The 72,089-nt window shown below is 32.2% G+C and overlaps 4 protein-coding genes, 2 long non-coding RNA genes and 1 pseudogene across 6 annotated transcripts; 5 read left to right on the top strand and 2 right to left on the bottom strand.

Annotated features, from left to right (window-relative positions):
• Positions 1-15,744: 15,744 nt before the first annotated feature.
• On the bottom strand, positions 15,745-16,544 carry LOC112706993 (uncharacterized). Its single transcript, XR_003155939.3, has 2 exons — positions 16,207-16,544; positions 15,745-16,116 (listed from the first exon to the last, which is right to left on the bottom strand). It is a non-coding gene; the product is annotated as an uncharacterized lncRNA (long non-coding RNA).
• Positions 16,545-21,539: 4,995 nt separating this feature from the next.
• LOC112706992 (arogenate dehydratase/prephenate dehydratase 1, chloroplastic) lies at positions 21,540-25,188 on the top strand. The gene is made up of 11 exons (XM_025758534.3): positions 21,540-22,004; positions 22,676-22,743; positions 22,819-22,911; positions 23,085-23,285; positions 23,481-23,561; positions 23,665-23,760; positions 23,838-23,915; positions 23,996-24,085; positions 24,171-24,238; positions 24,371-24,452; positions 24,786-25,188. Exons 1-11 carry the CDS (start codon positions 21,713-21,715, stop codon positions 24,840-24,842), a joined length of 1,206 nt encoding a protein of 401 aa, XP_025614319.1. The 5' UTR covers positions 21,540-21,712; the 3' UTR covers positions 24,843-25,188.
• Positions 25,189-33,150: 7,962 nt separating this feature from the next.
• On the top strand, positions 33,151-35,740 carry LOC112706991 (uncharacterized). Its single transcript, XR_003155938.2, has 3 exons — positions 33,151-33,261; positions 33,355-33,485; positions 35,197-35,740. It is a non-coding gene; the product is annotated as an uncharacterized lncRNA (long non-coding RNA).
• A 6,441-nt stretch (positions 35,741-42,181) lies between these two features.
• On the top strand, positions 42,182-45,894 carry LOC140174706 (uncharacterized; annotated as a pseudogene).
• A 4,371-nt stretch (positions 45,895-50,265) lies between these two features.
• LOC112706990 (L-ascorbate oxidase homolog) lies at positions 50,266-54,225 on the top strand. The gene is made up of 7 exons (XM_025758533.3): positions 50,266-51,261; positions 51,373-51,482; positions 52,131-52,401; positions 52,483-52,585; positions 52,671-53,382; positions 53,675-53,753; positions 53,829-54,225. The coding sequence occupies exons 1-7, from the start codon at positions 51,121-51,123 to the stop codon at positions 54,033-54,035; spliced, it is 1,623 nt and encodes a 540-aa protein (XP_025614318.1). The 5' UTR covers positions 50,266-51,120; the 3' UTR covers positions 54,036-54,225.
• Positions 54,226-55,670: 1,445 nt separating this feature from the next.
• LOC112705246 (uncharacterized) lies at positions 55,671-58,546 on the bottom strand. The gene is made up of 4 exons (XM_025756083.1): positions 57,413-58,546; positions 57,062-57,281; positions 55,977-56,950; positions 55,671-55,928 (listed from the first exon to the last, which is right to left on the bottom strand). Exons 1-4 carry the CDS (start codon positions 58,544-58,546, stop codon positions 55,671-55,673), a joined length of 2,586 nt encoding a protein of 861 aa, XP_025611868.1.
• Positions 58,547-61,428: 2,882 nt separating this feature from the next.
• LOC112706989 (DNA repair protein RAD16) lies at positions 61,429-68,478 on the top strand. The gene is made up of 16 exons (XM_025758532.3): positions 61,429-61,951; positions 62,413-62,562; positions 62,904-63,916; positions 64,256-64,378; positions 64,475-64,548; positions 64,637-64,697; positions 64,840-64,992; positions 65,078-65,163; positions 65,343-65,412; positions 65,991-66,119; positions 66,247-66,477; positions 67,024-67,128; positions 67,203-67,355; positions 67,590-67,678; positions 67,792-67,872; positions 67,953-68,478. The coding sequence occupies exons 1-16, from the start codon at positions 61,918-61,920 to the stop codon at positions 68,023-68,025; spliced, it is 2,625 nt and encodes an 874-aa protein (XP_025614317.1). The 5' UTR covers positions 61,429-61,917; the 3' UTR covers positions 68,026-68,478.
• The last annotated feature ends 3,611 nt before the right edge of the window (positions 68,479-72,089 follow it).

The raw sequence follows: 72,089 nt of genomic DNA, 5'->3' as shown, positions 1-72,089 counted from the left end.
ATTGACTAAAACCTATTTTTATCACTATTAAAATTTTTTAGATCCGTCACTGAGTATGATTGTTTTAAAAATGTTACCTAAAAATTGAAAAAGAAATGTCTTTTATCTTGGACGAAGGATTTATTTAGGTGAGTTTCTGAAAAAATATCTTTTTTGAGTTATTTTTTTAAAAGATCTTATAAAAAAATAAAAATAATTTTATGTTTGAATATCTCTTACAAAAAAATATTTTTATCTATCAATTATATTTAAATATAACAATATAAAAAAATTAATTTATTTATTATGTAAAAATATCTTTTTTTTAATTTTTTAAAAAATATAAATTATAATTTTTTAAAAAATATATTTTTTATTTTTTAATACTTTTATTTTTATTACTAAAAATTTATTAAACACAGTAAAAAAATAAAAAATATTTTTTTATTAATTTAATGATGCCTACCTACACAAACACAAAGCATTGGGCTTAAGATAACGCCTCTTGATTATACAAGTGAAAACATTACTTAAAGATTAAAAACTGTTATCTTTTCTGTTGAATATACAAGTAAATGCAACCCATGAAAGTCCCTACCAAATATATACCATCCATTATAAGCGTTGTTTTTTGAGAAAATTTTACTCTTTTCTTTCGAAAATATTAAAATGATACTTTTTTCTCTATATTTATAAAATATACATTTTCTTCCTTTATAATTTTTAAAAAATTTTATTTTTAATTCATTTTAAATTTTTTGTGTTAACTAACGTTAATTTTATCTATTTTTTTAAAAAAATATCCTTTAATAAAAAAATTATTTTTCAAAATACCTTTTAACAAATTATTTTTCTATTAGTTAAATTGTATTACACCAAAATATTTTTTAAAATTTTTTAGAAAAATCTAAAAAGAAAGCCATATAGAGAAAGAGAAGTATAGATCCTCCAAGGACAACCTTAAACAACAAGGGTAACTGTCATTTGTATTTTTGAAAAAAAAAATAATTTGTTCTTATAAAAAAATAATTTAATCATTACAAATTTTTTAAAAAAGATTTTAATAAAAATACAATTTAATCAGTAAAAAAATAATTTATTAAAAAATATTTTGATCAACAAAATTTAATCACAAAAAAATAAATTTTGTTAAAATATATTTTTAAAAAATAGTTAAAATTAACGTTAGTCAACACAAAAATTTTAAAATGAATTAAAAAGGTGATTTTTTAAAAGTTATAAAGGAAAAGAGTATATATTTTACAAATAAAGAAAAAAAATACTATTTTAACGTCTCTTAGTAGAAGTGAGTATAATTTTCTTTTATTTTTTATGGTGAATATGCAACACTGTAAAAGTGTAACTTTTTCTGCTGATATAAAACCCTTTAGAAACGTTGCATTTGTCATAAAAATACACTAGAAAAATTAAAAAAATTTGACACATGTCACTCTATGAATTTGTCACAATAAAAAATACAAAAAGAGACAAAACTTTTAACTAATAAAGTATTAAAGTTTTACTAATTAAAATAGATATGGTCACAAGAAAATAAATATAATAAGGTGTAAGGTTTCAAATACATATTTTTATGTTCGCTAAAAATACATATGTCAATCTACTTGCACATTTCTTCTCTATGTTTTGGCATACTTCTTAGTTTGTAAATTTAATAGTAGCTAACTCTAAAAATAATAATATACCCAACAGAGGTAAGAATACTTCGTATATACAAAAACAAAAATGTCAAATTAATAGGCGTATACAATAATAAACATAATTAAGAACTCCTAAAACAAGAAGTTAGAAAATTACATATGACTTTAACTAAGAGTATGAAACTTTTTAACTCAAGTTGGCATAGCTTATTCACATATTCATGGTCATCATTTGAAACATGCATGAGTTGATACAAAGGGAGTATGAACTTTTAGTTTTCTTCTTAGACAAAAAAAAAAAAAAGTAATCTTGTTATTCAACTCTTCGATTCAAGAGTAAGAGTCTTGTGAAACCAACAAAAGTTTATCTAGCAAAGTAAATTTAGAGCAAATTTTACTCCAAAATCAACTATTTAAATTTAAAAAAATGTACTATAATAATGTTTATTACTCTAAGTTGATAAAGGAAAATAATACACATATATCCACTACCTTTGTGTGTGTGTTTTTTGTTCTTTACATGTAAATTTCTATATTTAGATTAGTGTTGAAGGTGTCGCAAGAGTAGTTTGAGAGTGTATGAAATTGGAAGATCAAAAAAAAAAAAAAAGAAATTTGAGAGATAAAAGCTAAATCAATAAATGGCAAAATTCATCATTCACCGTAGACTTATTTACCTTGTATACACATGTCTACATACACCTAACTAATTATGCAGCTATTGTACCTGATAACCTACTAAAATAAATATCTCAATTAATTCTAACTAACTCTACTACTTGATGAATTATGATAACTACTTAAAACTAACTAACAAACTACAGCTAATGATTCTATTAAATAACTCCTTCCCTCAAGTTAGGGGTGCAAATGTTTTGCAATCCTAACTTTCCAAACAAATTGAAAAATATATTGGGAACAAGTGTTTTAATCAGTAAGTTGGCAACTTGTTCGTGAGTTGAGATAGGTAGAAGGTTGATTAATTTTTTCAGTATCTTGTCCCTGACAACATGGCAGTCAACTTCTATATGTTTAGTTCTTTCATGGAACACCAGGTTGGATGCAATGTAGATGGCTGCCTGACTATCACAGTACAAGTTTATTGGTTTCTGCAACTCCATTCCCAAGTCTCTGAGTTTTTTCTTCATCCGAATTGCCTCTCGAGTTGCTGATGCTAGAGCCCGATACTCAGTCTCGGATGAGGAAGAGGCAACAGTAGTCTGCTTTTTACTTTTTCAAGAGACAATGGAGCTTCCAATATAAAAATAGTAGGTGATGCGTGAGCATCTTCTCTATTTTTTCCTAGTAAATTTGCATTCAAATTGTTGAGTTTGATCAAGATTTAATTACCTTTAGCCACTATGAATGCTACTTTGAGTTGTTTGCAATTTCTGTTTATTTTAGGTAGCATTTGGATGGATTTGAGAGAGTTTTGTAGCAGAAAAGAAAGAAAGTGAATGATGCTGTCAACCCCGACCTTCTTGCACTCAAATAGAAATAACTTGAGCTATAAATGTTTAATTGATGTGATTCTAGCGACATTAGAAAGCTAACTTCCAGGGCTTTCCAACGATATATAATAGTATACCCTTCTCTTGCATTTCACACGTACAATCCCACGTTGAACTTGAGGAACTCCATGTTCAGCGTGGGATCAAAAGCACAAAGGAGGAATCACGCATCACTCCACGCTGAACTTGAGAATTTCCAAGTTCAGCGTGGATCCAAATACCCATAATGGTCCCCTAAGCACTCAGAAAGCTACGCATGAAGCTAAATTAATTTGGATTGAATTTGTATTTTATTTTAAAATAGAAAAAGATATTATTTCAGTTTAGGAAATATATTTTACATTAATTAGGATTAGATATAAAAGGAAAAAGAATCAACTCTTCGGGATCTCTCTTCTCTTCTACCTCATTCATTCCGCAATTTACAGTTTTTCAGAATCCTAGTTTTTTTTCTCTGAACCATGAGCAACTAAACCTCCACTGTTAAGGTTAGGAGCTCTGTCTATTGTATGGATTGATACTATTATTTTTCTATTTTAATTCATGTACTGATTTATAATTCAAGAATTGTTTTCGTTCTTTATCTTATGAATTTGGGTGGAAAAGAAGTATGACCCTTGTTCTAATTGAGTTCTTGTATAACTTGGAAAAGCGCTTTACTTGAACAACAACTTGAAAACACATTCTCCTAAAATTCTAATTATCTGGACTTAACGAGATATGTGACATATAATCCTCTTATATTTGGGTAATTAGGATTTTTGTCGCATATAAACTAGAATTAAGCTTCATCCTCTAATTGGAATTAAGTGACCAAGAAATTGGCGGTTGATGAATTTTAGAGGAGACTAAAAAGGTCTAAAGAATTAGGGTTTAGTCACATGTAGTTTGCCATGAATTAAATCTTACATGATTAAAATAGTTAGTAAGAAAAGTCAATCAGAAAAATAGATAACTCTAAAGCCTTAACTGTTTCTCCATATATTATTCACAATTTATTTACTGCTTGCTTTCTGATAGTCTGAATTTATTGTTAATGCTATTGAACTCTCAAACACCATTTTCTGTTTGTCTGACTAAGCCAATCACTCAATCATTGTTGCTTGATCCATCAATCCTCGTGGGATCGACCCTCACTCACTTGAGGTATTACTTAGTACGACTCGGTGCACTTGCCGGTTAGTTTGTGGGTTATAAATTCTGCATCAGTAGGCAAATGTTGACCTTCTCGAGTCTGAGCACACTGCCCAATCTAAGTCACTGAATCCCGTTACCAACAAGTCTGATTGTGCAGGGAAAAAGAAGCCTGTTGTTGGTGCCATTTTGATATACTTTAATACTCTATGTGATGTCTTAAGATGTAGTGTGGTTAGTTTCACTAAAAATTGACTCAATTTTCTAATTGCATAGCTAATATCAGTCCTTGTATTAGCTAAATACAATAGCTTGCCAATAAGTTTCTTGTATTCAGTGTTGTCATCGAGGAATTTCCCCTCATCTTTGGTCAATAATCCATAGGTGTGGTGCAAGGCTTGCAATCATTAAGCCCAGAATCTCTCAGAAAGTCTAGCGCATGCTTTCTTTGATAGAGTGCAATACCATTTCTGCTTCTCGCCACCTCCATTCCAAGGAAGAATTTCGGATCACCAATGTCCTTGATTCGGAACCGTGCATCCAGCAGGACTTTAATTGATTCAATTTCACTTAAATCATTTCCAGCAAGTACAACATCATCCACATAGACAAGTAGAGCAATGAATCCAGTCTTTTATGATTTGGTGAATAGCCTATGACCATGTTTTGACTGCAAGTAACCATGCTCAAGGAGAACAGACTTGAGCTTGTTGTTCCACTTTCAGCTGGCTTGTTTGAGTCCATATAGGAACTTGTTTAACTTGCAAAAAAACTTTGGAGTTGCATTCAGGCCTTGGAGAACTTGCATATAAATTTCTTCCTCCAAATTACCATGTAAGAAGGCTGTATTAACATCAGTTTGCTTTAAAAACCAACCTTTTTGCAGCAACTAGAGCAAGGACAACTCGTAGAGTACTGAGCTTCAAGACTGGACTGAAAGTGTTTAGATAATCAATGCCCGGGACTTGTGTGAATTCTTTTGCCACTAACCTAGCTTTTGTACCTATCAATGGTGTCATCTGAATTATATTTAAGTTTGAAGATCCACTTACAACCAATAGCTTTCTTGTGTGGTGGAAAAGTTGTAAATTGTCAAGTTTGGAGATGCTACAGTGCATTTAATTCTTCTTCAATAGCTTTCCTCTAGTTCGCATCAGATATAGCTTCCTCATAGTGCTTGGGTTCTTTGTTGGTGGAGATGGCCAAAGAGAATGCCTTATGTGATGGTGAAAGTGCATGGTAGGACAAAAACTGTGAGATGGGATATTGTTTGAGTGAAGTTGTAGAGATGTTCATACACTAAAAATCTGATAAGTATGATGGTTGTTTCCTTTCTCTGGTGGATCTTCTAAGAGGAATGATATGTGAAGCCTACTTATCTAAATAAGATGCTGATGCATGGCTAGTGGTGTTAGAGCTAGCTAAAGTGGATTTAGCCATAGTGTGTGTGAGATGGAGTGTTTGAAGTAGAGGCAGCAGGTGTAGCTGGTGTGTACGGGTGTGTTGTGCTGTTGGGAGTGTGTGAATGCATGATGCTATCTCGTGCATTTAGGAGAAAAGTAAATTGTGTCGGAGGGCTCTCTAAATGATAAGTGAATAGGGTATGTAATGCAAATGTTGTTTGATCACTTGTAATTTTTTAGAAATGTTATTGTGTGCATGAGGTGTGAAAAAGAAATAAACTTTCACAAAATTTTACATCTCTTGAAAGAAACATTTGATTTGAAACCATGTCTAGAAGCACGAATCCTTTGGTGGCTTCCATGAACCCCAAGAAGGCACACCTCCTTGCATTGGAATCTAGTTTCTTTCTACTAGCAGAGATAGCGTTGGCATATTCCAAATATCCAAACACTTTTAAATTTGAAATTGAAGGTAAGGTTTGATACAAAACTTGATTAGGTGTTTTATTATCTAAGAATGTAGAGGTAATGGCATTTATTAGGTGAATTACATGTTTTGTTGCATAATTCCAGTAACAATGTGGCAAGTTCGATTGAAAAATTAGAGCTCTAGTTACTGCAAGGATGTGTTGATGTTTTCTCTCAACAATTCCATTTTGTTGAGGGGTTTCAACACATGTCTTTTGATGAATGATGCCATTTGAAGCATAGAATGTAAACATGATAAATTCTGGCCCATTGTTAATGCGAATTGCTTTAATAGTTTCACCAAATTGAGTTTTAGCCAAATTGACAAAAGATTGTAACAAATATGAAGACTCTGATTTGACTTTCATGAAGTAAACCCAAATATACCTTGATTTATCATCGAGAGTAGTCAAAAAATATTTGTGACCTTCAATTGAAAGAGTTGAAAGAGGACCCCATATATCAACATGAATTAGTTCAAAACAATGTTCTGAAATTTTATTACTTGCTAGAAAGGGGAGTTTTCTTTGATTTACTAAATGACAAGCATTACAAGGTACATCAACATTATTACAAGTAATGAAATTGTAGTTCTTTTTTATTGTGTCATGCTATGTAAGAATGGGTATCCTAATCTAAGATGCCAGATGTTATTGTCGGATGACTTTTGAACATTCATGATGCATGATTGTGTGAGGTTTAACCAATCTGTATTCAGTGTATAAAGACCTGAAGCAACCTCAGCTTTGCCAATCATCCTCTTGGAGCTGTAGTCCTGAATCACACAATTTTTCAGAAAGTTTCATAGTGCAATGCAGGGATGCAGTGAATTTCAAAACTGAAATAAGCTTGAAATTGAAGGATAGTATATACAATGCATTAACAAGATGCAATTTTTCAGAGAAAATAATAGTTCCAATTGTATTGCTTGTGGTGTAAGAATCGTTTGGCAATTTTACAAGATTTGGATCTATTTGATGATAGGTTTTAAAATCTTCAAGGGCGTATGACACATGGTCTGTAACCCCAATGTCAATTACCCAAGAAGTGCACTTTCTGTCTGAAATCCTAAAATATGTCACATTGGTTTTAAAATGTAATATGTGTATCAAATTACTTTGATGAGGTTATGACTATGGTAATGTCACAATTTGGTTTGCACTATGGATATTCTTTACCATCTACTTGTGTAGTAAAGCTAGTAAAGCCTCCTTTTGTCCTGTAGTAAATTCAAAATTGACATTCTCAGTCTCTCCCAACTGTGAACTGAGTTTTTTATTTTCTACCTCAGTGTCTGCTGTGGCCATGGCATTTACAGCAACTTCTCCACTATACTTTTGTCTTAAGTGTGGTGGAAGGCCATGCTTCTTATAGCATGCTTCAACAGTGTGCCCCAACTTCCCACAATATGAGCAATGTAGTTTGCATCTTCTACCTCCCCTTGTACCAGCTTGATACCTACCTCCTCTACCTCTACTTCTCTCTTTACCTTGACTATAGTCTGTAGTGTTTGAGTTAAAAGCAGAGTATAAGAGCAATTTTGGGTCTAAGATAGGTTCAAGGCTGTAATTCTACCTTTCTTGCTGTGTGAGCAGTGAAAACACGTTGTTAATATCAGGAAGTGGATCCATTAACATGATTTGGGGCCTTACACCTGAGTATTGGTCATTTAATCCACTTAGAAATTGGGTTACCTGATCCTCCACCTTATACTGCCTGATGATTCTCAAGGAGCACAAGCATCTCGTTCCACACTCACATGACGGAATCGATCTAAACCTCTCAATGTCTTCCCAAATTGACTTCATCTTTGGTGTAATATGTTATGACGTCCATATCTCCTTGTTTGATTGCATATAACTCCTCATAGAGCTCGGCCACTCGAAATCTATCACCATGGTAGTACTGCCGCTTTAATTCATTCCACATATCACTTGTTATGCTGTTCCGCATATCACCAATTGACGAATGTTAGGGAAAGATTGATCCATGCCAACACATAAGTATTGCATCTTTGCCAAGATTCATATAGACTATCATCTTTTTCTGGTCTTACTAGGCTACTATCTATAAACTTCAATTTGTTCTTTGCACTTAACGCTAACAACATAGATCTACTCCAAGAACTGTAGTTCTTTCCGTCTAGAACTTCTGAAGTGAGAGGAATACCTGTACTTTTTTATGGATGTAGGTAATAGGGACTTGACAAATCTTGATTCGAACTGAGACTATTTCGTGTGATTTGTGCTTGGATCGAAGCAATTTGATTCAGCACGTTACTCAATGCATGCAAATCAATACCAGAAGATATGTTGTTGTACAGTTTCGCTATTGCTATCTAATCTTGTTTGATTTGCAAGATCAGAGCTCTGCGATCCTTGAATTGTGAATAGGAGTAAAGATTCATCTTTTCACTTTCCTCAATCCTCTGTTCGTCATACACACTATTCTCTTAGGATCCACACTCACCGCACCATGTTGAAAGTGTTATAAGAATAGTTTGAGAGTGTGAAATTGAGAGATTAGAAAAGAAAAATTTGAGAGATTAAAGCTAAATCAGTAAATGACAAAACTCATTATTTATTGTAGACTTATTTGTTTTATATACATATGTGTACATCTAGCTAATTATGCAATCACTATACCTAATAATCTACTCTAATAAATATCTCAATTAGCTCTAATTAATTCTATCACTTACTAAATTATACTAACTACTTGAAACTAACTAACAAACTGCAGCTAAACGATTCTGTTAAGTAACAATTAGATATATGTGTTAGGGGCGTACGTCTATGATCAACCTGTCATGAATAAACATATCATGATGATTATAATTATTTTTAGTTATAATACATTAGAGTACATAAATATTAATAAAGCCCTTTTTTCTTAATTATATGATTAACTCTTAGGATTGTTTTTAGGCAACATTTATGATTGGATTGGACTAAAATCATTGGTCCTAACGAGTGTATTTTTTAATTTAGATAGTCCCAAATTTTAATTTAGACATTATATTACAAATTTATCCATATTGTATATTTACGCATCCAACACTTAAGGAATTCTATCCATTAATTGGTCTTTGCCAAATTTCAAATTTGGATGCATAATAATTTACCACTTGAACTAGAGCCTCAACTACAGCGAATGTGCTTAACCACTTGAGTATAATAAGAGCTATCTAACAACAAATCAATGTATTAAAAAAGGGTTATGCCATGTGTATACTAAAAGGTTTAATTATTCGGTTGATCTTTATAGTTTTATGAAATTTTTAATTAGGTCTTTATACTTTTTTTTAATTGAGTTTCTACACTAAATTTTTTTTTCAATTAAGTCCTTCTTAATAGTAATCGGCTTAATTTTATAGGGACCCAACTAAAAAAAAGAATTAGTATAGGAACCTAAATAAAAGGAAAAAAAAGTGTAGAGACCCAATTAAAAAAAAATTTTGGTGCAAGGGTTCAATTAAAAGGAGAAAGAATATATGGACCTAATTGAAAATTTTGCAAAACTATAGGGACCAACAGAGTAATTAAACCATACTAAAATCAGCTACTAAAATTAGTTATCAGTATAAAATACATGCTAGAATATAAATACACATTAAAAATTAAATAAATTAAACTACACATGTATTTATACATGAATATATTGATGACTGATTTTAGTAACTAATTTTAGTATACAAATAATATTTTTGTTAAAAAAAATCTGTGTCTTCCAATTTTTTCTTCAAAGAAACATAGATTAGTATCTATATTTAAAACATAAATAGAATAGTGATCCCCACAAAAATAGTTTAACTAATTAAAGAGTAAATCCAAGGGACCAAAACAAAAATAACGTAACAAAAGAAAAAAAAATGAGCCTTCTGTGAGACATTTATTTTGTTGATGATAACGTTGTATGCTTTTAGATTTTACATGATATCGGTGATAATTTGATGTTATTGGTTTTGCGAATTTTATATTTAGCACCTTAGTTACAACTTATAAAAGTATCCACCAACAAAAACAATATGTAGGAATCAAATCCAACTAACTGATGATATATATGAAAAGGTTGACTAGTTGAATCTTCTGTTGGCTAAATTACGTTATAAGAAATGTGAGAAATGTTTTTGAAAATATTTTTAGTATGTCAGTATTTTAGATGTTTCGGTTGATTTAGCTATTGATTTCAATTATATATACTTTTAGAAATGTTACTTTATATATATCATTGAAAGTTGAAACACATAAAATACTAAAAGTCTAGAACGCTTGAAATGCTTTCGATGTTATTATTTGTCAATGATATAATTCTATAATTTTTAATTTTAAATCTTACTAAAAATTATTAGAATACCAACAATTTTACTATAAGATATAAATTATATGGGATAAGTTTTAAGAATAAAAAATACTAAAAGATTATTAAAATTTATTTTTTATTATTAATTAATTAATAATATTTAAAAATATGTGTTAAAATATATTGTTAAATTACTAAACTAAATAAATTAGATTGATAGTTAAAAATAATAAATTTTGATAACTGTTTAACATTTTTTTTTTGTTACAAAATTCATAGACGACCTTAAATCCGATAAGGTAGATGAACATGATTTTGTTGAAATCCAAACGTATCTGTTTTGTGGGGCTAGTGATTTTGATTTGTTTGGAGTCATGACAAAGGTCAGAAGAAAAGCAGGATTATTATCAAATAATCAACTTGTCGCACCACATATACCAAACCAAATGTTTAGGTGCTCCAAATCTTAATTGACCCACAACAAAAATAATGAAAAGGAAATTAATTAATATGAAAATAATTTATGTACTGAAATAATATATAAATAACAATGATCGGTACGGGAAACCAACAAAGTTGGATTCCTTCAACAAAATGTTATTGGAAAAAAAATTATGTGATGTATATGTGATGCTTTTCTCACGTCACACGGCGTCAATGCATGAATGCATGCATTGATAGTTACAATAAGCTAAGTGCCAAGTATTTTTATTTTCATTTTAGCTTGTTAAATAGGACCAAATATTTGTTAGACGCATACATTTCATATAAAATTATATTATGTTAGTTCACCTGTCATTTGTTATTTATTATATCTGAAATATTTATTTATTTTAGTTCTCACAAAATTTTGGATTAAATTTTAATCTTTAACTAAAATTAATTATTCGATTAATTCTTAGCAATTAATTCTATCAGTTATTTGAATTTTTTGTTCTGTCAACTCTAACAAAAGCAAAATAGTTTCTGACAATTCTAACGAAGGATAAAATGATTTATACCCCGTCTGTTCAAAAATAATGTCATTTTTCCCCAATTTTTATCGTATCTTGTATAACTCTAACATTTATATTCTCCTTCTTTATTTTTATAGTCTTCTTCACCATCTCTTCCTTCCTCCTCTTTATCTCCAATATGGATTAAGTACGATTTTGGTCCCTAAGATAGAGGTCAAAAATTTGTTTCGTCCCCAACCCTTTTTGCATACAAAATGGTTGCTAAAATTTAACTTGGTTTTAAAATCGTCCCTAAGGTTTAACTTGGTTTTAAATTTTTGGCAGCGGAAGCGGAGATAAAGGTGAATCGTGAACAGCTTCTTCTTCTTTTTATTCCCTTCTCCCTTGTTCTTCCTCCTTCGCAGGAGCAGAAATACTCTCATTCTCTTATTTATTTTTTTTATATTTTTTTTGTTATGAGTAATTTATTGGTCTAAAATTTTAAGATTTAAGTAAAAAATACGATTTTAAAACTTGATTTTAAACTTTAAAGACGATTTTATATACAAAAAAAGGTTGGGGATGGAAAAATTGTTGGCCTATACCTTAGGGACCAAAATCGTACTTAATTCCTCCAAAATCAAGTCATGATGTAACTGCCATGTCTGTCGCACCTACCTCAATATGTTATGAACCACACACTTTCCAAATCTCTGTAACTAGCTAGTACACCCACCTCCTCCGCACTTTAGCCACTAGAAATATCCATCTCTACGTCCTCGATAACAGCATCACCTCCGATCCCGACAACATCTACCATATCCTCAAGACTACGTTCCACAACTACTCCAAGGGCACGCCTTTCTCCATTCTCTGGCAAGTAATATAGATTATTGGACATTAGGACATTATGAAAAGATTTTCCTTCGACATTATGTGTAAATTCTCATTTGGAATAGACCCTAAGTGCTTCATTCCTTCTTTCCTGGAGTCCAAGCTAACAGAGAGCTTCGACCTCACATCCAAGCTACTATCAATACAGCGAGCAATGTCACTGCTCATATGAAAATTGAAGTTATTACTGAACATTAGTTCAGAGAAGAAGTTAAAGGAAGCGATCAGAGTGGTGGATAATGTGGTCATGGAGATGATAGAATAGAGAAGGAGGGAGATGGCAACGATGACGGGTCTTAACAAATCAAACTTGCTGTCTAAATTCATGAGATTCATTGAAAAGGACAAGTACTTGAAAGACATAATCGTCATTATTTTTCTTAGTATGAATTGGTTGAGAACAAGTTGAAGATTTTTCTTCTTGCAGTGTATACATTGTGTAGCTTGAAGTTGCACTGTTAGACTGTTTGAGTTATGCAAGATATGATAAAAAAAATTTGGGGAAAATAGTATCGTTTTTGAATAGAAGGGGTCAAGGACCATTTTATCTTCTGTTAGAATTATCAGAGACCATTTTTTCCTACCTAAATAACTGAAGGAGTTAATTATTAGAGACTAATTGTGTAATTAATTTAAGTTTGGGATTAAAATATCTAATTCAAAATTTTTTAGGCGTTAAAATGAATAAATACTCTTATATCTATTATTTACTATCGAATATAATATATATTATTTCTAGAATTATTTATTAAGAAAACAAAATATTCTATTTATCATTTTAATAACCCCATTTATTACTTTTATTGTACATATTTAATCAAATAAAATACTAAACTAACTAATAAACCCATTATTACTAGCCATAGTTAGATAAAATGTAAATCTCATTAAACTTCAATCTAATGACTATAATAAATGAATCAACGTGACGTCTTAAACAAAACTAGTCACCTAATCAAATTCTTTATTATTAAAAGATTATCCTATCATGGTCCCCTTAGAACAAGTCACTAACACAAAAGAAGTCATCATGGTTTGATACTTTGATTTATGTCCACGATCATCATCTATCTTGTCAGTACAGCTAGCTTAATTGTCTCACCATATATATAACTCCATGACTCCATCCTTGCCCAAAAAATTAAATTGAAAAACAGTAATGTTACATGTTCATTACTTCATTTTGGATCAGAATTTAATTAGCAATAGTTTTTAGTTATAAAATATATAATTTATAGCTATATTTACTAAATTTTACACGTAAGAATTAATATAATTTGTATTTATATTTATTCAAATTTAGAATCAATAAATTTATTTATTGAAGAGAATTTAATATTTTTATTGATAAAATATTGGCTGAAATTGTTAAAAATTGTTGATTCTCAAGATTTTTAATAATAAAAAAAATTATACCATGAAACTGAAAATAATCCTCATATACATAAAAAAATTATTTATATAAAATACACATTAAAATATAAAATATATATTAAAAATAAATTAAATAATATATATATATATAATAATTAATTTAATAACTAACTTTTAATATACACATAATAATTTTAAAATAAAAAAAAAGTTTATTCCATTTAAATCTGACACACTACTAATAAGTAATAATGATCAGGAGATCTATTTCTGTTAGAGTTATTATTTAAGTAGTATAGTTATATAACAGATTTACACACCACTAATTATTATGGTACATAAAATCACTCTTCTAATTAACTAGGAAGTGATCAATGATGACAATAAAAAGACCAAACTTAAGAGCCATATAATCGTATAATTTAAAAAATCAACTGTATAAATCGTGACCACAAAAAATTAATGACTAAATTAATCATGGTCAATGGTATAAAATATATATTAAAAATAAGTAGTTAAATAATATATATGTATCTACATACAAATATAATATAATGGTTAAAGTATACATAGTATTTTTACTAAACAATATCAAAATAATGACCTAAAATCACAATATTATTTTGACCATCAAATGTAATATTCAGATCTAAATTATTTACCACTAATACACACAGGTTGCTATACATATACATACACAATGGAGAAAAAGATGATAGGGCCTAATCATGGCTTAGTTTGGTGCTACTTGGCTACATGCATGAAACTGATGGAATAGAAATGAATGCAAAGCAAAAATTACATAAAGGCAAAGAGTAAAGAGGCCCCACATTTTGAGTTTGCACCTTCAACTTTGAAGGAATTAATAGCCAGCATCTCAAGAAAACGAAGGATTCCTCCTTCATTAACTCTACCATGTCCCCTCCCTGCAAATCAGTCTTTATCATATTCTCATCATTCATTCATTCTTCAATTCCCTCACTTAACTCTTTACAGTAGCTACTTCTCACTGGTACTAATACTCCAACCCCATGGAAAAAAGTTACATAACATTTATGATTCATACATGTATAGTTCATTGTTCTAAATTACAGTCCTCACTCACAATTGTTGTAGTACCAATATTATTAGAAATTTTTTACATCAGTAATTTTTAGTAATTTTTATGATTATTTGACTAGTATAAATATTAAATTATATTTAATAAATAAATTTTATTAATTTATGTATATAAATTTTGATAAATATAAATATAAATTATATATTTTTTATATATAAATTTTTATAAATATGAGTATAAATTATTATCAATTAAGTACTGATTAAAATGATAATAATATTTACTGATTATATAATATTATTGTTCGTATTAGAATGACAAATTGGCAATTCTATATTATTACAGCATAAGAGCAATTTAATTAAAACGGTATATACTATACTATATAGTTTCATAAATAATATTGTAGTTATTTTTAGTATTAATACCTTTGTGAATTAAAATGTTTATAAAGTTATATAAGAGAGTACCTTAGCTTGATACATAGAATCAATCACTCTTTATCTTTTACCTAGCTATATATCTTTATAGGATTTTTTTTTTCTGATATTTGGTATATTGGATAGTATATAATATAATAATGGTTAGTGCAAACTAAAGTGGCCGACCTAATAGGCCAATTTTAATTTATATCTACTTACCTACTTGTTCATGTATATATATATACACACAATGGTGTATACATGCAACAATATCTATGAAATTATATTTACGTTCCTTATCACATAAAAGTTACACTAATTAGTTCAGTCATTGAAGTTTTGGAAATCAATAATATATATGACATCAAACAAAATCATCAATAAATATCCGTGTAATTCAAATTAAGTCGATACATATTATATATATATATATATATATATATATATATGACATAAATTAAAATTGGAAAAAGGTTGGGGGAGGTTGACAAAATTAAATTCCTATATCTTCTAGGTATAGATCAGAGACATGGAATCAAACCAGACTGTACTAGGAATTTTATATGGTCACTAATAAATCACACTAATCTTTTATATATATATATATATATATATATATATATACTTAAATGATGAATTCTACCTTAGCTTCAAACCTTTATATATATGCTGTATGTTCTGCTTAATTTATTCCCTTTTAATTCCAATTAATCCCACTAATTAAACTCGAATTTTGCTTTATTTTGACTAATCAGATCAGTAAACTTATATATAATTAACTAACTAACTAAGATTTTGGTATATGGTATACTATATGGCTACATGATGATATGAAAATATGATTTAATTTATGTGTAATTATTACCTTATATACCCCATGTATGTTGCCCTTTCATGGTGATGCTTCATCTGCAGCTAGCTACAATCCACACTATGCTGGAAACTTTGATTTTATTTTTCCCTTTTCCTACAGATTCTAAGTAAAGAGGATTGAATATATGAATATCTATCAAGAAGAGAGAGAGAAACAAGAAGGAATAGAAAGAAAAAAATAAGACTAACATACCATAACTTTGATGATATTGGGGGTGTGTATGTGGAGATGGTAATAAAGAAGTGCAAAAATAAGATATTGACGCGGCTCAATCAAATTACATGGTTACGGATTACCTAGTAACCATGTATTCAAATTGAGGCGCGCTAATACCTCAGTTTTGTTAGCTTCATACAACAAATATTCATAGCACTTCACCATCACCACCTCCAATCCATATATATAGAGAGACAGGGATCTATCTTTCATACATGCACCTTCTTTGAATAATCTTCCAAAGAAAGCAAAGAAGAAAGACTAATTGATGAAGATAGAAGAGTATAGAACCAATTATGGTGGATGATGCACCCTTTTCTCCTTAATTTTCTGAGATCTATGGAACTTTCTACTTTTCATTATGATGTGGAACTAACATAGCATTTTGCAACCTGTGGGGGAAGCAAATAGTAATAATAATTCAACAAAAGCCAGTAGTATATGCTATATTTTAGGTCTACACTGTTTGACTGATTAATCACTTTCCATCTTCCATTTCCATCAACATATAATAAAATACTCTTAAAACTATTTGTTTTCTTAACCTCAATTTCGAAAAATACTCTTAAAATATTTGCCTAAGTGTATATACATATTCAAACTACTACACCTTAATTTCAAGATTCTATAGTGACTTGCCATCCACGTACTCGTGGATCAAAATTTTCAATTCTACAAAAATATATTGCCTCGAATGGATTAAGAGGTAAGAGGGTGCTTATTGGAATTTTAATACATGCATAGAGACTTATACTCAGTTTTTCTTTTTTTGGTGACTAGAGACTTATACTCAGTTTGAATAAATAGTTTAATTAAATTTTTTTTAAAAAAATAATTTAAATAATAAATATTTATATTAAAAGTAATTTATTTAAATAAGTTATTTTGTATTTAATTTTTTAATTTTAAAAATATTTATTTTAAAAAAATATAATAAAAAATTATTATAAAAAAAGTTATTTTTTTAAATTTTTTATAAATACTTAAATAAATTTTAAAAAAATTATAATTTAATTTAAAAATTATACCAAATATTAATATTATTATTTTTTATAAATTAAAATTTAAAAAAATAATTTTTGAAACTTTTTAAATAGATCCTTTAAGACTTTGTATTTATATTATTATTAGTGTGAAACTTAAATGAATTAATTATTATACGTCACATATATACACTCAATTCATTGATAAAAGTACTCACTTTGATTTCGTTTTTTCATGAAATATAAGGGGATTGAAAGAGACGGGTTTCCATGCCTTCCGGTACAAATATGTACATATTAATTAAGTTGTTATGAATTGCACCCACCATTGTGGACCACATCACAGAATAGGCCAATGACTTTTAATAATTTCATAATATTATTTAAAATATATATATAGTTATATGCTAGCTATAAATGTAATATTTTGCTGTACCAAATAAAGTTTATTCTCAAAAGTATTATAATGTATCTTATTAACAATAATTTTAATTAGGGTTTAGGTATGAGATGCCCTCATGATTCTTCTATGGACCCTCATTTAATTTAATTTATATTTGTTTTGTGCCGTGGTTTATAGGCATGTGTAGGGACTAGGGAGTTGTCCCACTCTTCTTCCTAGCCTTAAATCAACTTTGGTTAATTACTATTTACTACTCAAGTTCTTACAAGGTATCACTTTATTCAAAATGGACAAGTCATCTATAACTTCAAAATAAAAAGGACAAGGCATCTTACTGGTAGTCAATTTCAGTACGTTGACTTGTCATGTATAATTTTTTTTTGAGTAAATAGCTTTGTTGATCACTACCTATTTATTTAAAAAATAAAGTATTTTTTATAATTTAAAATTTTTTAAATTATCTTCAATCATTCAATTAATTAGTCTACAATTCTAAACAGATATGCTACATCAGCAAATCATCGTTTACAAGAGCTATTTATATTTTAGACTAATAATTATTTGAATTATTGAAGACTGGTTAAAAATTTTTGAATTATAAAAAAACATAGTATCAGGACGGACCCAGTAACATCAATAAGGGGCACTTGTTTTTATGGTGTTTTTAATTTTTTTTAATATAATTATATATAATGTGTTTTTACTTTAAATTTTTTAAATAATCCCACTATAAATAAATTAAATTCAATTAGCTAAGTTCTAAATTTACTTTTTTTATTTTTTTATTATTTTAAATATTATTTAACCTAATTAAATTTAATTCTTGTGTCGTCACTCTTTTATTCCCTTAAACCCTCTTATTTTTATATTTTCAACCTTCTCTTTTATTCCTTGTCTAGTAGTGATCTTCTCTTCATCAAAAAATAAATTTTAATTTTTTTATTTTTTTATATAACTCTCCATGACTCTATATATTTTTTAATTTTATTATTTTTCTTTTTAATATTTTCAATTGCAAATTTTAATTCAAACAATAATTATAGTTTAGGTATTAATTTAATATTTTATTTTTTTCGTGACTTTATATATTTTATTTTATTCTCAATTTATTCATTCTTATTACTTATTTTTTATCATTTGTTCTATTATATATACCTATATTGCATATAAAATTTTAAAATAAATTTATTAATTTACTAATTTAGAATATATTTTTTATTTTTAAAAATAATAATAATAAAATATTTTAATTACAATACATAATTAAATATATGCATAAAATCTTTCATCTAACATTATATCAAAATTAAATTAAAAATATATAACAAAATTAATTATTTAAAAAAAAGAAAAATTTGTGAACTATGTTTCTATTATTTTATATAAACATACTTCTCATATATAGATTTAATTTTTCTAGTATTTATATATAATTCTAATTTCAAATTATAAATACTAGTATATCATTAGGCGCTAATGTGCCAATTAATTCATTCTTTTATTATTAAATATGTATAAAAAATTAGTTAGGATAATAAGGTATCTATAATTTAATTAAAATATTTTAAGTTTAAGTTTTAGAAATAAAAAAATATTTTTTTATAAATTATATATAATGAATAGTATTTTAAGAATGAAAATATGCGGTAACTCTTTTTAATTTTTATATTTTTATATAATTAATAATATTTAACAAAATTTATTTTAATATATATATTTTTGCCCCATTTCTAAAATTTTCTGGTTCGTCACTGCTTATTATCATTCGAACAAATAAATATGAATGAATATTTATTATAATTTTTTAAATGGAAATCGGATACATAATTAAACATGTAATTCAATTTGATAACCTTGGTGAATTTTCAATAAATACATTAACTATCTATCATAAGTGATAATTGGATTATTATTAAAGGAAATTATCAAGTGACAACTCTTTTTTTTTTGTTAATTTTAAAAGTATATATATTTCTTCTTTTGAATTATCAAACCATTATTATAGCAATCTACCAAAAACAAAAAACATTATTATATGTATACATTACAGCGATGGAAATTTAATTTACACTTGGATTGTGATGGACCAGCCAAAACTTTGAAGAACCGCAATTTGCTGAAATATTTTACCGGCGGGTCATAACTCACAACTCACAAATATTTGCGGTGGCACCTACCCACCTAACTTTTGAAATAATCCTTATTATGAATTGTGAATATCCAACACATTGTAGATCACAAAAGTTTGTTTGGACTTGTGAGCCTTCCTGGGGAGAGGTCAATAGCTATCACTTTCATGTTAGACAAAGTTTTGGTGGTTGTGTTCATTCATTGTATTAATTATTCATTCCATCCATTGTAGATATCAACCAAGATCTGAGCTCATGCCAATTTTACATTTTATAGAGGCACAAAACTATATACATATAAAATTAAAGTTAAGAATATGCATACTTCTGAATTATGAAAAAGGTATAATTATTTCTAATTTAAGGGCACATGCTGCTAACTGTGACGGATCTAAAAATTTTAATATATTAGAACAAAATATATATAATTTTCATGATAATTTAATATAATAGAATCAAATTTAATAACACAATAAAAATAAATAAATATAATTATCATGTACTACTAAAAAAAATTAAATCCTAATAAAAGCGCTTGCCTCTCACAAGATAACACTTGGATTCGTCCTTATATACTAATGTTATTAATTAAAAAAATTTATATAAAAAATATAAAGTTTAAATTTTTAATGCTTTAGTTATATATTTATTTGTTAAAGTAAAAAATTTTAAATTTTTTTATTAATAATAATAATATAATCTTAACATTTTAGCTAAATTTTTATAAAAATTATTTTTAAATAAAAGTTTATATTACTATATATGTTTATCAAAATGCAAAGCCATCATCCCAAAGTTTATTATATATTGGTGGAAAGACCAAATAATATACTCTTCAACGTTATTAATTTACCAAAATAAAATGAACTCTTCCAGATTTGTTTTTTTTATAAGAAAGAACTCTTCAACATTAAACAATTAGTTAAAGGGCTTGATCATTATATTTTCTTATGTTTTATGTCACATTGTTGTTCTGTTAACTCGTGCATCCAACTATTTGCAGGTCAACAGCAATTATAAGCCCAAAAGAGGGAAGAAGCAAAACTCTTTCATAGTAACTGGTGAAAGGACTCTAATATTGATAAAGAGCTATGCATTTTAGTAGCTAAAAATGGTTAAACTTTGATTCAAAGGTTATAACCATTAACCTTCTACTAATAATTATTGGATGAAACTTATGTATAATTAATTTTATGTGAAGTTGATAGTTGAAAATTGTTAAATAATTTAACAAGTTTGACTAAATTATTATCTAACAGCTCTCAATTATTAATTTTACATGAAATTAACTGTACCTGAAATTTTACTATAATTGATACGGAAAGATATTCATTCACCACATGTAAAGTGTGAATTTTACTATTTTTTTTTCTCTTTTGTTCAAAGACATAATAATTCAACACTGAAAAAATGGAGCAAAGTGGCAGCACATCAAACCCCCCAAACCAATTGTTGATAGCATAAAATAATCTTACACTATTATTTATTGATCATATATTCTTTACTTTTAAGATTTATAAAGTACTTGGTTATTACTTATTTGAACACATTTTTATTAATATACTTATATAGACTTAGAAGTAGATATTCGTATAAAACATTTTTTATATTGATAATACACCAAAACTTACATTTTAATTAGAAAATTTTTTAAGAAGAACAAAGAGATTTGTTGTTTTTTTTTTTCTTCCACTCCAAATTAAGATGAGAACTTATTAAGCTCCAAAAATCGCCGTTTTTTTTAAAAATCCCAACACAAGCTGAAGTTAAGTCCTTTGCTTCATTCATTGGCCCAAAAATCTTGTCTTTGGTTTTTGGGTTTACAGAAAATAATATTTTTATCTCTAGATTTTGTCCCCTTTTGTGGTAGTTGTACTTCACATGCTACAAGCCTATAACGGTTTCAGAGAGCAAAAGCGCACACAAACGCCCTCTGCAGAGAAAACATAGGAAGCCATTGACCCTCCATGGCTGTGGCATCGTCTCTTGCTCTATCAGGGCTTGCAAGTTTCCAACTTTGTTGTTGTAACACCTTGTTGAGGGTGAAGAACAGTGATTTTGGATTAAGTTTGGAGAATTATCATCACAAGAGAGCAGCAACAACCAAATGGCGATTCCTCCTTGGTGGGGTTTCTGTGTTGCATGTTGAGAATCCATGGAAGCCAGCTAGGGTAATGGTACAGCATGTTGTTCATAATGATCAATTGGGTGGTGATGTTGTATCTCAGGGATCGCATAAGGATTTGGGTTCTCTTCCAAGTGAGTTTTCTTATTTTCTTTAGTGTTTGTTTCCATTTTCAGTCTGTTCAAGATAACAGATCCTGTTAAATGTTTATGAGCATAATTATCCATATAATTGAATTATTTAATTTCTTTATTCCATTGGTGCTTGCTTGCTCTGCATTGCTGAATGAATAAAGACTTGTTTTGTGTAATTTATCTTTTCTGGTTTGATTTCACACTGTTAATTGAGTTTGTTAACATTTCCTAGCTATAGAGCGGAATAAAAGATTAACTTCCCCCCATGTTGTTTTTTAAAGCTAGTTGTTAAAGCAAAGCAGGGCGATTATATCCAGGGTTGGTTGTGGCGTTGGTGAAGGGGATAGACCAGTTACTACTCCCAAGTCATTGTTGGTATTTCATTCAACCGGTCTTATGTTTCTCATTGTTGTTGTTCTCCTGAATTCTGGAAAACATTGTTCAGAATGAATGTATATGTTAGAAAACATTTGATCAACTTGTATCAGGAGTTGTGCCGTTGGAATCTGTCTAGTTGTAACTGTTTAGAAAGTTACTCATCCTGTGCTGTTGTTTTATTTTATTTTGTCATGTTGCCATATGCATTCCCATGTTATGTAATTTGCCATGACCTATGAGTTATACTTTTGGATCACATAATTTACAACTACTGATTTTGTCTCTAAATGTAGAGCCTTTGTCCATATCCGATATTGTGGCTGCTTCCGATGACAGTGCTAAAGTGCGAATATCATATAAGGTATGATGTGTATGTTTGTTTCTACTTTGTGATTTGATGATCATGTTTCATCATTTGCTTGGATTATTGAATTAGGGAATACCTGGATCATACAGCGAGGATGCTGCACACAAAGTGTATCCTAATTGTGAAACAGTTCCTTGCCATGATTATGAAGCTGCCTTTAAGGTTTGAAATAATCTGTAATATTCTTTATGCAGTAGTTTAGCTAAAGCCGAATTCCTTGTGTTTGTGTTCGTGCACGCGCATGTATTTTATCATGTATAAGCAAGGACTATTGTCTTATGGCCATCAATATCTTTCTTATAACCTAGTTAACTTCTATAAAAATATTTTGACAGGCTGTTGAATTGTGGATTGCTGACAAAGTTGTTGTTCCAATAGAGAATTCATCCGGGGGAAGCATCCATCGAAACTATGATTTACTTCTTCGTCATAGGCTGCACATTGTTGCTGAGGTGCAGTTGGCTACTAATCTCTCACTTTTAGCTTTGCCAGGTGTCAGAGTAGAGTACTTGAAACGAGTTCTAAGTCATTCCCAGGTTTGGCTATATTCTTTTTTCCATTTATGGCTCTTCCGATATGTGGTAGTGTAGAATTGCTTTTGCATCTGATCCTATGCGATACAAGAAAGAAAGAGATGTTTCTTTTAGTGGGGTGCGGTTTCAGGCATTCAGTGCCATCGATACTTAATTACTTATTCCTTTTATATTTATTGTCATTGATTCATCATGCAGGCACTTGAATTGAGTGATAATTTCTTGACTAAACTAGGTGTTGCTAGAGAAAATGTTGATGATACAGCTGGTGCTGCTCAGGTAATCTGACAACATATTTTTCGTGACTTCTAAGTTTTCTAATGCATTATTAGAGAAGAAAAATTGTTTAATTTCCCCCCTTTTAATGTGTGCATGACATTAGCATGTAGCTTTGGATGGTCTCTATGATGCCGGTGCAATTGCAAGCATTCGAGCTGCAGAAATTTACGGGCTTAATGTGCTTGCAGAAAAAGTTCAGGTAAAACTCCTTACCAAGTCAGGTTGGTTTAAATGAAAATGCTTGTGTTTGTTTCAAAATTCCAATGTCTTATACAGGACGATGGTGAAATCATCAGTCGTTATCTCGTGCTTGCCAGGGATCCAATAATTCCGAAATCTGATAAGCTCTTCAAGGTAAACTTTTGACCTATAAAGTTGTATCTTAACCATGTTACAAGATTTTCTTGAATCGGCTCATCATTAGATAATTCCAGACAAGCATTGTGTTTACACTGGACGAGGGTCCCGGGGTACTGTTTAAGGCGTTGGCAGTATTTGCCTTAAGAGATATAAACTTAACCAAGGTATAACAGAAGAAGCTTCTTTTTCTTAGTCTGGCTCAATTCTTAATAAATACATGAAGATCAATGATATGTATTGTAAAATCAGATTGAAAGTCGCCCACAACGAAATCGGCCGTTAAGAGTTGTTGATGATTCGAACACTGGGAGTGCCAAGTGAGTTATGATTTTTTCCTTTGCATTTCCTATTCTAGCCGAGGATAAAGTCATTCAGAGATTTCTGAAACTACATATTTCCCTATCCTGATGCAAGAAATTGAGATAACATGTTACTTTTTTTTTATTTAGGTATTTCGACTACCTTTTCTACATTGATTTTGAGGCGTCTATGACTGAGCCCCGAGCACAAACTGCCTTAGGACATCTGCAGGTTTGTTCTTTGTCATCTTATTCATGATCTGAAATCTGTCTCTTAATTCTTCTATTTGCTTCTGTCCCTTATTAAACCTTCCTTCTGAAAGAGCCATGGCCAAAATCCTGTTCAAGTGTTTAGATCTTTTGGACTAAGATTCTGTTCTCTCTTTTTCCTGTAGGATCTAACATGCTAATGCACATGCACACACACTTTCTCAAGCATTCTGTTCTATACTTTTTGTTGAATTTTCCCTCTTTTCAACCACCTGTATATCAAATATTAAATCTTCCAACTATTTTTGTCATGAGTTCCTAAGCATATATCAAATATTGTTAAATGTCCCTACAGGAATTCGCCACATTTCTTCGGGTGCTGGGCTGCTATCCTATGGATACAACCATATGAGTCACAGCTATCCGTGTTTATTGCTGAATTTTCAATGGATATCATCATACTCAAGCCTAAAATGCCGGAATTTCAAAGAGCAGTCGGAGCTAACTGATGGTCTGAACATACAATACGGCGATGCAAACGGTCGATTGTGATCTTAGACATTGCAAAAGAATGAACAGAGGTATAAGGTTTTAAACATGTATGTAATATGTAGTATAGCTTCAATTCTATAGCATTAAAAAACAAACAAAAGAAACAAGAGCAACAGTGAATGTAAAAGGAAAAAATCTGCTAATGTATTCTTTGTTTCATAGTGAATTCACCATAATCAGTAAAAACATGATTTGTTAGCATCTCATACCTTGCCTTGATTCTTAACTGTAACACCTCATGATCAATTATGTCTCTGTTCATGAATTGAAAGTTTGAAACTATTCTTATTCTCAAATGCTATGCTAGACAAATAGTATCCATTCTATTACAATGTCAACCTTGACAAAAAGAATTAAAAAAGAGAAGGACAAAAAACATGCATGCCACCAATCCATTGCTTCACAGTGAAGTCTCTCAGCCCATTATGATCAATAATAACATGATGCATTGGTTGATTGGTTCGCATCTAATGTGTTTGTCTTGATTCATCTTGTATTCTCTTGATTCTTCTTGAAAAAATGCAACAGTTATCTAAAAGACATTTTGTGTTTGGTTTGTGTTTTTATTTTTAAATTTTGTGAAGAGAAAATAGAAAATAAGAAGTGAAAATGAAAAATAGAATATTATTTTTTTTATAAAATTCTAAAAATAAAAAAAGGCTAATTTTTAAAAGTTATACGCAAAGAATACATTAAAAATTTAAAATTTAGTGTATCATTGATTTATAATATGTTAATGTATTCAATATCATTAAAAGAATATTATAAAAATAATTTAATTCTAAATTCTTAAAGAATATTCTTAAGGTATTCTAATTTTAATATACAGAACGAATAAAAAATTATGTTTGTGACATGCACTCATTGCAGAGATGCCAGCTGCTGCTGCAATAGAATGTTCTTGGTGACTTGTGAGTCCACAATTTTTTTGGTGAGTGACTTGTGAGTTCACATGTTGATATTGCAACATTGGTCTTAAAAAGTAAAATTAAATCAAGAGAAGTGACATGAAACCACTACTTTTTTCCCAACAAAATATTGATATGAAAGAATCAAATATTAATGTTTTTGGTTTGAGACTGGTTGCTTTATTTGCATGACCATCTTGGTGTGACATTTGAACAATTTGGAATCTGCTGTGGCTGATGGATACTCAATGGGAGGGGAAAAAACATAAATAAAGCTTGTTACAAACTAACCCACTTAACTTGGTCAAATAATTAGCTCGTTTGTCCGCTTAAACAAGTGTTGGAGATTCAAATTCCGCCTTATGAATAGATCTAAATCCTAAACATTAGGGAAAAATGACCAGCATTTTAAAGAATAGTATAAAAATTGCTTAAAATTTATTTGTATGCCCATATTTATTATACATGATAAAATTAAATATCTAAAATCTTTTACGTGTTTAGTTGTTTACTATATATAAATAACTTTTGCCTTCAAAAACGTTAATCACTTTAGATATTTATTTTCTTTTTGTTAATTACATATATTATATTCCAACAAAATATTAATTATTTTATACCAATTTTATCATACCTTACGACTTTACTTATTACAAATATCTTATTCTCTCTTAGCGACTCATCACCCTCCTATTGACCTATCTTATTCTTATCATCTTATGACATAACTCTTCAATAATTCAAAGGATACTTCAACATGTGAACGTTCTTCATTTAAAGAACAACAATAACAACAATAATAATTTAATTTTCATACACTATAAATATATTTTTTTTAAAAAAAAACTAATTGTATACTGTCAGATTAATACAATTAACTAATTTTTTAAACTTACTACTTAAAAACATCTAAATATATAAGAGTTAATAGTCAAAATCGTCCCCAAAAAATAAAGTTGATCAAAATCGTTTTCGAAAGATAACGGACATGATCACGTTCGTCCTTCCGTCATTTTCTGCGCTGAGGTGGCTAACGTTCAGTGACGTATTCCATTAATTGCCAGCGTGGCACACTAACAAAACGATGCAGTTTTGATTCAATGGGCTCCAGGCCTTGATGTGACGTCATTTAGTGTCTAGAAGAGATTTAAAACATTGGAAAGCATCACCCCTCTATTAACAACTATCTCTCTCTATTTCGCTCCAAAACGTATCGTCTCCCTCAAGTTATGCCCTAAGCCTTTGACCCAACATTTGAACCACGCTATCAACCTTTGTTAGTGTTGGAGATGATTAAAACAGAAGAGGTATCGATACTGAATACAGAGTTGATCGTCTCCTGGAGCAACATTGATAGTGGAGGAAGCCATCGCGACGATTAGAGGTAAGGATGAAACCTTTAATTTTCATGTTTTTTTGAGTTATTCTGTTGCATGATGTCTTTCTAGTGGCATGACTCATGTGTTTCTCTGAGTCAAGGTAGGGTTTGGGGTGACTAAGGGTTTGTATGACTATTCTTATATGATACGAGTGTATTAGAATGCTTTGCTTTTACTGGCTTTGTAATATTTTTAGTTAGGGGTGTTTCATTTTAGTGATGGTTCTATTCGTTTGTTGCGAGTTTAGGAAATGTTTTCCTATGATTGGGAATAGCTAGCTAGCTAATGCAAGTGTGTTTGGTTAATGATATTTTTGTCTCTGTTATTGTAGATGGAAGGTCCTCCCATGACATTTGTGTTTCATCATGGTGGATTATCTAAAAAGTCTGTTGATAGAGACATTATATATGAACCTGACAATATGGAAGTCTTGATGGGTGTTGATGGCGACACACTTGATGTGTTCTTTGTAAGGGCTACTATAAGGAGTTAGGATACATGAAGCTGGAAACTGTTGGTGGAAAGCTCCTGGAGTTCCCCTTTCATTTGGGTTGAGAAGCTTAGTCACAGATGCAAATTTGCTTGTAATGTGTTAGGATTGTAGGAGAAATCAACATGTGATCAATGTTTATCTTGAGAACTGTATTTCACAGCCATGTATAATAGACAACATGGAGGAGGATATAGTCAATGTGGAAGTAGAAAGTAGCAAGTAGAAGAACTCTTCCCAAGCTAAGAAGCGCCATTCTGAACCTGCTAAGGTGCCCACTACAAGTCACCCTCAGTCTAACAAACAAACCCCTCAGCCCACTAAACCAACCTCACAGCCCAATTCTCAGCCCAACAAACTAACTGTGAAGCCCAATTCTCAACCAAAAAATCAACTATGAAACCCAATTCTTAGCCCACTAAACCAGCCCATAAGCCTATCCAGACTACATCTTAGCCCATGAAGACTCCTTTACAGCCCACCAAACCCCACCCTCAGGACAAGAGGACCACCCCTCAGGCCAATACAGTTTCACGTCAATCCAATACACCATCTCAAACAGCCAAGAACTCACAAGGTAATAAGAACAAAGAAGGTAGCAGTGGTTGCAGACTGACCAGATCTGAAAGACTTGTGAAAAAAGCTCCCATCCAGGAAGAAGACAGTGACTCTCATGACTCATATGAGAGTGCTAAAGATGAACTGTATAGGCCTCCTAAAATTCTAGGAGACAATCTGTATAGTAGTGACAGTGATAGTGACATTGACAATAGGAAAAGTGGTGCAAGAAAGGACATCAAATCTGAGGTCAGAAAGAAGCATAGACCTCCTAAAACCATATTAGGGGATAAAGAAATAGAAATTGATGACTCTAACTATGAGGGGTCTGAAGATGAACAAAGCTCTGACTCTGGTATGTTTACTTTCTTAGGGTTATTAGTTAATTGATTTATTTGGAAAATGTTTAGGGTAGCTTATGTGTTGAATTTTTTCTTGGCAGATTTAGATGAGGATGATGAAGACTTTGAAGGTGCCTCAGATGCTGACTCATGACATTCAGGAAAATTCTGGTAAATAGTTGGACTCTGATGAAGAATCACCAATTGTATATCCTCAATTTAATGACAAAATCAAGTTTGGACTGTTGAAATTTGAGGTGAGTATGATATTTAAGTCAAAAGCTGAATTTATGCAAGCTACTAGGGATTACACAATTCAGTAGGGTAGAAATATTTTATTCATAAAAAATGATAAGTTAGAGTTAGAACTATTTGTAGGACTGAAGATTGTCCATGGGTTGTATATTGTGCATGTAACAAAAAAGACGGGTCTTGACAAATTAAAACTCTAGTTGATAGTCACATCTGTCTAAGAATGAAGAAGAATAGATCTGCCACCCAAACTTGGACTCTTAGTAAACTAGTACCTAAGCTTAGGAAACATCCCACTATGAAGCATCGAGAGATTTATGACTGATTTGTAAGAAAGTATAATGTGTATTTGAATAGCACATGTATTACTAGAGCCTTGAAAGCTACTAGAAAGGTTGTGGAAGGTGATGAGATAGCACAGTACGGGTTAGTGTGGAACTATGCTAATGAGCTACTGACTAGCAACCCGGGATCCACAATACAAGTTGGTGTCATCACCACGTCCGAGAGCTCTCTCCTGTTTGATCGATTCTATGTCTGTCTTGATGCTTGCAAGAGGGGGTTTAAGGTAAGTTGTAGACCTTTAATAGAATTGGATGGAGTGTTTCTAAAGACATTGCATGGGGGTCAAATTCTGACAGCATGTGGACAATATGCTAAGAATCACATCTTTGTGATTACTTATGCTATTGTCAGTGTGAAAAATAAAGATAATTGACAGTGGTTCCTTGAGATACTTTACAAGGATCTAGGAGATTACAAAGAGAACAAACGGTGCTTCATCTCAGACATGCAGAAGGTAAGGATGAAATTAATTCATGATAATACGTTCTAAGGGGTAATTTGATTTAATGAAAATTATTGAGGGACTATTTTGATTTACTATCTTTTCGTGGGTTGTCTTCCGTGAAGGGTTTAATCCCTACAGTTTAGGAGGTGTCTCCAAGGGTTCACCATCGCTTCTGCGTGTGGTATTTGTGGCGCAATTTCTCAAAGCTGTGAGTTAAAAGATTTGGTGTGAAAATGTGCTCGGTCGAGAACAACAAATGAATTTAATAGAAACATGAACAGAGTTAAGTTGATCAACGAGAAAGTTTGGGAGTATCTTGACAAATGGCCGAAAAATGCATGAACAAAAGCGCATTTTAGTGAAGTTGCAAAAGTGGATAACATATGCAACAACGCATGTGAGTCATTCAATGCAAAAATCAAGCACAAAAAGAGCAAGCGCATCCTGACCTTACCTGAGAAAGTTAGAAGGATCATCATGAAAAGTATGATTGACAAAAGGAAGAAGTTACAAAACTATCAAGGAATTCTAACCCCTGTTTAGCAAAGTAGACTTGAAGCAATGACAACATTGTCTAGCCATTGGGCTCCTAAGTGGTCTGGCGATGAAAAAGAAGAATTGTACGAAGTGCATGGCTAGCCAACCAATATGGTTGTTGACTTGTAAAAGCACACATGCACTTGTAGGTTTTGGCAACTCACAGGTAACAACTTCAACACTTAGTTAAGTTATCTTTGTTCATGTTACACATTTTAATTAATCATTTAATTTGTTTTAAAAGGTATGTCGTGTATGCATGCAATATCAGCAATACAAGATAAGAATGACAAAAGGGCTGAAGAGTACTGTCATGACTGGCTGAAGATAGAAGCGTATAGGAGGACTTATTATTTCAACGTCAATCCGGTTAAAGGAGAAGGGAGAATGATGAACAACCAACTGGATCAAAGACAAAGATGAAGAGAAAGTACAACCCAGTTAAATCCATGTATTGTGGTGAGATTGGCCACAACAAAAGAGGCTGTGCAAAGAAGAAAGTTGTGGATGCTGAGAAACATGCCAGGCAAATGCAACTGCAACTGGCAGTTGTTGCTCCTGTTGCAAATGGTGCTGACCGTGAAGTCAATATTGTCCCTGTTGAACATGATAATGCTCCAGAAGCAATAGCACCATTGCCTGCACTTTCATCACCCATCCAGCCTCCTACAGATATTGATATCAGCCAATCTGAAAGCATTCTACCAACCCAAGATACACAACAGGTTGTATAATCATAACTCAATTGTAAAAAATAACACCTTTATTTTATCAGCTAACAAGTGCATTTGGTATTGGCTTAGGTAGGATCAAGTGGTAGCTAGGCCACCTAAATTACAAGTGATTAAAGGAAAAGTAAGAGCCACATCTTCCCCTAAACCTACTGTAGCTACACCAGTGGCTATCTCTGCTGAGACTATCAAAGGGACAAGTTCTGTAACTGCTAAGAAGTTGGCCAACTTTATGACTTTTGTACCTACTCCAGGCTTCAAGCACCCAAGGAAGAATGATAAAACACTTTGATTAGAAAGCAATGTGTTCTGCTTGAATTTTCTTTTGTATGGGGCTGCTTTATGTTTTTTGTATAGGGTAAATGAAGTACTATATTAAACATTGTGGTTATCCGTAATCTAAAAGTTGTATGTGCCCTTCTCTTTTGGTGTAGCCTTCTTGTAAGTATCACAAATTATCACATTAATTACAACTATCACAAACATGAAAATTATTAGTAGTTTCAAAGATCTAACTTTAACTTTCAAGCTGTCCAATCTCCATATATACCACCTTCACCCTCCATTCTTCATAGTCACTTTCAACCTGCAAATCAGTTCTATAATCTTTATTTGTACCACTTTCAACCACTCCTAGATAGTCATCATCATCAACCCACTTAAAGTAATTACAGTGACTGTCCTTCTGCAAATTAAAAAAGCAAAAAAGAAAACAATGAAAAACACCCAATAACACAAAACAAGATGAAAAACCTTTAACTTTTTCAACACCACTCATCCGGTACCCTGAACATGCATGGAATAATCTATATGGGTTCACTGCTATCCCAGATTTTTTTATCACAGCCTTCAATCCGCAGAAACATGATTCCTCATGAGTCTTCCTCCTCATTCGCATTGAAGCGCTGGAACCATTACTGTCGTGCGACAGAAACGATACACCACCACTGCGACCTCCATATCCTATCTTTTTCCTCCCGGGGACCCAACAATTCCAAGTTCTACCCAACTATATGGCCCTATGATTGTTGGCCGTGACTTATTTATCATCGAATTTAGAATTAGTGTTCATCAACCAACGGACTGATTTGAATTGTTTTAACATACTTACCTTGTCAGCAACAACAACGTACACTTAGGCGTTTGTCACGCTGGCAGTTAACGGAACACGTCACACAATGTTAGCCACCTCAGTGAAAGAGATGACGGAAGGACGAACGTGATCATGTCCGTCATCTTTCGGGGACGATTTTGATTAATTTTATTTGTTGGGGACGAAAATGGAGATCGAAATATCTTTTAGAAACGATTTTGACTATTAACTTAAATATATAAATATGATTGGATGATTATATAAAATTTGTTATACTACCAATATATAAAAATTAAAGTCAAATAATAAAAATAAAGCTATTATATATATTACTTCATCATCAATTACTATATTGTTTGCCTCTAGGGAATTTGGAAAAGAGGAACTGTCCAAAAAAAAGATGGAAGAGAGGGAATGACGCCTCTCTTGGGGTTTATTCATAAATATTCTTACATCTTCGTTGAGCTCCAGAAAAAAGAACATAGTTTAACTAGTTTAGCTACTAGTGTGTATGTCAGCCAAAGAAAAAAAAAATCAAATGAAAATAGTGGCAATCAAAGGAGTGGCCTTTGAATGATACTGAAAATACCATTATATTTAGTAAGTAATTTTTCTTTTTGCAATTCTAAAAATATTGTTTTATTTATACACCTGTTTAATTTAAAAGTCTGAAAAGTGAATAAATAAAACTGAATATAAATCACTATCTAATTAAATAGTGACAAAATGTGACATCCACACAAAAACATTATATATAACTTTGAGGATTTTAGTTTCTTTAGTTAATAACTTTGAGTTTGAATTTTAGAATAATAAAATTATTTTGTACTATTTTTAATTTACAAAAATGATATTCTAATAAAAAATAATTAAATACGAATAGAGAAATTTTCATTTATAAATAGTAGATTACCTTCTCATAATAATAATTGTCTGTTATATTTTTTAGATTCATTAACAACTTAATTAAAGAGACATTATTATATGAAGAATATATAATTCTGTCCTTTACACATGGGAAAGGGAACATTACTATATTGCATTGTTAATGATGGTGATGCTGTATGCTTTTTGGTTTTGTTCTTTTCCTTAAAACGTTAGACAGATGCTGTGTGCATACCCATACCAAACCTTTTTTACAACTTAGCTTCTCCTCGAACCATGATGTTTAATTTTTCCCTAGGACTATTTTCTGTCTAGGTTCAATGAACATGACACCTTCTTCTTTTTTCTTTTTTCATATTTTCTAACTTTATGGTTATATAAGACCAATGCTCTTTTTTCTTTTCTCAGTGAGGAAAGGAGCTGAATTAGATCTTGAAGGGACAAGTGCCAACCCACTTTGTTTCTGAACTCATGAAGACATGAACTTGGCTATGTTTTTAGCCTTCATCATCTGCTTCATTCTCTGAGTGAGTTCATTGGTATGCTTCTTTAATTGTTTCTTCTTATTCATGTTGTTGATTCATTCCATATATAATTTTATTATGGATTATGTATTCTCTTCTTTTCGGTTCTTATTTTTCATCTAAATAAAAAGCAAGGTTGTTAGATTTTGATATGAACTGCAAATATAAATTTTAAGTGGCTTATTTTTATGCTAATTATCACTAAGAAATGGCTTAGATCTCTTAATCAAAGGACTTTTGAACCTGTGAAATTCCAAAGCTACAAACTTTTGTATGTTGGCATTGATGGGTAAACTCTAACTTTGATTGATCCGATCCAATACATGTTTTATTTATAGGTTTTCAAATAAAGTGACCCGTTATTATTCTATCAATCAATAATCAACTTTGACAGCTATATTAGCTGCATCCTTCCGAAACTCATCATAACCAATACAAATGGCTTATTAGTTATTAGTTGTTGTTGCTTTCAGATACTTTTTTATGCTCCTTTTCAATTTCTGTGATTCTATGAATATTCCTCTTGTATGCCAAATTTCAACACTATTGGATTCATATTTTAAGGGTTTTTTTTTTTTCCTTTATCTCTTTGCACCTCTCTCTATTTGTTGTTATTTTAATTTGGAGAATAATTACTCTAAAAATCTAATTTTGGAACTAATGAAATGATAAAGCAGCACATAAGCCAGGAGATAGTTTCATAATAACTACTCAATGTGGTATTTTTGGATCTGAAACATATCATTAATTAAGATGCTTAGTCACTGGTGGGTTTTAGATTTTGTGTACGGAGATGCCATTGACTAATGTTGTTTTCACATCTGAAAACTGATTATTTATCATGGAAGTAGCCAATGAAATTGCTCAAAACATAAGAAATCAAAATATAGAATATAGGAGTAGTACGGAAGAACAACCTTATCTTCAAATTGAAGCTGGAAATCAAAGCCTTCTCCAATCACTGGTGCCGATCCTCATAAGTTTTGAAAAATACTAAATTTGGGTATATAATTGAATATTCCTGTAAAACTACTTTGTATTGATACTGCATTAAAATTAAATTTAAAAAAAATAATAACTAAATTTCTTATGCAAGTTAGGAACCAGATAGATTTTGACACGTAGCATAGTGGTTGCTAGTTGCTACCTTGCTAGCATTATACTACTACAACAATATAATATTAGAAAATTTTTAGATGTATATGACATATTGGTGTTTTAGTAATCTTAACCATTAATTTTAATTAATATTTATATATTTTTTTATAATTAATATTAACCATTAAAATTATTAAAATAGCGATGTACTTGATATACTTAAAATTCTTTCAAATATTTAACTAAAAAGTTGTAAATAACTTATAAAATTGTCGGGCCAACTTTCCAATAGAATATCTTCAACTGAAAATGGATGTATATTATATGCTTCTTAAGGCAGAGAAAGTATAACTTTATAAAGAATTTGCAGTTCCAAATGTGATTGCTACATATCAAGGGTTATTTCAGTAGATGATTCGTGGATATATTTTGATTCGAATTCCAGTCTACTTAAAACTTTGTTAAAGAAAATGTTATCAGGTTTGAAAAAAAAATTCTATTTTTATTTTTAATATTCTGTTTTCAATATTTAAAAAAATTGAAAAAAATAAAATTGTTTTACGTGTTTACGTTTTTTCTTAATAAAATTTACAAAATAAAAATCTTTTGTGCAATATATATTTTACAGAGGCTATGGCAGCAGAGAATGGCACAGTTGATGATAAGGAGATGATCATGACCACCAAAAACTTGGGGTCTTCCATCTCATCAAATTCATTCACAACAATGATGTATATGGTTCAGCTCCTGTTTGTGTTGTTAGATTTGACAACACATTTATATGGTTATGAACTGATCAAGTCATGGGTTCAAGAAAATATTATAGACCCTCTTGTACTGGACAAGGATCTCAAATCCAACAATTGATGATTCCTTGTTGCTTATGAGATCCTATATATGTTCTTGTACTGCTCCTCATCAAGAGAGTTCCCCTTCTCAACTTCAAAATATTGGACACTGTTTTAATTATATTAATTAATTAATCGTTTTCTTAGCATTAAGCCTCTTTTTGAATGAATTCCACCCTTGTAATACTAGTTAGTACACATGAGTTGCTATGCCGCATATATAATGTAATAAATTGAAGTTTATTAATGTTCTTTCTAGCATAACAGTTTCCTAGATTTGAATTCCTTAAGCAATTTTAATAATATGATGAGTTATTATTTTTATGATGCGGTTAGTGATAAGTTATTAATTTTAAGAGACTCAATACATGTCTAAGTATTTTTATCAATTAAATCTAATTAAATTGGTTCAAACACAACAAAAACTACTTGGTGAAATCACACATTTGTTTTTGTTCACGTGAAAAATGCACCAAAATTTCTTACCTGTAATACAATTTTTTTTTAATTTTGACATTTAAATTTTTTAAAGTTCTAAATTTTCTTTTAACATTTTTTTGTTTATAGTAAAAAAGGATCAATAAAAAAATGAAACAAAAAAGTTGCATAATTATTCCTTCTTTCTATTTGTTTTTTTTTTTAAAGGGTGAAACAATAAAAATTATGAAAGTGTGAAACAAAAAAATTATAAAAATAATAAAAAAAAAGAAGAAAATAAGTTGTTTGAAAAAAATATAAAAAAAATAACACTAAAATTTTTTAACTTTAACATAAAAATTTCTTAATTTTAAAATCAAAACTTTTTAAACGTTACACATAAAAATAATGCTGCAGTTTTTATTTTTATTCTTTTTTAGAAGACCACGACGACATTGAAGAAGAATTGCGCAAAAGTATAACATAGAATGCTGTAGATTTTTCTTATTTCATTTTGGAAGAAGAAGAAGATGATGACGATGTTGAAGAAGGAGGAGGAAGAGGAGGAGGAGGATGGTGATCATGATAATGAAGGAGGAAGAAGAGGAGGTGGAGGAAGAAGAGGTGATAATAATGATGATGATATTGAAAGAAGAGGAGAAAGAAGAAATTAATTGTTAAAAATATGGATACCTAAATGCTGACTTATTTGAACTTGTTAAAAAAAATTAATTGTGTAATATTTTTGTAATTTTAAATGGGAAACTTTTTTCTTTTTTTTTTCTCTACATTATAATACATACATGTAAAGTTAAGATATAATTGTGAGAAAAACAAAAATCAATTTGGATACAAAGTGATTAAATTGTCACTTTATAAAAGTAATAGAAGTTTGAAAATAAAAGATCATTGGTCAAAGTTGTTCAAATAAATTAAGAAAAATCAAGTCACAAATAGTTAAAGGAGTTTGAACATGCATGGTAGTAACAAAAGAATTTGAATACAACATCTTTAGAAAGTTGAACTTTGATGGAGCAAGCAATTTGTTCTTTGCTTATGAGTATAAAAAGCTAGAATTGATGTGTTCTATACATATATGATTGGTGGTTTGGTTGCATTCAACTAAAAAATTTACTGTTTGAATATAATTTGAGTGTTCACATACATATATATTGCAACAAGTAGTTGAAACTTGCATATTACATGGATATGGCGATGGATATTTTGTTACTAATTTTGTTCACATTAGCTGACTATATAAATGCTAAAGATTTGGTACCTTAAAGATGTGCAACTTCATAATGTAAGACAAGAGAGTTAAAAGGATATTTGTTTAAATTTTAGTATCTATTTTGTTATTGTTTACTTCTGATTAGTTTGTGTTTGATCATCACTTTAGTATCTTATTAAGTGATGAAATTATGATTCTCAAATATTTTTATTTATTTCGAAGGAATTTTGTTCGAGTTGAAGATATTTAGATTGTTAGACAACTTGTTAGTTGGGTCCTATATATATGTCTATCAAAAAGGTTTGATAAAAAAATAAAAAAAATTAATCGATAAAAACAGTCAGAATTTACTATATTTAATATTTATTAATTTTAGTAAAATTAATAAATAATACATAAGACAAATTTTAATTTTTTTTCCTAGTATTATCGTATTTCTATATATTAATCTTAAAATCTCATGAGCAGTCTTTGTAATGCTGCGACTTATGTAAATCTGGTTAATAAAATATATACTATGAAGGAACAAGATTTGAAGGAAGGAAATTTTCATGCAAAAGTGACATGAACATGCAATTCAGACATGAAACCTACACCATATTTTGATGTAAAATGTGAGAAGTACTTAATTGTATAATAATTAATTTTTTTTATCAGTGCTTAATTGTATTATTGATGATCAAACCCAACATAAAAATGTAATCTTATAAAATATTTCGGCCTGAATAACCATAATTCATACATTATTTTGAACCTAGTTAATAATACTTTATAAGACTCAACTCAACGGGAGAGAATCTACCCATACCATCAACCATATTGAATATTAATTTGAGCATATAAATTGGACCAAAATATTAGTTAGGTCACCTCATTTTGTTTGGGCTGACTGTAAGCACAAACATTCCGGGTTAATGCAGGATTTAAAAAAGAGTCGCACCTTAAAAATATAATATATAGAATCTAATCTAATAATTATATCAGTGATTATTTTTATAATTTGAACCAATAACTTTAGAATTATACAAAAATTACTCAATTATTGTTTTTTTTAGTGACTACTCAATTATTGTTTAATAACTCGTTTTATTGGATTGACTATATGATCTTAATAAAAAAAACAATTTAGATTTCTACTATCTTTTTATCTAACAGATTAAAGACTAATTTCAATTGAGTAATTGGCTCATTTATTTGCATAAATGTTAAAAGTTTAAATTTTACTTTATATATATATAATAACCTATTATTCAAATAAATTTTAAATAAAATTTAAATTCAGAATTTCTTATATCTGAGAGCAGGTTTTTACTTTTTAGAGTAAAGGACAAATAGGTCTCTAATCTTTTTTCGCAGATATTTTTATTTTTGACCATTAAAAAATATTTTTAAGTCCCTGACGTCCTTAAAAGTTGGACGGATCAGTCCCTCCGTCCAAATGTCTCCGTCAAACCGATGGAGTGGCTCCCGTAAAATTACTCAAATAAACATATCAAGGCAAGAAAAATCGATGCCTTCGATATGTTTGTTTGAGTGATTTAAAGTTTGGAAGACAAGAATAGCTTGAAAGAAATAGAAAAAAATCATGCAAAGTATAGGATTTGTAAAGAAATGAGGATTTGCTAAATTCATGGTGACGCATACGCGTGACACACGTGTACGCGTGACAAGCATTACGAGAGCCACGTCAGATTTTTCTGTTGGATCTGACGGAGACATTTAAACGGAATGATTGATCCGTCCAACTTTTAAGAATGTCAGAAACTTAAAAGTATTTTTTAATGGTCAAAAACAAAAATATTCGTAAAAAAAAAGGTAAAGACCTGCTATTTGTCCTTTACTCTACTTTTTATATTGACAATGGGGCAAGGGCCCCTCTCCCAAAGTTTTTACAAATTATATATAGAAAAAGTCTAGAAACCAGTAGATTTTGTGATTTTTAGTCATTAATTAGTTATCAATGATATTTTTAATGGTGTAAGATTATATCTAATAGTGTTGTTACGACCTGGCCCAAAACACATACGGGTCGACCCGACCCCTTGAGAATCCGACCCGAGCGGTCGGGTACTCCGCACTCGCCACGATGCCTGGACACGCGTCCTCACCTGCCCCTCCCAACACAGCTGTGAGGAAGCTTCGAGGAAAGTGGGCCCATCCCCTCAGGGCCCATCTCTGACACAGTATAAATGGGGAAGGACCTGCCCTTCCCCCAAGGTACGTCACATACTACACCTAATACTCACCTGTACACTCACTGACTAGGGCGTCGGAGTGTCTTTGCAGGTGGCACCCCCCTTTTCCTCCTTCACACATCGGTACCTCGACAGCTCGGTTCACCAACACTCGCACGGCCACAACAATCAAGGCGCCTCCCCCTCAACCTTACCCGAACAGTCCAGGAATTGACAAACTGAACAAGTATAAAATCATTCAATTTTCTTTTGATGATTAAGTACTGACCAAAATTTAACAAAAATACTGACTCTATCACTCCTCATATATATATATATATATATATATATATATATATATATATATATATATATATATATATATATATATATATATATATATATAATTTGTTAGCATTTATGATTTGTGACACTAATTAGCATAGTATGGGATAACCATATAATGTTTGGTGTAATGTTTTCACTGAAATAAGTTATTGATTGCTAAAATACGACCGTAATTAATTATTAGATTGAAAATATTTTTTTCACTTGCACATTGCATTCATCATTTTAATTTTTTTAAGTCAAGAATTTTAATAACATATTTTTAGTTTATATTTTTAAATATTATTATTAATTATTTGTCAAAAATAATAAATTTTATTTATTTTTTAATATATTATAATTAAAATAATACAAAAATAAAAAGAATAAATATCTATTTTGACTGAAATTTTTTTAAGGATCATGAGAATGTAAATAAAAAAAATTCTTTAACTGATAATCTTTAGCTCAATTTTTTTAAAGGATCATGAGAATTCAGCAAAAAAAATTATTTTTGACCGTTAATCTTTAATTTTATGAGACTAATTAATTTATCTGTCAATACTTCCTCTTAAGTTAACAGATAGTGCCTATGTAATATGTCAATTTATTAATTTGTCTATTAAATACCAATTAGGATTGATAATTTTTTTATTGAGAATTTTATTATCTTTTAGTATAATTATTAAAAATTGTTTAGAATTTTTTTTATTATTTTTTGTTACCCTTTTTATATGCATCGGATAAATTTATGGGCAAAATACAAAAAGAAAACAAATGGAAGTCAATATTATATGGATGTCCTAAATACAATAATATTACATAACTGTGATACAAGTTATATGGGACAAATTGAGAATTGTTATATACTAATTGGTCCAATTACAAGGGCAACAACTAAGAGAATAAAAGAAGGTTTTACAAATATAGCTAAATCATGTGCTCAGGAGATGTATCAAGAATTGGGTAAGACAATGATTAATGATTATCAAAGGTCAAACATCTTACTATTTACAAGATGCATTGAAGACTCTCATTAGTCAAGATGAATTAAAAAGACATCACTTTCTTAGAATTTAATTTATGTTTATTTTATTTTTGTTATTTTGTTTGTTTTAGGCTTAGTTATGATTTAGCTCGTTTTTTTTTATTCTAGTAAACTTATAAGTTAGGGTTTTAAATATAAGAGGTATAAAAATCCTCTAAAATCTGGTAGCCACTTTTTTCTTTAATTTTGATAAATGCAAACTTCTTTGAGTTTCTTTGAAAAACTTAGGTGTAAACAGGTGAAATAGAGTGATTTTCTTAGCCGTTGTATCAGGAAATCAAATTGAGGTAGAGGAGTCCCTTTTTTTAATCTTCCATCTTATTATGGGTTATGTTCCGTATCATTTGGTATCAGATTTCAGGTATTAGATTAATCTTTATTAATCTATATTTGTGGTTCTTTGATCTTGTTTAAAAAAAAGTTGTTCTCAGCTGTTGTCGTCATCACCATTCCTTGCGTCATTCATTATTTTTTGTTGGTGTCATGCCTTGTCTTTTGTCTTTCTTATTGTTACTTTACTATCATTAATGTTGCTTTTCATTATAAAAACACACCAATCTCAAACAAACAATTTCTGAAACAAATATTATTATTATTCTTATTATTATTTTTATTATTTTTGTATTATGTGTCTTTTGCCTTTTGTTTTGGTCATTTTTTATCTCTTATTGTTGTGTCAAATTTTTTCTACTGTCCTTATTTTATTTTCTTTCTAAAGTGCAACGGTCAAAGAGATTCAAGAGTGAGGGTAAAAGTCAATTTTAAAAATACATGAGTGTCCATCTTTGAGTAAAACACGTGAGAAAGTGATTATGAGGTCCTTTCTATAATATTTTTGTTACAGGTTCATTATTATGGCTGCTCATTCTGAAGATACTTTAGTTGACATGGAGTTGATGCAAAGAGCCATTTAACACTTAACTACTTGCTTGACTGAATTGGAAGCATGGAGGCAAGAGGAGACACAAACACTGTCCAGAAATATTAAACAAGGACCTTTTCAGAATTGGCGTCCGAATCATGTGCCTTCTAATGATGACTCTGATGGGGTTATAACACCTCAACATAAAAGTCTAGATAGTAATATCAATGCCATCAAGATGCAAATACCACCATTCAAAGGGAAAAAGGACCCTGAAATTTATTTAGAGTGAAAACGTAAGGTGAAAAGAATTTTTGCTTGTCATAATTACTCTAAAACAAAGAAGGTTCGTTTGACAACCGTTGCATTCTCTGACTATGCCTTGCTTTGGTGGGATGAACTAGTGAAGACAAGATGGAAGAATGATGATCACCTTATAGAGACTTGGGATCTTATGAAGCGTCTCATGAAGAAAAAATTTGTGCCTTCGTACTACTACAGAAAAGTGCATCAGAAGTTACATCAGCTGACTCAAGGCTCCAAACCTGTTGAAGACTACCATAAGAAAATGGAGATGCTTATGATCACTGTCAACATAGAAGAGGACACTGAGGTTACTATGACATGATTTGTAGGTGGTTTGAATAGAGCGATTACTGATGTGGTGGAGTTATATCATTATGTGGGGATGGAGAATTTAGTCAATATGGCAATGAAAGTGGAAATGCAACAACAAAGAAGAGCACCAAGAGAATTGTCTCATGCTATTCCAAAGTGGGAGTCTCGTAGTGCTGACACAACAAAGATTAAGGGTATTGAACCTAATGCGTTGTTTGATGCTACGAAGAAGAAAGGTAATTCTAACTATTCTTCTGCTACTTCTAGGCATCGAGATATTAAATGCTTCAACTGTCATGGTATGTGTCATTATGCTAGTGATTTCCCAAACAGGAGATTGATAGTTATTAGAGGAGATGATATTATATCTAATTCTGATCATGGTGATGCTTCTGATCATAATAGTATGCCACATTTGGAGGACTGTTCTGATGGTGATATTGAGTATGCAGTCCGTGGTGAATCTCTTTTTGTTAGACGTGCTTTGAATTTGTAGGTGAAAAAAGATAACCTGGAGCAACGCTAAAATCTTTTTCACACTAGATGCTTGGTGGGTGGAAAGGTGTGTAGTCTGATTATTAATGGCGGAAGTTGGACTAATGTGGCTAGTACACTTATGGTAGAAAAATTGGGTTCGACATGTATTCTACATCCTAAACCATATACGTTGTAATGGTTGAATGACAGTGGTGAGATCAAGGTTGACAAGCAGGTGACAATTGCATTCTCTATTGGCAAGTATGTTGATGAGGCTTTGTGTGATGTGGTACCAATGCAAGCTTGTCATTTATTATTGGAGAGATCTTGGCAGTGCGACCGTCGAGAATTTTATGATAGTCACACGAATCGGTTCTCCATTGATTTTAATGGTTATAAGATCACTCTTGCTCCTTTATCACCTAAGGAGGTTTACCTTGACCAGTTGAAGCTTCAACAGGATACCAAAGGAAAAATGGGATGTGAGATCATAGAAAAATCTGAGAGAAAAGAGGCTATGAGAGAAAAGAATATAGCAAAAGACCTAAAAGTGAGTGAAAAGAAAGATACGAGTCCATGTCATGAGAGTAGTTCAAATACAGAGAAAATTGAGAATGTTGAGAGCAAATTGTGTTTCTTTACAAAATAGAGAGATTTAAAGAGTGCTTTAATAAGCAAGATAGTTTTATTTATGGTTTGGTTTAGGGATACTTTATTCTTTGACACTGACCTTAACCCAAATTTGCCAAATAGCTTTATCTCTTTGTTGCAGGAATTTGTCGATGTCTTTCCTATTGACGTGCCATGTGGTTTGCCTCCATTACGAGGGATTGAGTACCAAATTGATTTTATTCCTGGTGCTAGCATTCCTAATAGACTAGCCTATAGAAGTAATCCTGAAGAGACAAAGGAGCTTCAAAGGTAAGTGGAGGAGTTATTAGCCAAAGGTCACATCAGGGAGAGTATGAGTCCATGTGCTGTACCAGTTTTGTTGGTTCCAAAGAAGGATGGTACTTGACGAATATGTGTGGATTGTCGTGCAGTCAATAAAATTACGGTAAAGTATCGTTATCCTATCCTTAGGTTAGATGACATGCTTGATAAGTTATATGGTGTATGCATATTCACTGAAATTGATTTGAAAAGTGGGTATCATCAAATTTGAATGAAACCAGGGGATGAATGGAAGACTGCATTTAAAACAAAATATGGGTATATGAGTGGTTAGTAATGCCTTTTGGGCTAACTAATTCACCTAGTACTTTTATGCGTCTAATGAACCATGTTTTGCGAGAATTTTTGGGTAAATTTGTTGTTGTTTATTTTGATGATATTCTCATTTATAGCACTTATTTGGATGACCACTTGTCACATGTTTCAGCTGTTTTGAAAGTGCTTCAAAAAGAAAAATTATATGCCAATTTTAAAAAGTGCACTTTTTGTATTGATCGGGTTATATTTCTTGGTTTTGTTGTGAGTGCGAGTGGAATTGAAGTTGATGAGGAAAAGTTAAAGGCTATTCGTGAATGGCCAATGCCTAAGAATGCTTCTGAGGTAAGAAGTTTTCATGAGTTAGTTGGGTTATACAGAAGATTTGTAAAAAAATTTTCTACCATTGCTGCGCCTCTCGCAGATGTTATAAAAAAGGATGTTGGATTTAAATAGGAAAGGGAACAAGAAATTACATTTTATACCCTAAAAGACTGTTTGTATTCTGCTCCTATTCTTGTTTCACCTAATTTTGATAAAAACCTTTAAGATTGAATGTGATACTTCTAGGATTGGTATAGGTGCTGTTTTGATGCAGGAAAAATGAGCCATTGCCTTCTTCAGTGAAATGTTGAATTTAGCTCAGTGTAAATATTCAATATATGAAAAAAGAATTATATGCTTTGGTTTTGGGTTTTGGAGGTTTGGCAACACTACCTCTTATCTAAGGAGTTTGTGATTCACACGGATCATGAATCTTTGAAGTACTTAAAAGGACAAGGTAAGCTTGATAAAAGATATGCTAAATGGGTGGAATTTATTGAAACATTTTCATATGTGATTGCCTTTACACAAGGTAAAGAGAATGTCGTTGCTGGTACTTTATCTCGGAGGTATGCTTTGATTACTACACTTACTTCTAAGTTGTTAGGATTTGAGTTTTTAAAAGAGTTATATGCATCTGATTCTGATTTTTCTGCTATTTATGCCTCTTGTGAACATAGTGCATTTAACAAATTTTATAGACATGAAGGTTTTCTATTTCGTGGTAATAGAATTTGTGTGCCTGCTTGTTCTATGAAGAACTTACTTGTTCTTGAATCACATAATGGGGATTTGATGGGTCACTTTGGTGTGCATAAGACATTGGATGTGTTATTTGAACATTTTTACTGGCCACGCATGCGTAAAGAAGTTGAAAAATTTTGTGCTAAGTGTATTGCATGTAAATAGACTAAATCTAAGTCTTTACCACATGATTTGTATACCCCTTTACCTGTTCTTATGCATACGTAGGTTGATATTTCTATGGATTTTGTTCTTGGTTTGCCTCGGACAAGAAAAGATAGAGATAGCATTTTTGTTGTGGTATACAGATTTAGTAAAATGGCTTATTTTATTGCATGCCATAAAACTGATGATGCAACAAATATTGCTAATCTGTTCTTTAGAGAGGTTGTGCGCTTACATGGTGTTCCCCAAACTATTGTTTCTGATCGTAACGTAAAATTTTTGAGTCATTTTTTGAAAGTTTTATGGGGTAAATTAGGCATAAAATTATTATACTCTACTACTTGTCATCCTCAGACTGATGGTCGAACTGAAGTAGTAAATAGAACATTAGGGACCTTATTACGTGCTGTTGTTGGTAAGAATTTAAAAACTTGGGAAAATTGTTTACCTTTTATTGAGTTTGCTTATAATCGATCCATTCATTCTTCTACTAGTTTTTCTCCTTTTAAATTTGTGTTTGGTTTTAATCCTTTAACTGTTTTGGATTTATTACCTTTACCTTTGAGTGGTATTGTTAGCTTGGATGCAGAAGGTAAAGGTGAAAAGGTTAAAGCAATACTATTGAAAGCACGTGAGTTACTTGAAAAGAAAAATAAGTTGACCGCTCGACGGGTGAATAAAGGTCAAAGACAACTTGTCTTTGAACCTGGTGACTGGGTATGGGTTCATTTGAGAAAGGAGATGTTTTCTACTCAAAGAAAATCCAAGTTAGACCCTAGAGGTGATGATCCATTTCAAGTGCTCGAAAGAATCAATAACAATGCTTATAAGCTTGACCTTCCATGTGAGTATAATGTATCAGCTACTTTTAAATGTCTCTGACCTATCTCCTTTTGATTTAGATGCAGATTCGAGGACGAATCTTTTTTAGGAAGGAGAGAATGATATGAGCCCTATGGGACAAACTGAGAACTGTTATATGCCAATTGGTCCAATTACAAGAGCAACAACTAAGAGAATAAAAGAAGGTTTTGCAAACATGGCTAAATCATGTGTTCAGGAGATGCATTAAGAATTAGGCAAGACAAATGATTAACGATTATCAAAAGTCAAACATCTTACTATTTACAAGATGTATTGAAGTCTCTCATTAGTCAAGATGAATTAAAAAGACATCACTTTCTTAGAATTTAATTTATGTTTATTTTATTTCTGTTGTTTTGTTTGTTTTAGCCCAGTTATTATTTGGCCCCTTTTTTTATTCTAGTGAACTTAAGTTAGGGTTTTAAACTTAAGAGGTATAAAAACCCTCTAAAATCTAGTAGCAACTTTTTTTCTTAATTTTGATGAATGAAAACTTCTTTGAGTTTATTTGAGAAACTTGGGTCTAACAGGTGAGGGAGAGTGATTCCCTTAACTGTTACATCAGAAAATCAAATTGAGGTAGAGGAGTCCCTTTCTTTGATCTTCCAACTTATCCTGGGTTACGTTCCGTATCAAACTGTCTTGTTTGTATTTATATGTTAGATTCAATTTTTACCTTCTCAAAGTAAATTGAATAAATAAGATTCAAATTAGTATGAAAAATTATAAATCCAAATATACAGCTTCAATTTAGTAGGGTTAAAACGTTGAAATTAGCTAGCACATAGTAAATCAAAATAATAGGATTCAATTTAGCCCCATAGTAAATCGAAACAAGTGACTTCGATTTATAGTCCCTAGTAAATTGAATAGAATAGCTTTGATTTATAGATTACGTACACCATAACTAAATCGAATGAAGTAGGTTTGATTTATTATATATACACCTATATATACAATTCGAATTCAGTTATTTCGAATTATAATTCACAATCTCTTGCACCCTCAAAATGCACCCTAGAGAGAAAAGTTAGGCAACAACACCACAAGATTCAAAACTATAAAAATGGAGGACGACCCGAATTGTATCTATCGGTTGGACAAAGTTGCTCATATTGCTGGTGGTATCAATGAAGTGGTTAGTGATTTTTTTTTCAAGATAGATTAGAAATGCTAGTAATATTAAGTAGCTTAGAGTATATGATTATAAACGTTAGTTAGAACTTAGAATTTTTAAAATACAAATGGTGGTTAGAGTAGTGATTTAGTAATTTATTGATAGAATTTTAAAACTATAAATGCTACTTAGGATAATAACTATAAATAACTGTTAGCTAGAATAGTGTTTAGAGATTCTGTTAGGGTTTGTAAGTTTTAAATGTTAGATTAACTAGTGACTAGAAGTTTAGTTAGAATTTAATTTAGGTTAAAAGTGTTAGTGATAATAGTGATTCAGGGCTCGTCTTTAACATTGTAACATTACTTGGCATCGTCTGCACAGCCAGTACATTATATGACTCTTTTCAATCTCCTCAAATATGCGAAAATGCTTTCTTCTTAGCCAATTAAATCCTTCTGTAAGTTGGTAAAAATTCAAAATGTGTCTTTGCTGCATTCTGTAGAACCTTGATCGATACGACAGATTAACTCTTATCATAGGCAGTATGAAAGCAGATATAACATGATAATCAAGCATTCTGTGATCACTAGATATCGTCGTGGCCAGACATGTGTATGAGTTCTATTATACCGTCTTACCTCCCAAGTACTCTTCCGCTGGCGACGAGTGATTCAAATCAACCATGTGCAACCGTTGCCAAACTCCTTACACTTTTTATGGTACTTGACATGATCAGATTCTAGCACTCTGTACTCGACCCCGTGGCGAATTCTATAAGCCTTCATGATTAAGACAACTTCCTCTTTATCTTGAAACTGCTGACTAACTTGGAACTCAGCTAGACCTCCGGTATCCTATGCATCTTTGGTTCAAAATCCAAATGCTACATTCAGTAACCCATGTTGTGTCATGACCTTCAAGTCTAAAGTCAAAAAGTATGAGAGATATTGCTGAGTTCCTTAACTAGATGCTCCTTCACCCCAACTGGAACACTCCTCCCTAGATCATCATTGCTTTCCTCATCAATCATGGTGGACTCCATATCATCATCATTATCCCACAATACATCTTCGACACCGTCTAGTTCTCCACATCCCCAAAAACCGGAATAATATCAAGAGTATCGGCTATCGTAATAGCAAGCTGACCAAAAAGATCTATTATCACCTATTTGTCCATCACCATCGCAGTTTAGATCAGTCACGAAAGATGGAGATGCCACCAAAATTGCCTCACGTGCAATGACAAACACAGATGAAGAGGCACCATCAGACATTGAACTAGAGGCTCATGGCATCGCTAAAGATTGAGGATTGCGGTTCGATTCTCTTGAACTACAAACCACATCTCTAAACTTGGTCAATAGCTCATGGATCCTCATCTCGAAAAACTAACAACGATAGTGAAACAAAACTTGTAAATCTTCATCACTGTCTATCACAAAGGAGTCGTACTTCACACCATCTCATACAATAGAAATAGAAATCTTATAAAATAATTTCGCCACTCGTTTCATATCATGCAGACCTAGTTTTTAGATTATAGTATTCTAAAACTCTACAAAACTCATAGAAGGTTTAATAAATATTCTCAACAAATTTTTATTAGTAAATTTTATTCCCTATCGCATTTTTTTCTTAATCGTTCCTATATAATGCATAAGAACTAAAAAATTATATCCTCACTAGCCATTGTGAGTCACATTTTGATGAAGATTTAACTTTCTACTCGTATTTATATAGGTCAGTCTCATAGCTAATTCAAATATATTAGCTTCAATTTATTATCATTGGTCCTATATATATATATATATATATATATATATATATATATATATATAAATCGAAGTTGTGTCTCATATGGTAAATCAAACCTATTAATTTTTATTTGTATAATGCAACATATTATTCTAGTAAATCGAATCCATCTATTTCAATTTACATAGAGAAAGGATAAATCAAGTTCATTAGCTTCGATTTATATAGTTTCATTGACAAAACCAAACTTGCGACTTCTAAGTGAATATGAAAAAATTATAGCATTTGAGTTATAACTCGTTGGTATATCTACATAATTAATTAATATAAATATTTTCATTTATTGTATCTATTTTAGATAAAATATTATATCAATTTATGTGAATAATAATAATAATAATAATAATAATAATAATAATAGTAATAATAATAATAATAATAATAATAATAATAAGTTTATGTGAATTATAATGGTTAATTTAAATTGGGTATACTTAAGACTTAATATAACTTAATAATATAATATCTTAATAATTTTTTAAACAACAACATAAACATTAAAAAATATATCTTTCGTTTAATTTTTATAAAATAAAAAATTTAAAAATTATTAATATTTTTTTATTTTTATACACTAAATTTAGTTAATATAAAAAAAACAACAAATAAAAAAAATTCATAAACGACTCATGATAATTATTTCTAAAAGATAACAAAATTTTTAATAAAAAAATTTGTCAATTTTAATTAATATTTAATAAACAAATTAATAATTTAACTTGTTATGTAAATATAAAATTTAAAGAAATATTAACGGAAAAACTAACTAATTTTACGAAAAAAAAATATTAAGAGCCTCCTTGTGTTTTAGAATAATCACGAGGTGGGTTCAGGATTTTTTCTCAAAAAAATTTTAAGAGCTTAGGTTAGGTGATCCATTAAATAAGCGTGTGAAATGAAGTAAATATATGGTACGGTCATTGTCACAGAGATTTGTCGCCCCAATGACTGCACATGGACCTATGCTTAATTTTATAATTTAATTTAATACGAATCAATAAGTCTAATAAATAAGAAAAACTATATTAATATTTCCTCTTATTTTGATTCCAATGTGCAATGTGCATATATTATTTTTTAGTGAAAGAAATCCGAATTTGGAATTACTATAATCATATGCATGCTATACTAGTGCCAGTTATATAAATCAAGCTGGTGCGTCCCCTTATCCATTTAAAAGCAGATATACTATATTTAATATAAATTAAAAAACTGAGAAATAAAGTTAAACATTTGATTAGATTCGCAGAAGCATCCAATTCCTTAGTTCCAATATTTTTAAGCTCTCCTTATCATTTTTTTCCCTCTTTTCTCTCTTTCCCTTGTTATATATTTGAACGAACAAAAGTTCTGCATATATGTAGTTATGTACATCCATCCAAAACAAAGCATGTGCCTTTCCGTCATTCCTTGTCTGTGGCATATATATCATTGCATCGTTATAGGAATTTTACAGTTTTCGTTATACGCGAAATCTTTTATAAAAGCCAAATAAATAAATAATAAACAAATATACTTGAAGTATATATTGTTCATTATGTTAGGGATATTTTCAATTGTGATTTGATTTTCTCTTGTATATTAATTATTAACAAATATATGAAAGCGTAACTTTAATCAAAATGGTAATTATTTAAGTGATTTTAAATTGATATATTTGATTTCCTTTTCTTAAGGAATTAGTCTAATAAATATCAATAAAAATAATATTTTTTATCATATCATATTACTTATATACAAAAAAATATTAGTTGAGTTACTATGTTTTTAGATAAAAAAGTAATCATTGTCAGGATTTATGCATTATTATTTCTTATCTTGGTTGCAGGTTTGATATCAATTTCAATATTGTTGATGAACAACATGGGTGCAATACAAGGGTCAATAATTTCGGTGTAGAACTGACACTCTTTTTAAGAATATTGAAATGGTGGATACAGCTCATATATCATAGATTACATTGCATGACACAAGCACAACACAACAGTCTCTGAGTCTGAGACTGAGTCTCAATAAACATAACCATCAACTAGCCCTGCTTCATTATTTCATTACATTACTTCTCTGCTCAAAAACAAGCTAACACTCACCGACACCGCTTGCTTCTTTTCTCTTCTCTTCTTCTTTGGAGAAAAGCTCTAGGCTCCAAAGCAAAAGGGAAAAAGAAAAGTGTTATTATTTTAAGCAAAAGAAAAGTGCTTGCTTGGTTTGTTTTGTTTTGTTTGTTGGTTTCAATTACTTCAAAGTTGAGAACTAGTGTTACATTATCTTAGTGAGAGAGGTTTTCAGAGAGAGAGAGAAAAAAAAATGGGTTGCTTCATGAGAGTGTGGTGTCTCTTGTTAGTGGTGCAGATTCTTGTGACATGTTCAATTGGTGAAGATCCTTATAGGTTCTACACTTGGAATGTTACCTATGGAGATATTTATCCTCTTGGTGTTAAACAACAGGTACCCTTTTTTTCATTTTTCTTCTTTATTTATGTATTATTGCAAGTCTTTGTTTTGTTTTTGTTAGTTTAAGAATGTTGTTAATCGTTTGTTACATGAATGAAATGGCAGGGGATATTGATAAATGGGCAGTTCCCAGGGCCGCAGATTGAATCTGTCACTAATGATAATTTGATCATCAATGTCTACAATAGCTTAGATGAACCTTTCCTTATCTCTTGGTAACTTTTCTTCTTTAATCCATTCTTGATAACCAGATATGGATAACTAGTCTTCTAAATTATTTTGTTGGTATTATTGTAATTACTTTCTGATGCAAATTATTGTGATTACCTTGAGAGAGTACATTTGCAAAGTTAGTTTGAAAATGATGCCCATTTTGGACAAAAAAGAAAAATGGATCATTGTTTGTTGATTAGGTGAACATGCCATGTGACGTGATCCCATTTAGTATTAGATCTAGCAAGTGAAATTCAATTTTAATAACTGCTAAAACTATCTATCTTACTTATCTGATTTATGGTTATTGATTGATTCCTCAGATTCAAACAGCAGTTCTTTAACCTGATTGACTTATAAAATTGTTGAAAATAATTTGCACTTGTGATGGCAAAATGGATAAACTATTTTGCTTTCTCTTGTAGATTAGAGAAAATAACTTAAGAAATTAAAACTAAATGGTGCTGTGCATTGATGGACATCATCATGAACTTAGGCTGCGTTTATTTACATGCACAGGACATTGAAACAGGGATACAGAGACACAAATACATTAGATTAGTGTATTTTGTATTCATCATGACAGAAAGAACACAGAGACTCTAACAACAGACACTCGTATATTAAGATGGTGTGATATTTGTATATAGGAATGGAGTGCAGCAGAGAAGAAATTCATGGCAGGATGGAGTGTATGGTACCAATTGTCCAATCCCACCAGGAAGCAACTTTACTTATGTTCTTCAAGTAAAGGATCAGATTGGCAGCTACTTCTACTTTCCCTCCCTCGCATTCCACAAGGCGGCCGGCGGCTACGGCGGCTTCAAAATTAACAGTCGCTCTGTCATTCCGGTACCGTTTGATCCTCCAGCCGGGGATTTCACCGTATTGGCAGGAGACTGGTACAAGAGAAATCACACTGTAAGCACCTCTAACGCATCAAGTTAAAACAGATAAAAAAAAGTCTTCGATGTAATGTTATATCTGTATTGACTCTTGCAGGATTTGAGAGCAATTTTAGACGGCGGAAGCGACCTTCCTTTCCCTGACGGTCTTATCATCAATGGTCGCGGTTCCAATGGATACACCTTTACAGTTGATCAAGGTATAAAAACTATTTCTCCAAAGAAGGAAAACTTGACATAAAGAGACACGTAAATAGTTATATCTCAGATTTACTTGTTTGACAGGAAAAACTTACAGATTCAGGATATCAAACGTGGGGATTGGGACTTCCATCAATTTCAGAATCCAAGGTCATAAGATGCTGCTAGTTGAGGTGGAAGGCATTCACACTCTTCAGAATACTTATGACTCGCTTGACATCCATTTGGGGCAGAGTATGTCGGTGTTGGTAACTGCCGATCAACCACCTCAAGACTACTACATCGTTGTCACCTCTCGATTCACCTCTCAAGTCTTGAACGCTACCTCCATTTTCCGATACAGCAACTCGGCCGGAACTGTTGCCGGTCCTGCCACTATTGGACTAACAACTCAAATTGATTGGTCTCTGGAACAAGCTCGCTCTCTGAGGCGAAATCTGACAGCAAGTGGACCAAGGCCTAATCCACAAGGATCTTATCATTATGGTATGATAAACACAACCCGCACAATTAGGCTTCAAAATTCTGCACCAGTTATCAATGGGAAGCAGAGATATGCTGTGAACAGTGTTTCGTTCATCCCCGCCGATACGCCACTGAAGCTGGCGGATTACTTCAAGATCTCGGGGGTGTTCAGCCTCGGAAGCATCCCGGATAATCCCACAGGCGGCGGGGGTTACCTCCAGACCTCTGTCATGGCTGCTGATTTTCGCGGCTATGTGGAGGTTGTGTTTGAGAATCCTGAAGACAATGTGCAATCTTGGCATATTGATGGCCACAACTTCTTTGTTGTAGGGTAAGTCCAACTAACTTCATTTTCTCTGTCTCTGCTGCAAATATGATACCATTTATATTCTCTTCTTACTAATAATTACTTGAGTAATCCTACATGTACACCAAAGTCAGCTACCAAAGTTAGGGCGATCAGTATAAAATATGTTAGAATACAAATATACATTGAAAATAAATTAAACCATACATGTATTTATACACAAGTACATTGGTGATTGATTTTAGTGGCTGATTTTAGTGCATAAATAGAATTTTTGTAATTACTAATATACATTATGACATCTTTATATGTTCAGAATGGATGGAGGTCAGTGGTCAGCTGCAAGCAGATTAAATTACAATTTGAGGGACACAATTTCTAGATGCACAGTTCAGGTATATCATAGTAAAAATTATGTATAGGCGATTATGCACAATTTTATAATTCAATTTTTTTGTGATTATGTATAGGTGTATCCCAAATCATGGAGTGCAGTATACATACCTTTGGACAACGTAGGAATGTGGAATGTGAGGTCAGAGAATTGGGCTCGTCAATATTTGGGGCAGCAATTTTACCTTCGTGTGTATTCTCCTGCAAATTCATGGAGGGATGAGTACCCTATACCAAGTAATGCTTTGCTCTGTGGCCGGGCTATAGGCCATAGCCACCCTTAATAATATCTAAGATCATAGTCAACAACAAATTATTCATTTCCATTCAAGGCTTAGCTCAAGCCTTATTTCCTTGGTACCATCTTATATCTATGTTGGCATGCTATGATCGCTCTCTCTTATTGTAAAATCTGCGGCAGCCAGGACATTAGTATTTGTTGAATTATATATAATCAATGGATGTGTTTATATACTTCTTTGATAAATTCTTCGTCAAATTATAGATCCCAAAACGAAACAAACTTGTTAATGAAATATTGCAATTTACTTCACTAGTTCACTACATCGCCTCAATCCCCCTGCCCCACCCCAAAATCTAACAAATTATCTTTTAGTCAACCAAAATATTAGTTCATCAGCTCATGATATGATTATTATAGAATAATACTTTACCATAATTTCAAACTTAAGAAAAGTTTGTGCGTGCGTGTCTGGGTTATGAGACGTATTCATCCAATTAATTTGAGTTCATTAAGTAGTCATTACTTAAATTGAGGGTTTGAATTATATTTTGTGTCAATTTTCTTAGGTGAATAAAGAAGATTGTGAACAATATAAATTGTAGACCATAGACTATATTCTAAGTATTTTCAATTCACTAAACATGAATAAATTTAATTAATTCAAAATTTGAATTTTAAAATTAAAATTAACTTTTTTTTAACTTATCATTTACGTTGTTTAGAAAAAATATTATTCTTCTATACTTTCTCTTTGTGTATATAACAATTCATTGACTAACAAAAGATTTTTAAATGGAATTCAGCAGATTAGACTTTAACTTTTAGCACCAGTTAAGCATCGCATGTAAGTTTCCAAGCATTTATTCACCGCCTCAGTTTGACCGTTGGTCTGTGGGTGATAGGCCGAGGACATCTTCAAGGTAGTACCGGCCTGTTTAAAAACTTCAGTCCAGAAAGCACTCATGAATATTTTGTCTTGATCGGAGACAATTGACGATGGAAAACCATGGAGGCGTACCACTTCCTTAATGAACAAAACAGTAACATCCTTTGCCGTAAAGGGATGTGAAAGTGGGAAGAAATGAGCATATTTAGTCATGCGATCCACCACCACAAATATCGTATCCATCCCATTGGCTTTGGGTAATCCCTCTATGAAATCCATTGAGATGTCAGCCCATACATTGGAAGGAATCGGCAGCGGTTGTAGGAGACCAGCAGGTTGCAAGGTAGAATGCTTGTTCTGCTGACAAATTTCACAGCCTTTAATAAAGTTCATCACTGCTGCCTTCATACCCTCCCAGTAAAGGATAGCAGAAATCCTCTTGTAAGTTCTAAAGAAGCCCGAATGGCCTCCCAGCTTGGAGCTATGAAATTCCATCAGAATTTTTGGAATCCATTTAGAGGTTTTTGCAAGCACTAACCTCCCTTTATATTTGAGTTTTCCATTCATTAATGCAAAACCGGGTGTAGTTTCTTCCCCCACCAACAATTTCTGCATAATCCCATTTAATTTCTCATCAGCCAATACTTCAGCCTCCATATCATCCCATTCTGCTGCCATGGAAAAAGACAGGGAGGAGAAATGAAATTTCCTAGAAAGGGCATCAGTCACCCTATTTTCTATCCTTGCCTTATATTTAATGTCAAAATTATATCCCAGTAGCTTGGATAATCATTTCTGCTGGCCTTCTTCTGCTACACGTTGATCTAATAAAAATTTCAAGGACTGTTGATCAGTAAAAACTGTGAACTGCTGTCCCATGAGATAGTGTTTCCACTTTTGAACAGCTAGAACAATTGCCATCAACTCTCTTTCGTAGACAGATTTCTGCTGGGCTGTTTCCGAGAGTTTTTGGCTCATAAAAGCAATTGGCCGACCCTCCTGCATCAAGACAGCACCCACTCCCTTTCCGGATGCATCGGTTTCCAGCTAGAAAGGTTTAGAAAAGCATGGAACGGTTAAAACCGGAACTGAAACCATAGCTGTTTTGAGCTTTTGAAAAGCAGATTCAGCATCCTTACCCCAATTAAAAGAGTCCTTTTTGAGAAGTTGGGTGAGAGGAGTAGCAATAGTACCATACCCCTTTACAAAGTGTCGATAATATCCGGTTAAGCCCAAGAAACCCCTCAAGCTGCGAATATCTTTTGGTGGAGGCCAGTCAAGCATATCTCTGAGTTTCTTAGGATCAGCCGCCACCCCCTCAGCAGAAATAACGTGGCCAAGGTACTCAATACTCGTTGCTTCAAAACAGCACTTCTTTTTATTTACCAATAAACTGTGCTGTCTCAGTACCTCAAAAATATTCTGCAAATGACCTCTGTGGCTAATGAGATCCTTGCTATAAATAAGGATGTCATCGAAGAAAACTAGAGCAAATTTTCTGAGGAACGGACGAAGTACAGTGTTTATGAGAGCTTGAAAAGTAGATGGAGCGTTTGTGAGGCCAAAAGGCATTACAAGGAATTCGTAATGGCCATCGTGGGTGCGAAAAGCTGTCTTATGAATATCCTCCTCCTTCATTCGAATTTGATGATATCCGGATTTGAGATCCAATTTGGAAAACACTGTTGCACCCTCGAGCTCATCCAATAGCTCCTCTATAATAGGAATAGGAAATTTGTCCGGCACCGTGATCTTATTGAGGGCCCTATAGTCAACGCAAAACCTCCACCCACCATCCTTTTTCTTTACCAGAATTACCGGGCTCGAGAAGGGACTTGTGCTAGGTCGAATAATCCCAATCTGCAGCATTTCATCAATTATTTTTTCCATTTCTGCCTTCTGATAATGTGGATATCTGTAAGGTCTAATGTTTGGGATCTCTGCACTGTCTTTTAGTACTATAGCATGATCGTGAGTTCTTTGTGGAGGAAGACCATATGGGGACTGAAAGACATCCTCAAATTGCTGCAAAATTGCCAAAGTTGCTGACGAAACAGATAGTTGGGCTTCTGTAGAATCGGCAATGAACACAGGGGTTACGAGAAAGCCCTCTTAATTATTTCTAAGGGCATTTAAAGACACTTTTGCATTAGCTCGACTTCTCCCTAAAGAGGGATCACCATGCAAAGTCACCTTCTTCCCATTCAACATCCAGCTTAAGGATAAGGCGTTATAATCCCCTTCAAATTTGCCCAAACTAGCAATCCACCCCGCACCCAAAACGACTTTAGAATGTCCCAATTCCATCACCAAGAAATCCTCCACAATAGAAATTCCTTGTACCAATAATTCCACTTTTTCACAGCCACCTAACCCATGCTCTATTGCTCCATTTCCAACCTCAATTCGGAAAGGAGGCAGGTGTACCAATGGCAAACACAGTATGGAGACAAGAGAAGATGAAATAAAATTCGCCTCAGCCCCTGGGTCAACCAACACGACCACCTCAACACCGTTTATAGTAGTCGTACCTTCAAAGTTTGGTGTGATGTAAGTCCCCAATAACGTAGAGAAGAGAGACGAAGAGAAAGACTGTTAATGGTTACTACAGGTTCGTCCGAGGCCAAATCTTCGCAACAATCCTCGGGTTGTTCATCCTCCTCCCCCAGGAGAATGAGTTGTTGATGTCTGAACTTGCATGCGTGGCCAGGATTCCACTTGTCCCCGCATCGGAAACAGAGACCTTTGCGCTGTCTCTCACTCCATTCCTCATTTGAAATCCATCGTGATGAAGGCTTTGTGATATTAGTGGTGGAAGGGGCCGAGGAAGTATTGGATTCCGTTTTACTATGTGGGATGAATGTGGGCTGTTTAGTTATTGAAGGAGATTGTGAAGTGGGCTGAGCCCAATTATTGGATCTGGCACCGCTCCAGCCCAAACGGTTAGTATTTTCATTTCGTCTTCCTCCTGGGTGCGTTCCTTCTGCACGCCACGCTTCATTCCTTGACTCTAACATCATGGCTCTATCCATCAGCGCCTGGAGGTTTTCAAACTCGGCAACTCTCATCTCCGCTTTGATCGAGGGTTTGAGTCCTTCATGGAACATGCACAACAAGGTATCTCCCCCCAAATGTCTATGTGCCCTAGCCGCTATCTCAAAGTCTCTCCGATAGTCCATAACCGACCCATGCTGTCTCACCTGCAACAATGGCATAAGAGGATTCGCATCTGCACCAGGCTCAAATCGTTTGAGCAAATCTTGTTTAAAACGAATCCATGAAGGGAAGGTGGATTGAGACTCCCACCATTCAAACCATGTTAAAGCTTCCCCATGAAGTGCAAGCACTGCGTACTCGAGTTTCTCTTCCACCTGAATCTTTGATATGCGAAAATAACGATCCATTCGAACCAACCATCCGCTCGCATCCGAGCCATCAAACGAAGGAATATCCACTTTGCAATTGAGATCACCCCTGTTTGGAGGTGGATCTCGCTGACGCCCGCCACCCGGATCGTTGATGCGCGAGTTCCCACTGCTCGAATCCTGTTGTGGGATTCGCATTACTAATTCATCCATCCTTTGCGTCATCGTTTCCATCATTCTGTTTTGTTCAGATCGAAATTCATTCAACTGTTTCTCCAGACTCTCAACCCGATCCTCCATCGCACCTCTGCTGCGTGTGGAAACCATTCACAGGAAGAAGCCCAGATCGAACTTCTGATACCGTAAAAAATGCATTATTTTTTTCTTGATCAACTCTAACTATAATAAATTATAAATTATTTTATAATAAATTACATTAAATTTCAAATTAAGTATATTATTATACACATTTTTGTTTCATAATTTTTTTCTATACAACAAGAACACTAATGATGTTAGATTTTTTCTACTCATTTTTTAATTTTTTATTAAAATTTTTTCTTTTTCTTCAAAACTGATGGATATGTGTATGTATGAATATCTCTATCTCTATGTGATACACTAGAATAACAATAATAATTTAATAAATTTTCATGAATCATAGAAAAAAAACATTTACAGCTAAACTTGTTTAGATAAAGCAAAAAAAATTATTTAAAAATCTAAATATCGCTACAAATTATAAAGGAGAACATTACTTAAGGTAAAACTTGCCTATATCAAGCAAACAATTATTGGAAAAATCTAAATATTGCCACAAATGTATGAAAATAGAATTATTTATTTGCTGAGAATCCGTCATGATAATTAATTATTTTCCCATAGGCCCCCATGAATTGTTAATTTTATTTTCAGATTCATGAATCATCAACACTGTTAAAATAACTATGCTCAAAAAAGCATTTTTAAAATAACTTTTAAATTGTTTAATGGAGTGCGATTTTGTTAAAAACCAGTCTTAAAAATTAAAATAGTATATTTATTTGTCAACGACAAAAAATACTAGTGTAAAATAATTTGAAACTATAATTTTTAAACAAGGAAAAATATCTATACTATCATGGTTATCTAGTGTCAAAACAATGCTTATCTAGGCTCATTCTTAAACGCTCCTTGGTAAGAATGGAGTGTTGCACACCTTGTAAATTCGTTAAATCTAAACTCTTCATTTGTTATATTTTATTTGAATGGTCTGGATTTAAAAAGGTAACCTGTTAATCAGGTTAATCATTTTTTACAAGTTTTAGAATTTTTTTATAAATCTCAGATATTGGGCTGAAGTTTAAAATAAAAAAAAGTATATAAATATTAAAAACAACATGTCTGTAAAAAAAAATTATTGAACTTTAGAATTAAAATAAATAATATATAAAAAATAAGTTAAAAATTCATGTACTAAATCTAGAAAATTTTTTAAATAATATTAAAATTTAAATAAATTTTGTTTTGTGTGAAATAAAATTATAATATTGAATATAAATACAATGATAAAAAATTGTGTTATATATATATTTTATGTTTATAATATTAAAATTTAAATAAATTTTATTTTATGTGAAATAAAATTATAATATTAAATATAAATATAATGATAAAAATTTTTGTGTTATATATATATATATAATTTTATTTTGTGAGAAATAAAATTAAAACATTAAATATGAATAAAATAATAAAAAATTTTGTATTATATTAATTTAATTAAAAAAACCATATATATAACATAAAAAGCAAACAAACATATAATAATTTTATTTTGTGCGAAGCAAAAATTCATATAATTTTTTATTAACAATTTTTTTATTGAAATATGTCATTTTACTATATTTATAATATATTATTTGGGATAATTATATTATTTTAGTTAATATATATTATTTAAAAAAATATTTAAAATTTATTATTTTGTATTAAGAATATTATTAAAAATATATTGTTAGTTTTTCTTAAAATGATACTTTCTTTCCTTTAGTTCAAATACTATGACAATAAAATTTTTTTTACGTAACTGTGTCTACTCAATAAATATTATATTCATTTATTTTTATATAGTATGTAAAATAAATAATTAATGTTTAAAAAAGTTAATAAAAAAAAGAAGTATTCTTTTTTTTACCAATTTTTAGATGAATATAGAGACTATGCCATTTGAATTATAACTCGTTGACAAAGAAAGAAATACTCTTAATTATATTTAAATAGAATAATTATTTATTAGGCTCATTCTTATCCAAATAAAAAATTTTCTTAGTTTTATATCTGTAATATTTTATACCAATTAGCTTCAAAATTTAATTATTTTTTGAATAAATTAATAAAAAATAATACAAATAATTGTTTAAATAAAATTATATTTTAATTTTTCATCTTATTAAGTACAAGTTGAGGATAATTTGAAATAAAAGATAATGGACTTGTTATAACTGTCATGTATTTTGTGCTTTGACTGCGTCATCATTTGAGAATCATGGCGCTTTCACGGAGACCGGTTCTTCTACAGAATCAGTTTGGAGTTAGCCAATTAGCAGCAGTGACAGACAGCGTCTTCTTTTTCTATGGCAGCAATTTTTTCGGCTTTTATAGTAGAAGTAGAATGGAGTGGGTTCAAGAGCGTCAAAATCTGTGGCTAGACAGAACAATAGTAAAAACACCTGCTAGTAAACAAAACAGTGAAAATGGTTGAAGATATCAAAAATAACGGAATAACGGAGGAATTGGATTAAATTTTTCTAGGTATTTTTGTTGGTGTAAAGATAGTCCTCTATTAAAAGAGCGAATTAGTTTTTTTTGTTAGTGTCGGTTTGTTTGTTCACCCCATAACAAAATAATAATAATAATAATAAATAAATTTAGTTTATCTACTTACTTATAGTAGGTTAACTTTTAAAGAGTGCTGCACTCCGTGCTTTACCTGAAATGCATTAGTTTTCGCCGCTTATCTACTGTCATTTCTAATTTTTATTGAATTTCAATTGGGCAACAATGTAAAATTGATTTATGCATAAAATATTTTCTCATTACAAAATGAAAAATATGGAGTTTAAAAGAGTAATTAATTAAGCAATTAATTTATTGAAATACCAGGGCAGTAAAGAGAAAAGTCACGCACTGTCAGACAATTTGAATGTCATACTCAAATATGGCAATTATTGAAACTCGGAAGAGGTTGGGAGATATAAAAGCGATGATGCATCAGAACGACGCCATACGAGACAAAACGTGGAAAAGCAAACCCACCGTTCACACAGTACATAACGATAAACCAACAGACCCTAACCGTTGAGAACGCAGACCCTCATTCACAACGTGTGGCCCCATTGAAAGTCAAATAAATCATTGGCTCAGAGCGCGCCAACTCAAACTCTCTTCGGTAGTCCTTACCGCAGTGGAACCGAACTCCTTACGCTTGGCCAGTGGCCACTTAGTAGTAGTTAAAAAAAGGGCACTTACTTAGTTCCCGCCGTTTAAGTGACAGAAACCGAAACGCTGCCAGCATTCTCTGTGCACAAAGTGGGCGTTCTTTTTTCACTGCTCAAATCGTTTTCTCCCTCTATTGATCGTTTGAGAATTCTTCAAATCCGAAACCCTAATTCTCTCCGTCGCGTTCGTTAATGGTGCTTCATCCTCGTCCACGCCGTTCCAATGGTACAGTTTCCTATATTCTTTATCTCTCGCAATTTTCGTTTTTCTATTTCGTATCATTTCTTTCCACTGTGTGTGGTTTGAATTTAGATTTTCGAATTGCGACTGTCTTATTTGCTGAGAAAAGTGCCTGGATGATGGGAGAAAGTGACCGAATAAAGTGAATGTTCCGAACTTTTGACGTCATTTTCTCTTGCCTTTCTTCTTTGTTCGTTTCTTGAATATGTATCGTGTCTTTTTTGTTTTGTTTCTTTTTTGCTTTGTTTCACGCGGAATGTGCGTTATTTATATTCTTGGTAAATAATTTTGGCGATGGAAAGTTTGAAAACGAGAACATGAAAGGTGCTTGATGTTAACGTGTTTTTTTTTTTTGTTGAACCAGCAAGCTTTGTTGCTGTTAAATGGTTTGATTGGTTTCGTAACACTGATTGGTTGTCATTGTTGTGTGTGAATTGGTAAAACAGGGAACGACCAGCAGCCTGTAGCTGAAGCTGAAGCTGATGGCCGAGGCACCAGTGTTAACTATGCAGATATTCACACTATATCTTCTGATTCTGATTCTGATTCTGATTCTGATTCTGATTCTATTGTATATTCAAATTCTAGTTACGAAGGTATATTGTCTTCGTCTGGTTAACTCAGTGAATGTTTTCATTTTATGATATGGGCTGCTTGGTTTTCGAATGTGAACTTCCTCTATTTTGAAGCAAAATGACGCCACCTAAATGTTTGAGGATCTTTACACATGAATTTCCATGAGATGGTGTGTACCTCTGCATAAGGTTATGGTTTAACCTTTGACAATGGAATTGGATACAGTGTGAATGAAACCAGAGTAAAGTTTCCAAGGAATTTATTTCCTGGAATCTTTTGAACAAAAACGGAGACTTTACATACTGCAATGAGATATTAATCCTGATAGCTTGTCTTAAACAATAAATAAAATTTCATGCAGGATTGCTAGATAACTTCAATCAAGAACCAGGGTCAAGTAGTAGCAGTTGTGACACTTCTGATTATTATGAACATGGAAAAAGGCAAAAGCCAAAGTTCAGTAAGGCAAGAAGTTCTCACGTGAAAAATAGAGGACCAAATGATGTTGATAGAGTGGTGGACAATGCAGATATGAATGAATTCTCAATGATTCAGCAGGAATCAGTTCCCCATGATTTGACTGGAACAAAAAAGAAGAAAAATAGAAAAAAAAGAAAAGGGAAAAAGCCAAAGCTGCTATGGCAAGTATGGGAAAATGACCAAGAAAGATGGATTGATGAGAATTTTTCAGAAGATGGTGACTTAGATAATCAGAATGAAGTATTGACAGAAACTGCTGAGGCATCTTCTGATCTGACTATGCCTTTACTTAGGTACCAAAAGGAATGGTTAGCCTGGGCTTTGAAACAGGAAAATTCTGATACTAGAGGTGGCATCCTTGCAGATGAAATGGGAATGGGAAAGACGATTCAAGCAATAGCACTTGTCCTTGCCAAACGTGAATTGATGCAAAGTAGTTCTGCACCAGCTGAACCCATACTATCGCATTCACCTTCTTTATCTGGAATCTTGCCTGCGATCAAAGGAACACTTGTCATTTGTCCTGTTGTCGCTGTTACTCAGTGGGTTAATGAGATTGATCGGTTTACCATCAAAGGAAGCACCAAGGTGCTCGTTTATCATGGGGCAAGGAGAGGGAAGAGTATTGAACAGTTCTTGGATTATGATTTTGTGATAACTACGTACTCTACTGTTGAGTCTGAGTACAGGAAGTTTATGATGCCTCCTAAGGAAAAACAATCAAGGCAAGTTAAGAAGAAAACAGAAGTCACTAGAGGGATGTACAAAGAAGGTGTGAGTAAGATGTCTTGTAGTGAAAATGAACTGAGCATGGACGCAGAAGATGCAAATGCCACACACAGGGGTATGTCACTTCTTCATGCTGTTAAATGGCTGCGGATTATATTGGACGAGGTCAGTTGTGTTGCAAATTGTATTGTGTTATGCTTTTGAGCTCCTGGTAATTTTTCTTTTAAAATCTATGGAGACATTTTATATCCTTCTGTTGTTTCTAATTTCTCTGTTCTTGACTATTGCCGACTTATTCTTTGATAGAAAATAAAAAATGAAGAAAATATGGTTATGGCTTGAAGCCGTAATGCAAAATTTTTCAATTTTGTAACGTCACTTTTATATAGAATATAATTTGACATTTGTTGCCAGCACTAACTGTAATCTTGATTGCAATGTACCGAACTTCACTTAGGCTTGACTCTGCTATTTTATTGACTTTTTTTAATATGTAAATAATAGGCACACTACATAAAGTCCAGACATAGTAACACAGCAAAAGCAGTTCTTGCTTTAGAGTCTTCCTACAAATGGGCTTTAAGTGGCACTCCCATTCAGAACCGTGTTGGAGAACTGTATTCTCTGGTAAGTTTGCGGTCCTTTTTTTGTTATAAAAGTTCGGTGATCAAGTTTATGTTTTGAAGATATTATAATTTCTTAATTGCAATGCCATGTATACAGGTACGGTTCCTGCAAATAACTCCGTATTCATTTTACTTGTGCATGGACTGTGATTGCAGGACCCTTGATCACAGGTGTGTATAGTGGTTAGACTTATATGTAGTTATCTGGATTTATTACTAAAAGATCAACTATGTTTGTTATCCTGATGCCTTTGTACAGCTCCAAACAATGTCCAGACTGCAGCCACAGTTCAGTTAGACATTTCTGTTGGTGGAATAAAGTAAGTTCTGCATTTCATTAGTCTGTGTTGTGCTCACCATATTAAAGGATACGACTGACAGAAAACAAGTCCATGATTTTGTAGAAAGTGTTTCAGTAGAAAGTTGACATGTTCTGTATTATTTACTTTTAATCTTGATTAGTATGTTTCCACACCAATTCAATCCTCTCTAAGTAGCTATGATGGGCGGGGTAATAGAGCTATGGTCTTGCTTAAACACAAAGTTCTGAAGAACATACTACTAAGGCGCACTAAAATAGGCAGGGCTGCTGATCTTGCACTTCCTCCTAGAATTGTAAGTTGTTTTATCACGGGGTTAACTCTTGAATTTTTACCATTGATAGGCAGTAAGTTTATTTCTTCATGGTCTCTCTTTGCAGGTCTCACTGAGAAGGGATTGTCTGGATATAAAAGAGCAAGACTATTATGAGTCATTATACAATGAAAGTCAGGCACAATTTAATACGTGAGTCACATTCTTCTTCTCTTCGTCTCAGTAAAATTCTTCTTTTAAAATAGGATATTTCCTTCTATTTTAATCCCGAATACAGTTCCAAAAGTCCTAACTCCTAACCAAATATTTTCATTTTTTGTTTGCCTATGTAATCTCGGCTTAGTTTTGTTGGTATGCTTTCTCCATTTCAGGTATGTCGAATCTAATACACTGATGAATAATTATGCTCATATATTTGATCTTCTCACACGGCTGCGTCAGGTGAACAACTACTCTACCAAAGCAAAAATAATGTTTCTTTTGATCACTGTGATGCATGTTACGTATTCCCTATTTTGTATGTAGAAGAATGATATGGTTTATGATCATGCCATACTATAATATTCTCTATGTTGAATCACAGAGATCTGAGTTTTTAAATTTCTCTAACTGTTTTGACTTTTTCCAATCATTCTAATCAGCATTTAACTTAAAAACCTTTGTAAAGTACACTTCTAGAACATCACAAGATAACATTTAGTCAATTTTTTTGCAAAAAATCTCAATAATATGTAAAAAGGACAATGTGCTGTGATATTTTGCATTAAGTATTTTAATCTGCGAATGACTTGTGTGAAATATCTTATCAAAAATCAGTTCAACGTTATTAAAGTATAATTAATCATTTATTTGAAAGAATAATTAATGTATGGTTACTCATTTTGAAAAAAAATAAATGTTATATGCTTTTCATTTTTTGCCTCAGACCTTATATTTCATGTGGAATATTGGGAATCTTCTCTTGGTCTTTGTTGAAAAATTACGGATACATTTAGTATTAATATTGCATAAATGTTCAGGCTGTTGATCATCCATACCTTGTGGTATATTCTCAAGCTGCAGCACGACAAGGTGGCCATGTGGCTAGTAATTCTACTGCTGAAGAACAAGCATGTGGCATTTGTCATGAACCAGTGGAAGATCCTGTGGTAAGTTTGTCTTTTCTTCTAAGTATTCTTAATGTTCTTATCATTTTATTTTTCTGAACTCGTTCTGTATTTAGAAGAGTAACTATTGCTAATTTTAGTGTGTGGATGGTACTTGTCACCATTTTAGGTTACCTCTTGTGAGCATAGATTTTGCAAGACATGCTTGATAGATTTCTCTACTGCTTTGGGACAAGTATCGTGCCCTTCATGCTCTCAATTACCTACTGTTGATTTAACTTCCCACAAGGATGTTGGATACCAGGCAAATAAAACCACTATTAAGGGATTCAGATCCTCAAGCATTTTAAACAGAATTCAGCTTGAGAACTTTCAGACAAGTACTAAAATAGAGGCTTTGGTATGTAATGTTTTCTTTTCAAATTTCAGTTAGCATCGGCTTTGTTGTATCAATGTTTTGGTTTCATGTTCTAGAACTCGAATATTAGGATATAAGATAACCTTCGGACTGTTAAGGGCTGTACAAGTAATGCTGGCCTGCCAGGTGGTTTCATATGATGAATATGATGGTGATTGATGAGAAGTAACAATCTGAAAGGGCTGAATTGGTTTGTGCTGCTGAGGAAAATTCAATTGTAGCATGCTTGTTAGTTGTTACTTTTGTTAGAATAAGATTTGGTTTGGTTATATGCTTTTTTGCTTTGAGAAAATTGTTTGTGCATATGTCTACTGAAAGATCAATCTACTGAAAGTAATGGTCATTAAGTTTCTTGTGTTGCCTGGGAAGGGAAGGAGAAAGTGTGAAAGGCTAGTTTGCCAGGAGGCAGAAAGAATGCTTATATAGTTGCTGGATAAACAATTAGTGTTCAATCTTAATTTGACTGCTCTATGCTTACCGTTTACAATCTTATATTATATTGACCCGGAATAAGTTGAATGGTTGCAGCGAGAAGAAATAAGATCTATGGTCGAAAGGGATGGTTCTGCCAAAGGGATTGTTTTTAGTCAGTTCACATCATTCTTGGATCTAATAAACTTCTCTTTGAATAAGGTGAATTTAATTGTTTCCTTCTGTTTATTAGCGAAAATACATCAGAGGATGATAACATGATGTGTTAATTACAGTCTGGGGTATCTTGTGTTCAATTGAATGGAAATATGACAATGACTGCCCGAGATGCTGCCATTAAGAGGTTTACCAATGATCCAGACTGCAGGATTTTTCTCATGAGCCTGAAGACCGGAGGCGTTGCACTCAATTTGACTGTAGCATCACATGTGAGCTATTCCTCATTTTGATATCCCCCTTTGTGATGTTTTACATGGTTGACATTGTGCGTTGTAGTTCTACCTTCCTTATACTTTTCTTTTAAAATAGTTCTTTAATTGATGGATGTGGCATTTTTGTTCTGTTGGTTTTTGGACTTTCTCTAGAGTCATTTTATCCATTCTCTGTTTCTCTTCGTCTTTGCTAAACCTATGTTAATTTGTGGCTTAATTGGGCACGATCAGGTTTTCCTTATGGATCCTTGGTGGAACCCAGCTGCGGAGCGTCAGGCTCAAGACAGAATTCACCGAATAGGACAATTTAAACCTATAAGGTATTGCTCCTTGCACTTAATTTTTCCCAATCAGAAAATGTAAAAATGAATGAAATACAGATAGGTTGGTGTCGTCCTCTTCTGAATGGTCTGACATCCATTTTCATGTATAGAATTGTGAGATTTATAATTGAGAACACTGTTGAGGAGAGGATTTTGAATCTGCAACAGAAGAAGGAACTAGTGTTTGAAGGGTAAGTGTGATGTAAAACGGTGTAGAAGTTTCTTCATTTTGTAACATACTATCTCTAATTTTTTCTCCCTCTGTTAACAGGATTATAGGTGGCTCTTCTGATGCTCTGGGAAAACTGACGGAGGGAGACTTGAAATTCCTATTTGGTACATAGGTAGGTGCCGGCTTCTAATTTGGTAGGAGGATTTGTTGAAGGCCTTCCTGCTATCCATTTTGCAGAACTAATTTTTAGGTAGAAAAATTATGAGACCCCACAATTATGCCATGCATTCTGTGGCAACCCGATTATTTTTGAAAGTTTATGGTGGCAATGTAAATGCATTAGCTGTAAATACACATGATAGGGTATACATATTTCTCCGCTGTGCCTTTTGCCTCTGCCCATGTAAATGCGGCAGTGTGCCGTCGAGTGTCAGTGGGGATTTTGAAGCTCTGAATATTCTAATTCAATCTTCCCCGCGGAATAACGGGGCCCCAATTGTAATAATTTTCAGAATTTCAACGTAAAGCATATTCACGCCAGAAGATTTTTTGTTATCCCCATGAGTCCGTTATTTGCGTCAGATATTACAGACTAAAGAGATCCTGATTTAGTTCATTGTTTGAATGGTTTGATTATCCTTTTGCTTTTCAATATAATTGTTTTTTTATTTTATTTTATTTTGTTTTGTCAAACCCTGTGTGGGAGAAAATTTGCCATGTGTGGCTTCAATTTGTTTTATTTTATTATCCCCACTCCTTGCGTACATAGTTAACTCCGCATCTTTTCCTATGCGGACAGTTAGACAGTTAACTTAGATCAAACCAGAGAAAATGCGTAGCATGTCGACTGCGAAAGGAAAATGGTCGTTCTATATTGGTCCAAATAATAATAAAGAAGAAAGGAGAGAGTTGGGACTTTGGACTTTGGAGGACGGGAACTGGGAAGATAGGTATTAGTCTATTAGGCTGCCAGCGACAGATAGAAAACTGAGATTAAATTAAGTTTTAGTATTATATTTGGTATAAAATATAAAAATTAAATTATTTTTTAATATATTATTTAATTTAAAATAAATATAAAAATAAAATAAAATAAAAATATTTACTTAATGTTCATAATTATTATAAAAAATTAAAATTTTAGTCTTTATCTCTAAAAATTTAATTTTTTGTGAATTTTAGTTCAACTTTTAATTATCAAATATAATACTGAATTTTAATTTTTCGATCTCAGTTTTAATATTAGAAAATAAATACAAAATTAAGAATGTAATAAGAAATTAAAATTTTATACTTTAAAACTAAAATTTTAGTTCAATTCCTAATTATTAAATATAATACCAAATTTCAAATCTCAGTTCTAATATCTAAAAACAAACACGAAATTAAGAATGTACTGCAACTATGCAAGTAGTTTTGAAAGTTGAAACTAGTTACTACTAGTCAACAACACAACACATTTAAACCCCCACTCATCCAGAGTTCTAGACAACCCAAAGAGAAACCCACACTCATCTAATAATTATTTATTTATATTATATATTATATTTTTTGTATAAAAATATTAAAAAAAATGAAAATATCAAAAAAAAATTATACTATAAAATACTAAAATTTAATTTTGATGTATCAACTATATAAAACAGTTTTATAAGTACATCTAATTATATAATAATACATTATCAAAAATAATTTTTTGATACATTAACTACGTAAATAGTATTTAAAAGAATGGATGTAATTAAATAAGTATGTGTTACGGTGGGTAATCGGAGATTAATGGGTTGGATGGCATTGATTGGCCCAAACGTATGAAGAAGGAGGCTTCAAGTGGATCTGCAACTCGGGAACCTCCGTCCGACTTGTGTGTGTGAAAGAATGGGGGGTGGTACCTGCAAAGACACTCTGATGCCTAAGTCAGCAAAGGATTAAGCAGGTTTTTGAATGTATTGGAACTTAGAGATACCTGAGGGGTGTCAGTGTATTTATAGTGGTGAACCAATAACTACCGTTGGAGTAGTGCCACCTTTTTAGGGTGTTAACCGTCCCATTATCTTAGGGAGGTTAGGATATGGCTCTTGGAAGTGGTTAGAGAGATTCTAGGGGCAGTTACTCATTTGAATGAGTGTTTATCTGCCAGCTAACCCTCGTACCCGACTTCTTTAGAGCAAGTCGTGGTGAGAACCGACTTCATAGGACGAAGGTTGGTATTGGGTGAAATTCAATCCGTGGGATTAGGCCTTTTATTTGGACCTGGGCCTTTACTGTTGGGTCAGGGTATGAACAGTGCCCCTACTCGAGCCCAATTTTCTTTTCAAGATTTGGGTTCGAGTATTCTACTCGGGGTCGTAGCCGACTTGTAGGAGGACCGACGTGATGGTCTGAAATCAACATGACTTTTCGTAGCCTTTTGGTTCTGACAGTTACGTCTAATCAAGCGTCGTGTCCGTTAGGGATGTGCGTAGGGATTGATGGTCTTGGTAACGGTGCATTCTCATTAATGACTGCCCCGTTTTTACCATTGTGCCCCCCACGTACTTATAAATACTTTCCCTCTCTTTCATTGTTTCGTTTCTGCGATTTTTCAAATTTTCCCTTCATTCGTTCGTGCTGCATTCTTACATTTTCGAAAGCTTTTTCTTCCTCCAACCCTCATTTTCAGATAAAGGTTAGCTCTTTCTGTAACATGCTTTTCTATTTACATGCCTTTATTTTGTAGATAGGTTGGTTTGTAGACTTTAGTTCCATATTCCCTCCCTTTAGAGACCGTGTTTTTTATTTTTCTTTTCTTTTTCCCTTGTAGGTTTTTGTTACCTTTTTAAGAAAAAGAAATGGCTTCCGTAGATGTTCTTTCTCAGTGGGTTGATGTCACGGTCCTAGGGGAGGAACCTTTGGTCGATACTGAGTTTATCACCCACCTTCGTACTCGCCACAGAATTTGTACTTCCGAGGAGGACGAGCCGAAGTACGAGTTGGTAGTCCCGAGTCCAGAAGACCGGGTTTGCTTTGGGAAGGCCAATGAGGCGGCCCCTCATTTTTTCTTTATGTATGAGTGTATGATCACCCGTTTGGGTGTTTTTCTTCCTTTTTCAGATTTTGAGATGTCTGTTTTGCATCACTGCCGAGTTGCTCCTACCCAGCTTCACCCCAACTCTTGGGTTTTTTTGAAAATTTATCAATTTATTAGCCGGCTTTGGAGTTCCCGACCTCTCTGAGGATTTTTTTTCTATCTCTTTCATATGACTAAACCCTTCAGTGGGCTAAACAATAAGCAACAGTGGGTGTCTTTCCGAGCCATACAGGGTCGGAGAGTTTTCACCCTTTTTGACGAATCCTTCCATGACTTTAAAAATTATTTTTTCAAAGTGCAAGCTGTAGAGGGTCACCACCCCTTTTTTCTGGATGATAATTCTTCTCATCGCTTTCCTCTATACTGGCTGGAGGCCTCCCCTTGCGAGAAATATGGTCTTGACGACCTGGATGAAGTAGAAGCGGCCATTGTGGGGTTCCTCCGAGAAGTGTGGGGGAGGGCCCCATATTTGGATACTAAAAAGTTTCTCCAGGGGTCTCCGACCTTTGTCCGGGCACAGCTAGGTAGCTTTTACTTGTTTGTTAGATTTCCGACTTGTCTGACTGATCTTTCCGACTTGTCTAATCTATTAGCTATTGTTTCTTTTCAGAAATGGCGAAGACAAATGCTCAGGAGTCTTACCAGAGAGTCCAGGAGGCCAAAGCAAGGTCTCGCGCCAGGACTGGTGGCGTCAAGGCGGTTATCTCTCCTCCTCCTCCTCCTCGGAACGTTGGGACTCTTTCCCAGCCTATCGTGATTTCTTCTTCGGCTTCCTCTCAGCTGCCCCCCTCCGCTCGACCTTCTCCTGAACCAGAGAAGAAGAAGCGCAAGACCTTAGAGTCTGGCTCTTCTGGTGAGGTTAAGGCAGATGCTCTTGCATTCGTCCGAAAGAACATCTACCCCCATGCTCATATAAGCATGGATGATGTTTCTGTTCGGCATTATCTTACCACTCTGGTTGAGGAGAGTCTCAAGGCGGAGGGGGTTTGCAGCAAACTCTTGGATATTTTTGAGAAGACTCCTCTCAGCTCTTTAGGGATGACCTCGAGGGTTGAGGAGCTGGAAGGAAGGCTTCTTATATATCAGGAGCACGAGAGAGAGTTGAAGGAGGAGGTCGCCAAGCTGAAGGAGGAGAGAGATAACCTCCGGGAGAAGGAGAGGAAGTT

The sequence above is a fragment of the Arachis hypogaea genome, chromosome 8 (assembly GCF_003086295.3).
Source record: "Arachis hypogaea cultivar Tifrunner chromosome 8, arahy.Tifrunner.gnm2.J5K5, whole genome shotgun sequence".
In the NCBI taxonomy this organism is placed as follows: Eukaryota; Viridiplantae; Streptophyta; class Magnoliopsida; order Fabales; family Fabaceae; genus Arachis; species Arachis hypogaea.
The sequence above is the reverse complement of the archived record's forward strand: the minus strand, read 5'-3'. Positions and strand labels throughout refer to the sequence as shown.

Excerpts from the sequence above, each read along its gene's own strand:
- LOC112706989 (XM_025758532.3), top strand. The coding sequence starts at position 61,918 with ATGGTGCTTCATCCTCGTCCACGCCGTTCCAATG. Across the intron at positions 66,478-67,023 it reads GTACTAAAATAGAGGCTTTG|CGAGAAGAAATAAGATCTAT; the intron begins GTATGTAATGTT and ends GAATGGTTGCAG. Across the intron at positions 67,679-67,791 it reads GGACAATTTAAACCTATAAG|AATTGTGAGATTTATAATTG; the intron begins GTATTGCTCCTT and ends TTTCATGTATAG.
- LOC112705246 (XM_025756083.1), bottom strand. The coding sequence starts at position 58,546 with ATGGAGGATCGGGTTGAGAGTCTGGAGAAACAGTTGAATGAATTTCGA. Across the intron at positions 57,282-57,412 it reads CATCACACCAAACTTTGAAG|GTTGGAAATGGAGCAATAGA; the intron begins GTACGACTACTA and ends TTCCGAATTGAG. Across the intron at positions 55,929-55,976 it reads AAAAGCTCAAAACAGCTATG|CTGGAAACCGATGCATCCGG; the intron begins GTTTCAGTTCCG and ends AAACCTTTCTAG.
- LOC112706990 (XM_025758533.3), top strand. The coding sequence starts at position 51,121 with ATGGGTTGCTTCATGAGAGTGTGGTGTCTCTTGTTAGTGGTGCAGATT. Across the intron at positions 52,586-52,670 it reads CACCTTTACAGTTGATCAAG|GAAAAACTTACAGATTCAGG; the intron begins GTATAAAAACTA and ends CTTGTTTGACAG. Across the intron at positions 53,754-53,828 it reads TTTCTAGATGCACAGTTCAG|GTGTATCCCAAATCATGGAG; the intron begins GTATATCATAGT and ends GATTATGTATAG.
- LOC112706992 (XM_025758534.3), top strand. The coding sequence starts at position 21,713 with ATGGCTGTGGCATCGTCTCTTGCTCTATCAGGGCTTGCAAGTTTCCAA. Across the intron at positions 22,005-22,675 it reads GGATTTGGGTTCTCTTCCAA|AGCCTTTGTCCATATCCGAT; the intron begins GTGAGTTTTCTT and ends CTCTAAATGTAG. Across the intron at positions 23,761-23,837 it reads TGCTTGCAGAAAAAGTTCAG|GACGATGGTGAAATCATCAG; the intron begins GTAAAACTCCTT and ends TGTCTTATACAG.